Source organism: Solenopsis invicta, chromosome 13 (genome assembly GCF_016802725.1).
Source record: "Solenopsis invicta isolate M01_SB chromosome 13, UNIL_Sinv_3.0, whole genome shotgun sequence".
NCBI lineage: Eukaryota > Metazoa > Arthropoda > Insecta > Hymenoptera > Formicidae > Solenopsis > Solenopsis invicta.
In genome coordinates this window covers 11,963,415-12,035,119 of record NC_052676.1, presented here as the reverse complement: position 1 = coordinate 12,035,119, position 71,705 = coordinate 11,963,415, and the positions used below count along the sequence as shown (strand labels likewise).

At 43.1% G+C, this 71,705-nt stretch overlaps 3 protein-coding genes across 3 annotated transcripts; 1 reads left to right on the top strand and 2 right to left on the bottom strand.

The window, feature by feature from the left end:
- The first annotated feature begins 41,271 nt into the window (after nt 1-41,271).
- On the top strand, nt 41,272-43,239 carry LOC105206864 (piggyBac transposable element-derived protein 4). Its single transcript, XM_011176325.3, is given in 2 exon segments — nt 41,272-42,656; nt 42,659-43,239. Coding segments are annotated over 2 exon segments (1,776 nt in total). The 5' UTR covers nt 41,272-41,461.
- A 10,343-nt stretch (nt 43,240-53,582) lies between these two features.
- On the bottom strand, nt 53,583-59,815 carry LOC105205174. Its single transcript, XM_011174463.3, has one exon. It carries the CDS (start codon nt 59,290-59,292, stop codon nt 54,100-54,102), a length of 5,193 nt encoding a protein of 1,730 aa, XP_011172765.3. The 5' UTR covers nt 59,293-59,815; the 3' UTR covers nt 53,583-54,099.
- Nucleotides 59,816-61,009: 1,194 nt separating this feature from the next.
- LOC113005019 lies at nt 61,010-61,696 on the bottom strand. The gene has a single exon (XM_026139865.1). It carries the CDS (start codon nt 61,694-61,696, stop codon nt 61,010-61,012), a length of 687 nt encoding a protein of 228 aa, XP_025995650.1.
- Nucleotides 61,697-71,705: the final 10,009 nt, after the last annotated feature.

Genomic DNA, 71,705 nt, shown 5'->3' with positions numbered 1-71,705 from the left:
TCAATATGAGCGTGAATATGACTGAGTCTCATCGTTAAATACAACCTCTTTTTTTTGTTTAGTATCCGACTCGAAGGACCAAAAATATGTTCAAACATGAATGTTGTAGGGTGAAGAAGTTTAACAACATTAATATAAAAATATTTATATGAAGTTTAGAATTTATCGAATAGAGATACAATATAGCAGTCCACGGATATACACTCATTATAATTATCTTATGTCAATAGAGTCAAAACAAAGAGAAAAAGTAACATTATATCCAAGGAGAAGTTCATACATTTAATTATTATAATTGATTATCTTCACGAAACTGATGCATTATTAGGCCGTCGGATGAGTCTCAATCTATTCGGGAAACAGAAAATAAATTTAAATTAAAAAATATGTATCGTTGATAGGCCGATAATATGAGCGTCGTTTGTAGAAGAAAAATGGCGTAGTCTCATAATTCAATGGGAGATTTCGACATTCTCTATCTCTATCTATCTCGTCTTCTTCCTCTCTCTTTGATCGAACTTGCGCGAGAAGTCTGTGTGAATCGATGAAACGAACGAATAAGAAGAAAAGCCGTATCTTTCTTCTCTCCTTCTCTCATCGCCCGAGTGGTACTATATCGTTGAACGTAGGATAAGTAAAAAACCAGAGCCTGTGCTCTTGGTCACTCTCTCTCTTTTTTTTTGTCCGAAAGACAGCAATTCACGCCCGAATGGCTGCATGCGTTTGCACGTGCAACTCTAACGAAAGCCTTTACTTTCTCTCACTCATTCCACCCGAACGGCAATGTGTTTTCTCTCATTCATTCCGCCCGAATGGCAATGTAAGTTTAAAAGGTATACTGAGAGCTCACGGTTTCTCTTACTATGTCCAAAATGGCTTAATTCATAAATACAACTGAACCGTATTACTCGAGAAGGAGGGAAACGAAACCAAAACAACAACGTCCGCTCGTCGCCCGGCAATCAAAAAACTCGCGCTTGCCAACCTTATCTCTTCTGGTAGCGACATCGTCATGCAGGTCTACCACTCGATCAACCGCACGCACGAAACATGCCACGCGGGAAGTTTAAATATATAATTTTATATTTTTAAAAGACACATATAATTTTTAAATATCCTTCATTTATTATCGATGCACGTTATGTAACAATGTAGTATAGAGTACTTGTTTTTCTTATTTACATAATATAAGCAGTTCACGCATTAGCGCATCTTATATCTGCAGAGTATCTTAGTTAAAGGTAAAAATACGCGTTAACCTGCAGATATAATCAATGTTTTTCTATGCAAATTCTAATAATTTTACGCTACACAACATAAGTAGCAGTTCACGCTCTTGCGCGCAACTAATATTTGAAAGATGTTTAGTTAGTGTTACGATCCGCCGGGTCTGTAGACTGGCGGTCGTAATGGGGTTTTGATTTTTGGCTGCTGTCACCAGTCGTCATGATTCGGGTGATATGCCCCTCCTCACGACAACAATTATTTGATTTAACTATGGTTAAAAATTGTTAATTTTTTAAATAAACAATAAGAGCCGTCATCGCTTCGGTCGCTACTCCGTTGTTTTATGCTCATTGAGAGATGTGTCTGTGATTTTTTTCAACTCTCTACGGATATGCGTACGTCTTTGGCTGCTATTCAGTGAAATTGTTAATTAATTTTTTAAATAAACAATAAGGGCCGTCATCGCTTCGTTCGCTACTCCGTCGTTTTATGCTCATTGAGAGATGTGTCTGTGATTTTTTTCAACTCTCTACGGATATGCGTACGCCTTGGCTGCTACTTGAGTGAAATTGTTAATTAATTTTTTAAATAAACAATAAGGGCCGTCATCGCTTCGGTCGCTACTCCGTCGTTTTATGCTCATTGAGAGATGTGTCTGTGATTTTTTTTGACTCTCTACGGGTATGCGTTTGTCTTTGGTATTTACTGTTATCATATCTAACTGTTAAATAATTAGTTTATTTTATTTTATTACTAATACAATGGTTTGTCTTTGAAATAATGGCGTATCTGTTATTACTTTGAGCGTAACATTGGCTAACAATTGTTTTTTTGTAATTCTAATCACTTTTTATTTACGGGGCCCCGGCACCCTATTCGTCCCTGGCTGGCTGCTAGGTCTGGCTGCCAGCTTCACGCTCATTCCTTGAATTGAGCGCGCAGAACTGTTGCGCTGATTTTTCTGTATCATTACATATCGAAAGAATCGGAAATTTACAACGCGAACTATTTTTTTATCGATCTTGAATTTTCAGAGAACTCTAGCGGTCGTACTTTTTACGGGATTTTAATATAGTGCAGCTTGCAACAGTGTGCAAGCTGAGAGTGAGTGTAAATGATTTCTAGAGCGAAATTAATAAGTTTATTAAATTACTATTTTTAATGGTCCCGGAAAGATAGACGGAATTATCGTACGAGAGTCGCGAGGAGCGTGCGCCCGCGCGCACCGGTGTCACGACAAAAATTATTCCGAGATCTTTTAAAAATTCCTGTAGGCTACAACGCTTGAGCTATATTAATTTTGATTTGGCAGGATGGTAATGCCGATTTTTCTGAATCGTTACGTTATCAAAAAGTTTAAATTTCAATATTGCTTTTGGGTGAAATTGATTTTTATACTTTGGTCGTTTATAACGCTCTCAGTTCTCTCGTTTTTCTAATTGTGCGTGCATAGTAGGATAGTGGAATAGGCGCTCTACAAGAGTGCACGTTGAAGGTTGCGAGTTTATTATTTCTACTATGAGAAAACTATTTTTCTTTATGACTGAATAAATCTTGGGACTCGACGTGTGCGCGCGGGCGCTTGGTGACGCAGACGGGGGCCACGAGGCACGGGGAGACCGCGCGCAAGCGTTGAGTATCGCATTCCGCGTATTATTTCTGATTTAATTAAATTTATATTTCAACAAGTGATCTCAGGTTCGCATGTACGGTGCGGTAGCATCAAGTACACGCAATCATCACGCGATCACAAGTTTATTATTTTATTATTATTCTGTTAATGTTTTTATTGAAAAATGTTACAAAATTTAGAGCGGTTATGTGATACTATTATAATTCTAGATTTGACGTGGCTATTTATGTTACATTACCTCTATGTATCAAAATTTGTTTTGTAATTTTCTCTATAAGGTTTAAAGTTACGTTAATAAATGCATGCGGATGGTGCGTAAAGTTAGGGGGAAATTTTGGGCACCAGACGTAACAGTTAGATTAATAATTTTGAAAATATTAGTATATGAATAGTATAGCATTATCTCTGATAGCTTTCAAATATTATTAATGCTTATTATGTAGCTTTTTCCATAACATCATTAGTTAACTTAGTTAAAGATCTGTGACATAGTCCTAAAATTGTTTCATTTTAACAAAATATATGTGTACTTGTATAAGTTGCTTAATTATGAATTGATTTTTGAAATTATATTAATTATTTTTAGTTTTATTAAATGCATAATTACGTTGCATATAATATAAGCTGTGGACAAACAGCGTAATTTGCATTTAAAATCTGTTCTTTGTCCTTACAGTCATCATATTCCATCCATTTATTATTTTTTCTGTAACATATATCCGTATATATAATGTCCAATAGCGTCTGATGAACGTCTTGGTTGTGTCCCAGGAGCTTTGAAATTGACAATACCAACAAAATCATAATCTTTTTCCAAAAATAAAAATTTAATTTTTTGGGGGATATTATATAATTTTATATTTAGTTCTTCTCTTTCTTCATGTCCATAAATATCTAGGATAACGTAAGGTCGTGAAAAAGGGTAAAATTTATTAATATTTAGTAGTAAAATTATTTTAATCTGTTTATTTAAATTTGTTTAACATTACTGTTACGTCTGGCGAAAAAAATTTTTATTTTTCCGCGCCATCCGAACTAATAATAGCTTAATTAAAATTCGGAAACATCCCCCGATCAATTAAATAAATCCTACATCAGTATCATAAATCGATATTGCTCGATTTCAAATCTCATACGGCTTGGCTACGTCGCGGTGCCGCCCCCTCGACGCGTAACACCCGCGAGCGTCCATCGGCGCGAGACAAACATCGTGCGCGCCGACACCTCGGCTCGCAACCCCCTCTAATACCAACAAGCTCCGCGCTTTGGAATTCTATTCATCTTTCCAATTTAATATAAAATATTAGGAACGATAAATTTATAATTATCGAAACGTGATTCTCTCATGGACGCTTCCTACTGCTGCGCCATGCAACTCGGATTAAAACAACTCTAAAATTGCGGCCAATAAAAATGCCAAACGATTTTGAATCAATTAATCTGTTACGAATAATAATAAAACCTTAACCTTTTATACGTAAAACTACTGCGTGTGCTTGGCGCTGTCGCCTCGTACACTCTTAATTATAATATAATTTCTATTAATTTTCTGAGCACTGAATTTCGCGTCAATGCGTGGTATGCGGTGCCCCCGCGAGTTGCGATTCCCGGAGAAATCTACCAGCGCTCGCGCGAACTATAGGCGCAAGCCGCGTGGTCGCGGAGCGGGGCGGGCTTCTAAGGGCCACACGTTACAAAAAACTATCGCTCCGAATTTTCCGCGAACCTGAGGAATCGTCCCGCGACACCTCTTGCCCATATCCTTGTCTATATAAGGAGCGAAATCGGAGCTCGAAATTCAGATCAGTCTTGTTGATCGAGCGAGAATTGCTGCCATCGGCGATCGCCAACGTGCAGACCTACGATCTCAGCGATGGGTGGGTCTTACTCCTGACGAAGACGTTGGTCTTCGGGCTGGCTCCGGTCGAATCGCCTCTTTCCTCCTCTCTCCTTCCTATCAGAGATCCTGAGGGTTGAACCACACCTAGCATTAGCTAGAGTGTGGCTTCACTCGTTTCATTGTCTCCCTCCCTTTCATCCGAGCGTTGGAGAAGACTCGCAAAAGCGACTCTCCGACGTCTTCCCTCTTTCTCCCTCTCCTGCAGCGTCGAAGAAGACTCGCTAACACGACTCTTCGACGCCTTCCTTCTTTCTCTCTCTCTCTTATCTCGTCGAGGAAGACTCGCTAGCGCGACTCCTAAACGTATTCACCGCCTCTCTACCCGGTGACTCGAAATCTTTTCTTGAATAATATTCACCTTCAAAAAGACGTTCTAACGGGTGTCCACTCTGACCCAGCGAATTTGTCTCTCTTAACACATACTCGTTTTTCTCTTTGCCATTTGGTTTTCAATCATTAATAATTTGTCTCATTAAAATTCGTAGATCATTCACACTGACCTCTCTCTATCAATCGCTATTGCGTTGAAATCGTTTCTTCAAAAGACCGGTAGGTCATCGGCTCTTTTATACATTCACGTGGCAACCTTCTCACTGATTCAATCATGCATCTCCTCAAGAAACCATGGGCCGAAGAAGGGCACCGTTCAAAGTCCGGAGGACCCCTTCGGGTTATTCAATAATATCATAACATGCGATTAACTGGGCACCGTTCACAATATAACGCTTAGCATATACATAATAATAATCACTAGCTTGTTCAAACTTTTGCTAGTATATAATAAGAGTAAGTATGTTACATATACTCACATAACTAAAAATATATATATACATATAGTTTAACCATTGCACACGCGTCACGTTTATTTTACCCCACGCCAAGCTCAATCACGCATGTCTAAACTCCTTCGACTTTAATAAAATATTATTAAACCTTTCTAAATTCACTGCTTATTCATTACATAAATATATATATCTTCCCAAAATATCTCCTCTTCCCTGCATAAATGAATTGTAGTGTATCGGGGCGTGTTCGCACGATTCCGAGCCACGACTGGTGACAGCTGCCTTTATCTCAAACAGAGGTAAAATCCAACCAAAAAAAAAAACAAAATCTACGTCCCGGATTACAATTTCGCAAATCCGCGGACGTAACAAATACATTGTTAAATAAATCATGACAATAATCTTCATATATTTAATAAAATGTTATTAATAATTACCTGTATGTGAAAATGTTGTTGTGTCAAAACCATTGCAATTTATTTGGCAACAATGTCGAGATCCTTGTATTGTTATGTTGCTTTCTATTGCGTTAAAGTCCTGCTGTATTAATAAATTTATATCTGCATGGAGCAGTGGGAATGTTTTCTTTTCCTCTTTACATCCATTCGAGCATTTTGACACTTCGCTAAACGGAGGATATTTTGCAAATAATTTATTACATAAAGATCCAATATTCACCGCACAATCAATTAAAATCCAGCTATTTGGCAATGGTCTTCCTGTAAAAATTTTATTTAAAATTTCGGCTCTTAATTTGTAAGAATATTTTTTAATACCGTAAGTTGCAATATTGATTACTAATTTAAAAATATATGTGAATTATTTAAGGGTACAAAATTTTTAATTTCATCTTTATCAAAATATGCTTCAAGAAATAATTGTAGAATACTGTCAAAAGCACAAGTATTAGTAATAGAAAATTTATTACTACCCATTTTTACTGATTGGGTGGTAATGTTATCACCATTTTTCATTATAGGAATTTTTTAAATTTTATCATCTATTGAAAGTTGATTTTCGATATTATCTGTTTGTAGATATTTGCTTCTTGTTTTCTTTTCCTTGGTTTTTGCTGATCCACGCCAATTTTTCCTTGTTGGTAATACATCATTAATAATATTGTTGTCATTGCAATTTTTACATATTCTTGCTTGTCCATAACCTTCTTCACTTAAAGGTACAGAACATCCATCTATCGCATGCACAGCTTTTTTGCAAATATTACATTTATGTGCACCAGTAGATTCATCTCCATTTGCACAAACTGGACAAAAATTTTCTATATTTGGTACATTATTGGTTTCTTTATTTAATTTGATTGTATTTTCTATTGTGCCTTCTACGGATTCATTACTTGTATCAATGCTTGGCTCTTCCAGTTTATTCTTTTCTTCTACATGTCTAGATTGCGCAAGTTTAATACGTCCACGCAAAAAATCTACATGTTTGGAGACAAATTCATCTAGTCGCATTGGTGTTTTTTCGTTTTTAAGAAAAATATTTTTTATTATGTTAAAATCTGCTTCTACCGATGTACTTGCTGGTGTTTGCCCATATCCAAATTTGTCACGACATATACATGACCACATTGGTAAATATTTAATGTCTTTCATTATTCGCTCAGCAAATTTTGACAGATAATGTGCTTTTTCACCGTCTCTTTCAACAATGTTAACTACCTCCATGACATCATTTTCGATTGTTTTAGTCCATTCTGTCCATTTGTTTAAGTTATTGTCTTCATATTCTTCATCATTTGTATCTTTTTCAATTTCTGCATTTTCATATAAATTTTCTTCTATTGGTGAAGACATGAGAGATTTGATTTTTATTTTATGTTCTTCACAGATTGTTAATGTGCCATCTGATGTTACTTCTTCTGTTTCACTGTGTGCAATTACTAAAATAGATGTTAACATAATTTTTGCCATCTCTTCATTACAACATAAAATTAGTTGACCCAGTAAAGATAAATAAAATTGTTTAATACGAATCCGAACATTTTTCAAAAAAGTTGCATATTTTTTTATAAAATGTGCTACATCGATACGGATGTAACAATCCGGTACATTAATATGTTTGCAGGCATCAGTATAATTTTCGATTGTCAAATATCCAGAAAAACTACGAACTGCTGTTATTAAAAGAGCTTTAGAGAAACCACAAACTACTTCTCGAAGACGAGGTGCTCCTGATCGTATCCATTCAATTAGTTAAAATTGAATAGAGTTCGTATTATGACTTTCTGCCAACATTTGTGCTACTGGATAGAGTCCTACTTAATCACAATTTATTACACAATTTTACAAAAATATATGTTTTGAATTTAAATTATTTGGTTTACGAATTTTTTTTACTATGTTTCCGGTTGCATCAATATATACACAAGCAAGTTCTGAAGCTGCGTGTGCTCGATAAACATCTAATTGATAATTTCCCCAATAATGTACATAAAATGGGTCTAATCCAATATTATGTATGATACCTGCTAATTTATCAAACTGCATTATATGTAAAGCTTTTATAGGATCTTCATGAATATACTTTTTCTTCAATATTTCATGTTTTGCAGTACGTAATACTTGAACACTATATAAATGTAGAGGTTCTAAATCATTATGATCCATATATTGTTCTGCCATTTCCACTCTATATGCCATTGCAGATTTTCTACGTAAATTTTCTATGACAGTTTCTCGTATTGGCTTACAAAGATAACGTTTATCACAGCGTCCATTATCTTCTGTGAATCTGCATTTTTGTACTTATATCATTTTCATCTAAATTATTAATTTTGCATCTAATAACTGAACCACAGCGGCAACTTTCGTTTTCATATTCTTATTGGCCGTCACGAGTCAGCTTATGGTTTTTAAAGTTAAAACCACATGAAAGTTTGGCAGCTTCCCAAATCTTTTGGCAAAATACATGCTGCCACATTCCTGGTTGCAAAACTGTATGTTTTCTTACAACCTTATTACGATTACGTTTATTCGTTTTTCGATATTTCTTATAAACTATCATGGATTGAAAATTATTTTTTGGTATAGTTATAGTAAAAATAGTCTCTGTTTTTTTATGTGGCATACGATACGATTCATCTTGTGATGTAGATTCACTCATGCATGTAGATTCATTTTTCAAGGTTTCGTTTCCTTCACTTCTCATGGAATTATTACTTTCATTTTGTTTATTCACAGAAAAAGAATTTGTGAGTATCTGCCGAATGTTAAATCTATTACATGAAACAAACGTATAAAGGGCTATCGGTCTCATCAAATCATCCATTTGTTTTGATAATGTTAACTATATTTCTTCGTGTTTCGATATTATTTTCCCATTATTTAATATAATTTGATTTTTATAATTTGTTAAAAGTTCAATCACTTTACTCTTATCTAGTTTAATAGGTCTCCCGTCACAAATAAGCATGATTATTTAATATTTATACTGCGTTATCGAACATACACTATTAGCGTATATTATAAAATAACTATTTTTGCACTAAATGAAACGAAATAGAAAATAAAATAGAAATAAAACCATAAATATATGGTAAATGCAATATCACTATATGCGACGATATAAAATCACGATACATTCACGTTTGCATTACAGCATCGAATGATTATTTTGTAACGATGCACCCTCCCGAAAAATAATATGCATCGTCTCCGGTCATCAACATCCGCAAAAGAGCCGCCGGGCTATAACCAATTGTAAAGAACATCACAGGCTACGCGCGGCAAAACCGTGTCGAGTCATCGCACGCGCACGCACGTTCATCTCACTCCGGCGACTCCGCCATCAAGCGCCGAAGATGAGGGAGGCAAACGGAGTCGCCGGGTATAAATAGGGCCGCGTGCTCCGATAAAATCGCCCTTTTCCCGTCAGCCAGCATCACCGTCTGATCCGCTGCGCCTGACATCACGGAAAATAAAGTGGTCGAAGGTTCTTGGCCACGGCGAAGGTACTTCGCATTTCCGCCCAGCTCCTTTTTCTCCCGCATCCTCGCGAGCACAAGCGTCCGACTCTCGTCAAGGTTCTTGGCGAGAGTAAGACTCCCGACCAGCTTCCGAGCAGAGGACATCTTCGCTTCACCGCGGAACGCTCACCAACGGAATCGCTGTTACGGGGGGTTTCGGTCGAGGCACGCGTTTCGCGGCTTCCAGACCGCCATCGCTCCCGGCACGCACGCGGCCGCCCGGCTGTCCTGCCGATTTGCATACTGCAACATCGCGTCGTGAAGCTCTGCTCACCGCGCGACAATAGCCGCGGAAAAACCGCGCCCGCGTCGAGACGCCATCCGCTTCCCGTCGCCTAGCGACGCCTCGCGGTCGTTTGTACCACGAACTTAAGAATAGAGGGACGGAGCATAAAGCTCTACTTTAGGCAAGAGGGGGTGTTCTCTCAGTCATGCAGGGGGAACCGTTCTCCGCCATCTTGGTTTCAAAAAACTTATACATAGATATGTGTCAGTGATCCTGTTTGTGCTGTATTAGTGTGACAGCTATAAAGTTAGGTTAGGTTAGATACTCGAACTCATTCGTCTTATTGACCTAGTTTACCGAGCACTTGATACACGTACTAACTAGTAATTTTCTATTAAATTATCTTAACTTTGGCAATAAATTTAAAGAATAATGTACTAAGCTGGTATAATATGCATCGAGATAATTAAACATACGTATCATATATACACACATCGTCGAAAATAAGATAATTTAATAGAAAATTACGAGTTAGTACGCGTATTAAGTGCTCGGTGTAAACTAGGCCATTTATCAACGTTAATTCACTCTTTAAAAATTAAAATGGTAAAATGCACAGTACCAAGATGTTTCACGACAAATTCTTTAGACAGATATAAAAATAAATTTCAGATAGTATTAGAACAAATAAAAATTTGTTTCCACAAGTAAAAAATTATAATCGTATTAATACGTACGTAATATTTTATTTTTATTAATATAAAAAAATATTTTTTTTGTTGATACAATTGATGTATGTACTTGTTGATACTTTATTTATTTAAAGCAAAAAAGAAAAACATTATTTTAAATTATTTCTTATTTTATCATAGTTTATTTTTTAGTTTGTTTTGATATGCAAAATATTATTTAATATGTTTGTTATATTAGCTTATTACATTGCTAAATGTATTATATGTTATTAAATAATTAAAGAAAAATTTAATGTAAAAAATTAACAAAATTTTAAACTTTATTATTTTGTACTGTTTATTTCACACATACACTGTACACCCATAAAATTTGATTCTGTCCAGGGGAAAATTTTCCAAACTAAAAAGTTGCTATCTTTCTACATACTTACAGTTTATGATTAACGTAACGACCAATAAGCTCTAGTTGTTACATTAATCTTAAACTGCAAGTATGTAGAAAGTGGTGACTTCTTAGTTTAGAAAATTTCCCCATGGACAGAATCAAATTCCATGGGTGTACATGTTTTAATAGGTGCGATCTTTGAAACCAATATGGTGCCCCCCCCCGCCGCGAACGTGCACCCTCTGTAAGTTATGCACCGTCCCTCTATTCCTAAGTCCGTGGTTTGTACATATTCGTGTAAATAGTCGCGTTTTGAAATCCGTCCGTCTGCGCACTATTTCGAATTCGTTTTCTTTGTCCGTTTGCACGAATAGCACATCTGCAATCTTTCTGTTCCGCATATCGAAGAAATAAATGTACGTTCCGTATATGTCATACATCGCCGCATAATTATTTCCGAGCCCGACTTCTTTCCTCTCTTCCCGCTCGAACCTTTCTCTCGCACCGCTCCGGTAAACTGATCCACGCGGAGAGAAACGATACATTACAATTTTATGAAAAATCTAAGCTGTTCAATGCTACCTCTAAATTTTAAAGAAGAGGGGGAGGGGAAGAAGTTCCACGAATTGAGTGGAATAGCCGACTAATACAAAGTTTACTGTGTCGAGCCTCCTTCTTTTTATCTACGGCTCACTTTTCCAGACTAACGTTTTTTGTAATGTATCTGCGCGGCGGACAATGCCGATAGTGCGACGCTGCGACAATAGAAAAGTAAATACACGACAAAAAATTCAAGATCTAGCTCGCCAATCAGATGCATCCCGAATTTCACTGCGTTGTCACATTTTCGTTAGTCGTTCACTAGCAGTGATCAGAGACAGCACGGTTGTAGGAAAGCAGACTTAAGGAATGAAAATAGTAAGTAAGTTACAAAATTTCATATATTTTTAATCTCTTCAAGAATATTGCTATACATATACCCGCTAAACATGAAACCTTCAGGGAAAGTTACGTTTTCGCTCTAATTTAGCAAATTTGTAACGTTTTGTATGTATAGGTTAAATAACAGATTTTTTATACGTTTAAAAGTAACGTTCTATTTGTGTTAGTCCATGGAACGTGTCAAAAACATTACATTTTTACCTTAAATGTGACCCTTTGGAACGTTACAAAAGAAACATTTTGTGACATGACAGTAACGTTTTATATAAAATGTTTTTTTTTATAACTTTAAAAACATTGCCTCAACGTTACACGTACAATATTTCTGAAACATTCAGTTTGCTACGTTTCTTCAATGTTTCCTTTGAAACGTTAACTTTTACACATTCAAAAACGCCGCAACAACGTAGCAAATGCGACATTTCTGAAACGTTAATTTGCGACGTAATGTAAAGGTTTCGTTTGAAACATTATTTCGAAACATCTTACACGCGTTAATGTGCATCATCTGCATGCGTTTAAGGATACGGTCACAATAATGCTGCAAATAATGCTTTGAAGCATTGATTGGTCAATTTGTAAAATTCTTTACTCTGATTGGTTAATCATATGCTTCCAAATTATTTGTAGCAAGACTTTGACCGCACTCTATAGCAGTGCATGCAGCATCATCTTTTGCATGAGAGAATTATATATAGAAAAATGATATTATTCAAATAAACGCGCTTTGTAGCGAGTCTGCATGGCTGCGTTCAGAATGACGTCTAAGTGCACCCAGACATAATTTTATCCTTGTTTAACATTCGGTAAACAACAAAGATAAAACATCTGTCCGCACCTGCAATTGACGTTTATTCTGAACGCACTCCATGGAACACCTTGTGAAGGCGCTTAAGGAGACCTCGACCGGCCAGCGGGGGTCTCGCGGCTAACGACACGGACGCGAGCTCCCGCGTTTTGTTTTCTGAATCTTTCTTGTCTCTCTGCTTCTGACGGCGGGTGGACGTAGCCCGGTTTTTCCGTTTCTGATTCTTCTTTTGCATTTTCTTCATTTTGTGCGTGCACGCAATTCCGGAAGGAGAAGTGAGTGGTTGACTGTGCTTTCAAATCGAAGTCCGAGCTCTGGCTGCCAGAGAAGCCGGAGCTCGGACTTCGAGATAATAATCGAGTGGTTGCCAGGGAAGGAAGCTGGAGCTTGGAGACATATTTCAAGATACGAATTTTTTTACGAGTTTTGGAGCTGTTACGTCCTGAGTTGAAGTAGGATAGGTAAGACATGGAGGGAGAAGGGAGAGACGTAACAACTTGAGAATGTGCCCACGAGGCACAGGCAGGCCGCGTCGACAACCCAGAATATATGGGTCAATGGGTCCACAGCGGGGGGCCCAATGACAAACATTCAGGGTGTTCCGCGTTCCTTGGTCCTGTTTTGAGGCAGCAAATTTAATTGCTTTACCTCGGGATCGGACCTAGTGCTTGGCTTAATAGAGCGAGAGATGATGAGTCAGGTTGAGAAATTAATCAAGTTCCTTATAATCAATCATCGATTTATTTAAAAAAAAGATAAATATATATATATGAGAAAAAAAAAAGAATTTAATTCTATGTGAAAGTAATTTATTACAGATTAGAGCTGTTAAAGAATACAATTTAGTAGAAAAAACGAAAAAATCCGCAGACTCGTGATATAAAGCTAGAGGTTAACAATTACGATTATACACATTTATATATACATATACATACATATATATATTTTATATATATATATGTATATATATATATATTTACATTTATAATATTCTATACTAGTGTAACGAACAGGGTATGCGCACGTGTATATGTGTAATTGTGTCCATATTATCTAGAAATATTATTCTCTAATTTCTCTTACAGTAGCGAAATTGGGGCGAAAATGATTGAGGAACATTAATTTCGGAACTAAATAATAATTTGGGTACGTGTGGGGGAAGAAGACGGGAATAGTTCCGTCAGGAGAGAGGTGGGGAAGGTAGGCGCGAACGGTTTCCAGATCGAACTGGTCAGGCCCGACTGAAAATGCGCCAGGAGGGAGGGGATTGGAACACAAAGGGAGGACAGACAGGATGGCGTTTAACGACTGGAGGGGGCCAAGAGCGAAAAACGAACGAGGTGGAAGTGGTGGAAGCTCGTCTAGATATTCCACGCTGGGGACAGGAGAAGGGGGAGGAGGTCCATCCTCGAGATCGTGGGATCCGAAGATCGGAGGCTCTAAGGGAGCTTCTTCCTCCTCCTCGAGATCGAGGAACCCGGGGCTCGGAGATCTCCGCAGAAATCCGTCCTCCCCTCCGGAACCTCGGGGTTTGGAGGTGGAGACAGGGAGATAGGGGAATCGGGAAAGATCCTATACATGAGTGGACTCGAAATAGAGGCGGAGGAGCTTACGTGTTCGGAGGAGGTTAACGGTTCCTCTTCGTTGAGAGTAAGAGGGTTCAGCGGGTGAATTTAGTTGTTCGGAGGGGCTTGACGGTTCCTCTTCGTCGAAAGCGACTGGAGAGTAAGAGGGTTCAGCAGGTGAATTTACGTGTTCGGAGGGAGTTGACGGTTCCTCTTCGTCGAAAACGACTGGAGAGTAAGAGGGTTCAGCGAAAGAATTGGTGGGTGTGTTATCGGAAGTTATCGAGATATTGAATTGTTTGTTATGTAAGGTTCCTAATTTAAACAAGTTAGCGATAAACGGTATTGCTTCAGAAGGGAGATTGAGCGACGCAGCAAGCTTTCTTGCTCTCCGGTTTCTGCGATTCCGACGGTGGCGGGCTCCGGCGCGAGACTTATTTTTGTGTATTTTGGGTGGAATATGGTTATTCACTAGAACGAAAATAACACAAATGTTTGACCCCCTTTTCTCTCTAATATACCAAAGAGAAAGAAGAAAAAAAATAAAAAAAATAAAAAAAAGATTTTTAGCTGGGGAGAGGGGATGGGAAGGTAGTTGAATTAGAAAATAGTATAAGTCTGAATCGAATCGGAGGAGGGCGATTCAAATCCAGAAAGTCTAAATTTCTTTGAATCAAATCGAGCCGAAACTCAATTTAATCTAGAATGGAAATCAAGGTTGAATCGAGTCAAACAGAGTTCGATTCAATCCAGAAGAATAAAAGTGTAAATTTCGTTGAATCAAAACGAGTCGAAACTCGATTTAATCTAGAATGGAAATCAAGGTTGAATCGAATCAAACAGAGCTTGATTCGATTCGGAGGGGAAATTGTAATGTGAATATATATAAATCACCCGTAAGAGAGAAAAGCTCGTCAGGAAAGATAAACTTATGATTGAAACTTACTACTTGTTGGTTAAACTGTTAGAGTTGACAAATGTGCTACTCTCGGGGCCGCAGGCCTCCAAACTGGGGCCGGACTCAGCGGAAGACGAACAATTCAGCCAAAAGGATTGCAGGTGCGATGGAAAATGGTTGGCAGATCCCAAATATGCCCGCCCTCACTATAGCACTTTCCAGTCAGCCAAAATTGCGAGTGCGATGGGGAACGGTTGCCAGATCACGGATATGCCGGTTTTCACTATAGCACCTTCCCGACCGAGATTTGCGCTCCGCACGAGTTTAGAGGCCGCGGATCCGAGAGTCGCAGAACTCGGGCATGCAAGATACCACGGAATTGCGATTCGGACTAGACTGCTCTGAACTGAACTGTCTGAAGTGAACTGTGTACTGTGCGCTCCGCAAGAAGACACACCTATTTATACTATTTTTCATCTGTGATTCCCTTTGTCCCTTCGAGGGCCGTGTGCACCACTTTATTCATTAATACACCCACGTGCAATATTTACTTTTACGACTTTTTTATATTCCTCGGTAATTGTTATCCGAGAAAGCGGCAGGTTTGACAATTGAACTCTCAGAAGCATTAAATGTCAAAAAATTCTTTGATTTGTTGCTATGCGAGTGTCGGGCATCAGAACTCAAAGGGATGCACACGTGCGTCTTCCAGCTCCCTGATTTTACTATCTTTGGTGTTTTCGGTATCGAGCAACGGTGTCACCTCAGATCTCCTTAATTGATGAATTTATAAATACTTAATTCGTGACGTCCGGTTATTGCCGTGAGAGTCACCGTATTCTTGGGATCGGGGTGAGATCACCGTCGCTCGCCCGTTAATTAGAATATCCGCTGGTTGCGAAGGAAAGAATCGTTACTCCGCAGGACGTAACAGAGCCTTGTGGCCTTAAGGTTAGTATTCGTCTGAAGATTGACTGAATCACATCTTTCTCTCCGTATTCTCTCTCTCTCTCTCTCCTCTCTCTGCTCTCTAAGATTAACTAAATCACATCTTTCTATCCGTATTTTTTCTCTCTCTCTCCTCTCTCTCCGATCTCTGCTCTCTAAGATTAACTAAATCACATCTTTCTATCCGTATTCTCTCTCTCTCTCTCTCTCTCTCTCTCTCTCTCTCTCTCTCCCCGCTCTCTCCGCTCTCTAAGATTGACTGAATCACATTTTTTTCTCCGTATATTCTCTTTCTTTCTCTCTCTCTTTCTCCCCTCTCTCTCCGCTCTCCGCTCTCTAAGATTGACTGAATCACATTTTTCTCTCCGTATATTTTCTCTCTCTCTCTCTCTCTCCCCCTCTCCTTTCTCGCCGCTCTCTAAGATAGACTGAATCACATCTTTCTCTCCGTATTCTCTCTCTTCTCTCACCGCTCTTTCCTCTCTCTTCTCTTTTTCCGCTTTCTCTTTCTCTCTCTCTTTCTTTTTCTCTTTCTTTCTCAAATATTGTGTATTTTTTGTTTGAAAACGAGATGATCTGTCACTCATATAAGATGTCGAAAGATTTCCCATATATTCCATGACTAGTTAGTTCATCAGTTATCGGAGGTAAAGGAGAGAATTATGTCGTACAGTTCTATGACAATACTTACGGTCGCTACCGATGTCCATGAGAAAATTTGTAATGAGAATTGTCATAGATATTGAAAATGTTGTCACAGAACTGTACGACATAGCTCTGTAAGCTGGCGGTTCTCAAGTTACACCTTCAACCGCGTTACTATTCTATTAAACTCGCAGGAGGGACAGTTTTCTCAACTCCTGGAGGGAAGGGCAAAACGATAATGAGTCTTGTCGTATATGGGAAATCTTTTAACATTTTATACGAGTGACAGAAATTTTCTCGCTTTCAAACGAAAAATACAGTTTTTGATTTTATGTGATTTGATTAATATTGAACAAACTATAAAACAATCATTATTTTGATAAAAATCAACGTTTTATACCGACATGTCCAACGTTTGTGATTATTGATTGTTATTATTTTCCATCATTAATGTTTGGTTTATGATATTAATTATAATTAACTTAGAAAAAGACAGAAAAAGGCTAGCTTAGCTAAGTAAGTAACTTATTGACATAATAATTGTATATAATAATTTAATCTGAATCATGGAAATAATTGTTGCAGAACATACTTCGATTTCATCGAAGATGATATCATAAAAATTAAAGAAGAGTGTGATCTTATTAAATTGCTCCAAATATTGAATGAATTCAAAGTCGATATATTACCACTTCAAGTTAGATTAACAGTATATAAATTAATCTTGATTGAGTACTGTTTAAATAACCAAAGGGATGCTTATAAAAATAGACACAAATTGTTAACATTAGCAATTTATTTACGAATTAAAGGAAATAATAGTAGACTTCGTATATAAAATGACATAATAAGGGAAACATTTTAAAATTAATACCTAAAAAGGCACTTGAGGTAAGATATACATACATATTTATAGATATACACTACTCAAAAAAAAATAGGGAACACTTTCCAGACAACAAAAATTAGGCTATATTCAAATGACTGTAACTCGGTGAAAAATCATCGTAGATAAAAAATAAAAAAAAGCATTTTAAAGCTTGAAGATCGAGCTTTAACGTTCTACCAGCAGATTTTCAAAATTCTTTTAACTTCCTTATCTTAGGCAGTAAAAAAGCACACCTTGTTTTGTTCGTTAAAATTTCGTATATTTGACACTTTGCAGATCGACCAACAAATTTTTTTCGAATAACTCAAGTAAAATTTCATAAACAACAACTTTTTACCTACAAAAAGGTTTTTTTAAAATTTCTCTACGATTTTTTTTGACCGAGTTACGCAACTTTGAAGCTAAACCTGAATTTTATACAAATGATATCCGTACTCCGTGAAAAATCATCGTAGACAAAAAATCAAAAAACCATTTTAAAGCTCGAAGTTTCAGCTTTAACATGCTATTAATGGTTTTCAAAAATTTTCTCAATTTCTTAGTACTATGCCCCAAAAAAGATACACTGTTTTTTCCTTAAAATAACGTACTTTTAACAGTCTGTAGCTCAATAAAAAAATTTTTCTCGACAAATCCAATGCAAGTGCCATAAAGTATGACATTTTCTCTACAAAATGATTTTTTTAAATTTTTTTTACGATTTTTTTTGACCGAGTACAAGACTTCAAAAATATACATTTTTTACAGTACATTTTTCCGAAAAATGACGTCTACCGCCGACATTAGCATTACCCAATGTGCACCACGTGGAGGTTGCCAGTCGGATTTTTGCACATCATGTGTGCGTGTGTGTGTGTATGTGTTACAGCAGAGATAAGGAGCCCACAGTTCGTCACTTTTGCAGTATTTAATGACTCCAAACCCTCTCTGCTGTGTGTGTATGCGCGCGCGCGTATGAGTGTTCAATGGTGTGTATTTTGTATGTGTTCGTTATATCAACGATATTCTACGACCACACGTTTTGCTATTAAATCGAACCTGTGGGAACTTTATTTTCATGCAGGACAACGCTCGACCTCATACGGCGAACTTAACGCGACGTTTTTTTCAACGACACGCAATTAGACTGTTAAATCATCCCACCAATAGCCCGGACTTAAATCCAATCGAGCACATTTGGGATGAAATGGAACGACGATTAAGGCGTCGCAAAGAACAGCCGCGAAATTTAGAAAAATTGGAAGAAATTTTAACGGAAATTTGGCACAACATTGCGCAAGATGTATTACAAAATGTATAAATATGCGAGAACGCTTGCAAGCAGTAATTGATCAAAGAGGAGGAAATACACACTATTGAACTCTCATGCGCGCGAACGCATACACACACAGCAGAGAGGGTTTGGAGTCTTTAAATACGGCAGAAGTGACAAACTGCGGGGTTCTTATTTCTGCTGTGATACACACACATACACAGTAAAGAGGGTTTTGAGTCGTTAAATACTGCAGAAGTGACGAACTGTGGGGTCCTTATCTCTGCTGTGATACACACACACATACACAGTAAAGAGGGTTTGGAATTGTTAAATACTGCAGAAGTGACGAACTGTGGGCTCCTTATCTCTGCTGTGACACACACACACATACACAGTAAAGAAGGTTTGGAGTCGTTAAATACTGCAGAAGTGACGAATTGTGGGCTCCTTATCTCTGCTTTAACACATACATACACACACACACACACACACACACATACGCACGCACGCACACACGCACACGCGCGCGCGCGCGCGCGCACACACACACACACACGATGTGCAAAAATCCGACCGACAACCTCCACGTGGTGCACATTGGGTAATGCTAATGTCGGCGGTAGACGTCATTTTTCGGAAAAATGTACTGTAAAAAATGTATATCTTTGAAGTCTTGTAACTCGGTCAAAAAAAATCTTAGATAAAATTTAAAAAAATCATTTTGTAGAGAAAATGTCATACTTTATGGCACTTGCATTGGATTTGTCGAGAAAAATTTTTTTATTGAGCTACAGGCTGTTAAAAGTACGTTATTTTAAGGAAAAAACAGTGTATCTTTTTTGGGGCATAGTACTAAGAAATTGAGAAAATTTTTGAAAACCATTAATAGCATGTTAAAGCTGAAACTTCGAGCTTTAAAATGGTTTTTTGATTTTTTGTCTACGATGATTTTTCACGGAGTACGGATATCATTTGTATAAAATGCAGGTTTAGCTTCAAAGTTGCGTAACTCGGTCAAAAAAAATCGTAGAGAAATTTTAAAAAACCTTTTTGTAGGTAAAAAGTTGTTATTTATGAAATTTTACTTGAATTATTCGAAAAAAATTTGTTGGTCGATCTGCAAAGTGTCAAAAATACGAAATTTTAACGAACAAAACAAGGTGTGCTTTTTTACTGCATAAGATAAGGAAGTTAAAAGAATTTCGAAAATCTGCTGGTAGAACGTTAAAGCTCAATCTTCAACCTCAAGCTTTAAAATGCTTTTTTTATTTTTTATCTACGATGATTTTTCACCGAGTTACAGTCATTTAAAAATAGCCTAATTTTTGGTGTCTGGAAAGTGTTTTCTATTTTTTTTTGAGTAGTGTATTTTGTCACGTACTTTTCCTGACGCCGGAGAGCAATGGCGAAATACGCGATCAAACAACGGAATAACTCGCGAAACACGCGCGGGAGCGACGAGCGAACCGAGAAACACCAAACGCTCGCACCAAATCGCGAGATTGGGCGCCAGACGCGATGATACCGGTCGCGTCTCCGGTTTCACTTTTCCACTCTAAACACGGATTCACAACACGCGAGAATGCGTCATGCCGCCGAACGCGAAATCGTCGCTCGCACGCGGCCAGCTAGCTCCTCTAACCGGTAGAGGGGCGGGGAAGCGGAGACAGGGACGAAGCGGCTCTCTTACGGGAGGCAACGGGTAGGCAAGAAATTAAGTAAAATCGGGCCGATGTAACAGATAGAGATCGCATATATTGCAGTGCATACTAGAGACGGCGTACATTAGAACAAGAAAAGAAAACAAATAGCGGTTAACGTAAGACAGAAAGACAAAGCTGACAACAGGAATTAATAAGCCGGACGCGGGAATTATCTCAGCTCACACCGTAATTACGCCACACGCGCCGAACACGACGACTGGCTCCGCGCGACGCACGGCAGCCAATCACGCGCGCTCTGGACGGCGCGGCAAATACGTGAACGCCGAGCCTTCGCTAAGGCGAATCCAGCAATTCCGAGACAAAGTACGCCCCGCAAAAAAAGTCGCGCCGGTGACACGCAGTCGCCTGAACCGCACTACAAAATTAAAAGAACAAGCGCGACACGCCAATTCACCGATATCTCAGGCGGCCGTATGATCACGGCCGTAACACGACTCACGCACGTGCGCGAGGGCTTTGCGGCTTCCCGGGAAGCCGGTCGTTCGCGAGCTCCTACGGCGGCTCAAACACACGCGGCAGCCGACAGCTGGGTGCCTCGACGAGGTCTCGGGCTTGAGGTGGAGAGCCAGCCAAACACTAAGAAGCAAGGTGCGTTCAATCGCCACGCGGCGGACGCACTCGCACACTAACCTAATGGCTCCACCTCAGAACGCGAGCCGGTCGACACCGACAGCTCGTGGCTTTACACAGCGGTTAGACGGGTCACCTCGACTTCAGCACGGTTCTTCCTCCGCTCCTCGATCCGCGGGGCTTGTCCGGGCCTGGCACACTCTACGATAGCCGCTCCCGAGATCTCCAGCCGATATCTCGCACGCTCGCTCACGCTTCGCACAGCAGGGATCGCCGGGTCGCACGCAAAAGCCGAGAGGATCGCGCTCGATGCGCTACTCCTCCCACAGAGTGCGCGATATCCTTGCGCCTAGCGGCGCGGTCTATCAGCGGCCGCCCTTATCTAGCCGTGACGTCACGGTAGCGCAGTGTCGGGTCTCCGCAGGTGTCGTGTGGTCCCCGTCGGCATCCGACATCCTCGTCGCTCTCGTCGTCCTCGCGGCCGACAGCCGTAGAATTTTCCTGCGACGATTCCTTGCCGCTACCCTCCTCGATGGACAGCTGGCATTCGACGGCCCTTGTCCTGGCCGTTCGTCCGCCTCAGCCTGCCCATCAGTTGTGCCACTCGCGAGCCTCCTTTGCGTGGCGCTCATCTGTCGCTACGTCCTGTCTCGTCCTCCTCTCCGTCGGCGGCTCCCTGTGCGCCGGCCCTGGACGACCGCCCTCTCCTTTTTTTCCTGTCGCGGTCCATCTCTCCCTCGCCGCTGCTGGTCCTTAGGCGACGTTTGTCGAGGTGCCCGCGGTTACATGAAATAAGCCGCGAATGAGTAAATAAAGTAAGACGCGACGCAGTCCCGCCGGAGACTTCGCTCTCTCGCTGAGTGCCCGGCCCGGTCGTACGCGCCTCCTCGCGCTACGCTTAGGCGGAGGACAAAGTGGCGAGGCAGATAAAACTGCCACGTCACAATTTATATTCATACATATATCTTTTTATCTATTTATCTCAAGTTGAAAAATTTTTCGAATTGATAAATGTCTCATTTTATAAAAATTGTAAAATAATACAATATTAATTGTAAATATATTTATTACCTTCTTCCGATTTCTACTGGAGGAGTTATTTCATAATCAGGTTTGGGAAAAACTCGTAGAGTAACTTTAAAATCTTAAAATTTTAAAAAATTAAGATTTAAACTTAAACTTTATCTTTACAATATTTTAATTAATACCTTCCATGTTATTGTATATGATAAAATAAATGTATAAGAGACACTACTCTAAATAACTTATATAATATTGTTTATTTTTTTCTTTTTGACAGAGTTTGTGAATGTTTTGGATAAAGTGACTATACAATTCAAAGATTGTTTTAAATTATGGAGACTGTTTTTGCTGTAAATTATCAAATCCAAGCGTTATTGCAACGAAATGTAAGTACTATAATATAAATTAAATTAAATAGAAAACATTAACTGATATGTGACAAATACAATAAATAAAATGCTTTACATCGGTTATAATTAGATCTTAATCTATAATATTTATTATGATTTTATATATCTTTTTAAATTCACGAAACTACGCGCCGAATTAAATTTTTGGTTTTGAAACATAATTATAGGATGAATAAGACAAATAAGATAAACAACAGCTTTTTAACAGTTTTTACTAAGGGTGAAAGGGTTATATATATTTTTAGATGCTTGTTAGCATCATTTACTATTAAGTTGATTTTTAATTTAATAACGTGATATTATTAATTTTTGTTTATCTTATAATTGTGTTTTAAGACCGAAAATTAATTCGGCGCGCAATTTCGTGAACTTTATAAGGTATATAAAATGACATAACAAATATTAGCACTAAGATCTAGCCAAGTGTGAGCCAAAATATGTTAAAAATTGTATTTAAATCAGGGTTGGCATGGTTTAAACCAAAAAAACTTGATTTTTTGGTTTTTCTTAAAAAAAACAGGTTTTTACCCAACACCGATTGAAATACAAAATACTTTCCAAAAATATATTTAAATACAAAATGTGTTTAAAGACGTATTTCAAATACTGCTCACCTTTAGATGTACATATGATTGATGTAAGACACTTCATTTGTTTATTACAATATAATAGAGTTGGGAAGTAACGCGTTACTGTTACCCATTACTATTTTCGTTACTTTTTTACGGCAATAATCATTACTTTTTTGGTTTATAATGACATTTTTACATTACATTACATTTTTACAGTAACGGTAACGAATTCAGCCGTTACTTTCATCGTTATTTCAATTTATTCAATAAATAGCGCGTTGATTACGCATTAGAGTCTTGATTGGGCAGAAAGCTTTTGAATGAATATTTCTATACAGGTAAAATGTGATTACCCAGATAACAAAATGCGCGCATAGTGAGTTCACGGAGCGCGGATGCTGTGCGGATTATCCGCACGGTGTGAGCTCACGGCATCCAACAGATGCGTCATCATATGAGACTCATATTGGTCGCACACGTGCGGTACTCATGCGTGCGAGCGATATGAGCCTTAAATGCGTTTTCCAAATGAGACTCATATTGCTCGCATGCATGCATACGGCACTCAAAAATTCTAATCATTGCCCATTTTTTTCACATACTTTTAATGCATTACATATCAATATTTTTATTCATTTTTTTTCCGATTTACAATCAAAAATTAATATTATTATATACAATCTTTAATAAATTAGCATAAAAAGTATTAAAAGCATAAAAAGTACTTGAAAATAATGCGCAGTAATTGGAAGTTCATATAGTATTTTGTAAATTTGTTAATATATGGGAAGGTCTTGTTTTATCACGTTGCAATTGACCACTGCATCCATTCACAGTAAACGGTGTCTAGAATTTTTTTACTGTTCAAGCACTGCAGTGAATGGCTGATGATTAATCTCAACGTGGTTAAAAAAAAATTAACATGTACACAATTAATACTTTGATATTATTTTCAAGTGAATTTTACTTTAATGAAATTCTAATTACAAATTTAGTTACAAAGATATTTGAAGTTAAAAATACATACATTTTTGTAGAATTAAGCTTATAATAATTAGAGATTGTATATTCTACAATTTTAATTTAAATGTAATTAAATAATAGTTTTTTCAATTAGCAATATCTAACATATTTTATATATGTTCATAAAACAAACCGTCCATACACCTCTTTGAGAGAACTTATAAAATAAAATATGCGAGGTTTGTCAACAATAAAATATGAAATGCTTGCTCTCGTATTGTTTCCAATGTTTGGCAATATTATTCCACAATTTCCTAAAAACAAAGAAAAGAATAATATATAAAAATTAAAACATTTACAAAGTATGAAAATTAAGTTTGATAATTCTACAAGTATTCTACACTTTATCATTTAATCGTTATAGAAAATAAATTTGCTCTTACAAAAATTTAATAAAGTTTATTAATAATAATAATAATCATAATAAGTAAAAATTTCGTAATAATAAAAAATTAGTACTTATAAACTATTTTGAGAAGAAAGCGTTTAAAAATTATTGAAATAGAAATGCAAATTAAAAAGGTTAGGATATGTAAAATATATTATATTTATATCAAGTAATAAATATACTACACATAAAAGCAAATTCAAGACTCAGACTTTAAATAATTACCTGAGGTTTTTTTCATCCAGAGAGATCCGATATTATGCAAAATATTTCAATTCAATGTAAAAATATTACATATAAGAACATGGCACTTGCAAAGTATTACACCACTACCATTGACCACTACACTCAATTGACTCAACTACACTGCACTGTTACGATGACGAGTCAGGATGACCGTTACGACATGAAGAACCATGTACCATCGAAATGCATGCGCAGAAGCTCTTTGCTGCGATTTGTTGGCTAAAATCGCGTGACTTCATTGACAATTTTAAATTAATGAATGCAAATAAAAATCAGAAAATATCAGAAAAAAATCAAAATATTAAAATCAAAGATAACATGTTATATTTAATCATACAATGATCATTTTCTCACTCATAAAATGCAATAAAAATATAGTTTTACTAGTAGTTTTTCTTCTCATAAGTTAAATTTTCTTTTTGTATAATATTTTTTTATATTTTATCATACACATATTTAATACATTCTCAGATAGTCTCATATACAATATATTTTAAATTTTTTCAGATTTTTTATTTGCTTATAAAAAATTGTCACTTAAAAGAATTAAGAAAAAATTAATTTTTCTACATTTTTCTTCTATTTTTTTAGATTTTCTCCTTTTACATAATATATTTAAATTGTGTTTTTTTTATACACAGCATTTTTATGTCTTATACAATTTATTTCCTCACATTTTTATTTTTGCTTACAAAGAAAGATTAGATTTCTTTATCCAGTTCTGTGATTTCACGGTTCTTAAGATTTGCAAATCTTAAAAATTCCATAAAATTACGGTAAGTTATAGATGAAGATTTAAAAAGATATAATTTGGAAAATTAAAATGAGAAAACCAGAAAACACGGTACAAAATTGTTTTTTTTGTACTTATTTTTCAAAATATTTTTTAATTTTTATCTATAATTTATCGTAATTTTATAAGATTTTAAATCTGCAAATTTTGTAATAAAATTACAATTAGATAAAAAAAATTATAGTTTTTTTTTATAAACGAATAAAAAAATTCGAGGATTGTGAAATAAATTTTATGAGATATTCTAAGAAAGTATAATACTAAATGCTGTGTATGATAAAATATGAAAACATACGACATATTTGAAAAAAAAATCTAAAATCGAGGGAGAAAAACGTACATATATTTTCTTCATTCGTTTTTATAAGAAAATGATTATTTAATCTGGGTACGTACAGGATGAGGACAGAAACAGATAAAACTTTTGTACGCAATTGCATAATAGAGATACTGATGAAATGTGATTAGGGACAAGGTGCAGACGGAAACGGATAGGATCTACTTCTGCAAATGCGGATTTTCTATCCGCATGTTATATTTGCAGATATAATAGATAGTTTGCAGTTAGAAACAGATAGAAATCTTGTTATCTGTTTCCGTCAGTTTCTGTCTGTAATTTTTACCAGGGTTAAAAGTTAAATTATGTAAGTTTAAAATTTAACAACTTTAGCATTACCAAAAAGTAATGGTAACACGTTACTTTTTTAAATCAGTAACGAATAACTCTAACGAATTGCTTTTTACAAAAAAGATTACGGTTACGATAACATGTTATTTTTTGTAGGTCATTCCCATCCTTTAATCACAACTCCGATTTCCAACAAAAATTCCTGATTTCCCTACCTTAATAAATAAATATACATTGACACAATATAAAATGGGCAAAATAAAAAAGTATATGATCAAAGGACACATGCGTCGAATTGTTAGAAAAGAACTAATCCAAGTTTTAGAAGATAATGAACATTTACATAAAATATCTATGCATAAAAAACAGACAAGTGCACTAAAACCTGTGCTAAAACAAAGCAATAACCAATTTGTACAGACAGAAAATCAGTCTTCATTAGTATTTCCAGTTATTGCAGAACATAATGTGAACACAGTGTAGACAGAAAAGGTGGATGACTTTAATTGTTTATACACATTTAGAGAATCTGAAGAAGTTTCTACTGAGGATTTTGTACTTGATTCTATGAAACAATGGTTTCTCAAATACAGACATTTATTAAGTCAACAAGCTATTAACGACTTGTTGCAAATTTTACGAGTACCATATCCAAAGTTTCCTGTAGACTCGCGTACTCTTTTAAAAACGCCAAATTCATGCGCGTATAAAATTATAAGTGTCCCTCCCGGATTATATTGTCACATTGGCATAGAGACTATATTATGTAAATTTATTATCAGTAATATTTACATGCAAAATTTTATAAATCAAAATACAGAAGTAGTGTTACCTATTAATATAAACATTGACGGATTACCAATTTTGCACAGTTCAAAAAGTCAATTTTGGCCAATACTTATATCTGTAGATGTAAACTCAGTGAGTAAAAATGCATCAAAGCCTTTTGCAGTTGGAACTTATCATGGGTATAAAAAACCAGCTGATGTAAATCAATATTTAAATAATTTTATTACAGAGTTTGAACATTTACAAGACAATGGATTTAACATATACAATAAAGTTGTAAAACTAAAGGCCAGTAAACTACTTTGCGATGCTCCTGCAAAATCGTTTGTTTTATGTACGAAAGGTCATACAGGATTTTACTGCTGTACTAAGTGCACTCAAGAAGGTAGCTTTATTAATAACAGGGTAGCTTTGCTAGAAACCAATGCTGAATTAAGGACAGATGAAACTTTCAAAACCAAAATAGACGACGAATTTCATAAAGGTACAAGTCCTTTCGAAAACATTAACATCGGATTGGTTTCGCAAGTACCTCTTGATGGCATGCATTTAGTATTTCTCGGTGTGATAAAACGAATGATAATGTTTTGGATACGAGGAAAAAAGAACGTTTGCTTGACTGACTATGAGAGGAAAGTCATTAATAATCAGATATTGTTTTTAAAGAATTATGTACCTAAAGACTTTGCCCGCTTGCCAAGAAGCTTGGATGACATCGAATATTTTAAAGCCACTGAACTTAGACAATTTTTGTTGTACATTGGACCGATTGTTTTACAAAATATGGGAAACAAGAATACGAGGTGTGTTCAAAAAGTATCGCGAATTTTGTGTTTTTTCAAAAATTATTTATTTATTCATGAATATCTATTGTGTCCCCTTCAAAGTAATCCCCATGAGATATTATACACTTGTGCCAACGGTTTTTCCAATCTTCGAAGCACTTCAAAAAATCATTTTTTTTTATCTTGTTCAGCTCCTCCTTCGATGCCGTCTTTATCTCGTCAAGCGTAGCGTAACGTCGTCCTTTCATGGGCCTCTTCAGTTTAGGGAACAAGAAAAAGTCACAGGGGGCCAGATCTGGGGAATACGGTGGCTGCGGCATCATTAGTGTGTTGTTTTTGGCCAAAAAGTCGCGCACAAGCAACGATGTGTGAGCAGGGGCGTTATCGTGGTGCAAAAGCCAATTTTTGTTCTTCCACAAATCCGGGCGTTTCTGGCGGATTGCTTCGCGCAAATTGCGCATAACTTGCAGGTAATATTCCTTATTGACCGTTCTACCCTGTGGCAAGAACTCATGATGCACCACGCCCCTGCAATCGAAGAAAACTGTCAGCAAAACTTTCACATTCGACCGAACTTGGCGCGCTTTTTTCGGTCTTGGTTCGTGCGGCAGCTTCCATTGAGATGATTGAGCTTTGGTTTCCACGTCATAACCATAAACCCACAATTCGTCACCAGTTATGACCCTCTGGAGCAAATTTGGGTCGTCGCGGACAGAGTCCAACATCTCATTAGCAATGTTCATGCGATGCTGTTTTTGGTCGCAATTGAGCAATTTTGGTACGAATTTCGCGGCGACCCGTCTCATGCCCAAATCATTGATAAAAATCGAATGGCACGAGCCAATCGATATGTTTAGGTCCTCAGCAACTTCTCTAACGGTGATTCGACGATTGGCCAATACCATTTTCTCCACTTCATTAATTTTTTCGTCTGTTGTTGAAGTGCTCGGGCGTCCGGCACGCTCTTCGTCGTTCACATCTTCTCGGCCTTCTGAGAACATTTTGTACCACCGATAAACGTTGCTTCGGTCCAAGGTAGCTTCTCCGTATGCCACAGTCAACATTCGGAATGCATCCGCGCACTTAATTTCGTTTTTCACACAAAATTTGATACAGGTTCTTTGATCCATTTTTTTGAATAGGTAAAAATCGAAGACGATCCAAAACACGTGCAAGCAAAGCAGCTGTCAACAATTAAGTGAACATTCAAAATGGCCGAGCTTGTCGGCATAAGTGAGAGACATGAGTACCAACATAACGCCACAAAAAGATCGAAATTCGAATATACGTAACCCGCGAAAATTCAAAATTCGCGATACTTTTTGAACACACCTCGTATTTAGTCGTATTAAAAAAGCTACTCATTGTTTAGTTTTTATGATTGGAGGAATTTTTACACGATGGAAAATGATTGTGGCGTCTATTACTTTACACCTGATAGTCTTGATAGTGCTTTATTAAAACCCATTATACAGGAGATTATTGAAAAAGTAGAATCTATAGGTCTAGACATTCATAGCATAACTTCTGACATGGGTCCTGTAAACTTAAAAATGTGGAAAACATTTGGTGCCATTGCCAGTAATAAATATTCTAAACTCGTAAATTGTATACCTCATCCTGTTGATAGCAATAGAAAACTGTTTTTTATTGCTGACGCACCACATTTATTAAAAAACATAAAATCTGCTTTATTGAATAATAAAGTAATTGAATTGCCTAAAGCATTTGTTGATTTGTATAACTTATCATCTGCTGTTGTCGAATGCGCACACTTAAGTGAATTAGTAGATATTCAAGGAAATTTGCACTTCAAATTAATTCTTAAAATTAAAAAAAAAAGATATTGTCTGCGCCACATTTAATAAAATGAAAGTTAATAAAGCAACAAATGTATGGAGTAGAGATGTTAGTAGTGCAATGAAGTTTTACGCTCGAGAAACTAATAAAAAAGAAATTAATACGACAGCAATATTTATAGAAACAATTTCTAAATGGTACACAATAATAACTGCAAGAACGGCACAACTTGCATTAGGCAAACAAGCGGGTGATGAAAAAAAAAGAAAAAAAATTTAATGACAGTATTACATTTTTAAAATTTATAATAAACTTGTTTAGAGAAATAAAAATTGGTTATCAAAATTTAAGCCAGTACAAAATAATATTATAACTACTACAAATTCCATTATTTAATTGACAAAATATCTAATACATGAACGAGGATATCAATACGTACTAGCCGGTTGATTTACGCAGGATTGTTTAAAAAATGTTTTTTCTTCTATAAGAGCAAAACAACCAATTCCAAACGCAATGTAAACAGAATTTTAAACTCCTTGTAATATCAAAATATGTGAAATCACTACGTACTTCAAATTATGATGAAGATAGTGAAGAAATAATTGGTGATATTTTAAATAAATCTGAAAAAGTTAAACAAGTTGAGCAATGTTCAACTTCTATTATAGAGCCGAACAACAATGTTTATATTAACAACATTGAATTAAATATATTGTACAATATAGCTGGCTATATTATTACAAGCATTTGTAAGTGCGCGAAAATATGTTCTGATTGTATAGGATCTGCTGGATCCAAAATGTATTATCCCAATAGAAAGTACACAAACTTTGTCCTCTTACGATGTTTTCGTAGGAAAACACTTTTTTTATAAACAAAGAAACGTTTAATTATTTCTTAAATATGGAAATAATTATTCGTACTTATTTAAAATCTTTAAAAAATACCAAATGTAATTTTTTTTGTTTTTATCTCGATAAAATGACAAGCGTAAATTGTGACAATATAAAAAATTGTCATAATTTAGCATTAAAAATAAAGAAACGCTTAATATTATACAGAATGCGTATATCTTGTACAAGAGCAAAAACAATGAATAAAACATATAACAGTAAAACTATGGCGACGCATACCATAATTCAGTAAAATAGTTTATTATTATATATAAATGTTAGATTTAGTATACTTATTTTATATATTTTATTATGTATTATATTTTTATATTTTATTATTAGGAGTACAAATTGAAAACCGCCGTTTTCCAGTAGATGGCGCCAGCGGTAAATGCTGGCGCCAAACGTTAGATCAAAAATTTTAAATGTAAGGTTGGGCATCTGGCAACAATTCCTTATCATTGCAGTTGTGAATTTTTATCGGCGTTATATATTTTTTTGTGATCGAAAATGTCGAAATTTGTGCCCAATAAGGGTCATTTGCGGGAAGTTTTGCTTTTTGCCTTCAATTCAAAAAAATCTGCGGCTGAGGCGCGTCGAATGATTGTAAAAACTTATGGTGAGGCTTCTATTAGTGAAAGAATGGAACGTGTCGAGAATGGTTCCAACGCTTCAAAAGTGGTGATTTCAGCGTAGAAGACAAGGAGCGTCCCGGACAGGTGAAAAAGTTTGAAGACGCACAATTGGAAACATTACTGAATGAAGATTCATCTCAAACGCAACAGGAGCTTGCAGATTCATTGGGCGTGACTCAACAAGCTATTTCACATCGTTTGAAAACCATGGGAATGATCCAAAAGCATGGACACTGCCATACGAATTAAAGCCGAGAGACATCGAACGGCGTTTTTTCGCGTGCGATGCTGCTCCAACGGCAAAAACGGAAGGGTTTTCTGCATCGTATTGTAACCGGCGATGGATCCATTATGATAATCCAAAGCGAAAAAAATCGTGGGGCTACCGCGACCATGCATCAACATCGACGGCCAAGCCAAACATCCATGGCTCGAAGCTCATGCTGTGTATTTGGTGGGACCAGCTCGGCGTGATTTATTATGAGCTGTTGCAACCGGGTGAAACCATCACAGGAGCTCGCTACAGAACACAACTAATGCGTTTGAGCCGAGCATTGCAGGAAAAACGGCCACAATACGAGCAAAGACACGAAAAAGTAATGTTGCTGCACGACAACGCTCGGCCACGTGTTGCTCAGGTCGTTAAAACCTATCTGGAAACATTGAAATGGGACGTCTTACCTCATCCGCCGTATTCTCCTGACATCGCCCCTTCAGATTACCACTTGTTCCGATCAATGGCGCATGGCCTGGCTGAGCAGCACTTCCATTATTACGAAGAGGCCAAAAACTGGGTCGATTCGTGGATCGCCGCAAAAGACGAGCAGTTTTTTCGACGCGGGATTCGTATGCTGCCCGAAAGGTGGAAGAAAGTAGTGGCCAGCGATGGACAATATTTTCAAGAATAAGTATGGAACCATTTTTCAACAATCAATCCTCAAATTTTGACAAAAAACGGCGGTTTTCAATTTGTACTCCTAATACAATAAAAACTTGTACTTTTAAATTTACCAATTTTTGAATTTTATACATTTTCCCTCTTTACTTTGATTCGTTGCGCCATTTTTAGGGGCTTACGAAGCTAAACCAATGAAAAGAAGTCTACGGGATAGCCAGACTTTGTTTTAGGGATTCTACATAAGCCGAGCACGTACGTGCGCCCGGCTAACCTTACCGCAACCACGTGCCACCTTAGACCATATATAACTACAGACACGGCTTGTGGCTCTGAGTCGAAGTGAAACAAAGATAACCGAGAATCTTTGCCCACATGTGACGTCACAGATAATTTAAAATGGCGGATAGTGGCTGACTGCAGTGCAGGATATGTTACGCTATATATGTGGAAGTGTTTTGGAATATTATTAAAATGCTGCGAACATGTTGCATTAAGAAATGCAAAGAATGACAAAAGAGTGGTACTAATATCTTTTCATCAGTAAGTAATTATTTTCAATATTTAGTATTTGCTGAATATAATATCGTATAACCTATAAACGATATAATTAATGTACATCTCAGATAAAGTTGTAACAGTTCTAGAAGAATTTATTTACAGGTTTTCAAAAAATCCAAACTTAAGACAAGAATGGATAAATGCAATAAAATGTGAAAATTTTAAACCTTTGCTTCATTTAAGAATATGTTCCAAACATTTCGCAAGTGATTGTTTTGTTAAAAGTCCTTGGAATTCAAAGCGAATATTGAAAGCTGATGCTGTACCCACTGTATCTGATGTATGTGAAACGCAATATATTCATACGGTGACCATATTTTCGAAGAGGAAATAAAGCACACACACACACACACACACACGCACACACGCACACGCACACGCACACGCACACGCACCCGCACGCGCGCGCGCGTATGCGTGTGCGTGTGTAATATTTCCTGATAGGTTTCCAATAAAAAAAATAAAAAACGATTTAAATGTGAATGATTTTATTAAAGACAAAAATTTAATAAGATAAACATAGAAATACATTTTTTTATTCTTATACGTATTCTTAATACGGGTGAGCAAGAGATGACACGTTTTCGTGAGCTTGCTAAAAACGAAAGAGAGCATTTTATTCAAAGAAGCCAAAAGACAAGAAAAAAACTATAAGAGAAAAAACCCCAAGAGTGCAAATATTCAAGTGCATATTTTAATAGGTATTGTAATAATTAACTTACTTTCAATGTTCAATCCGGATGAATAATTTTTATAAAACTAATTTTGATATTTATATAATATTATTTAATGATATTTTTCAAATGGATTTTTTTTTAAATTCATAATTATTTTTGAGAAAATCATGAAAATGCAAACAATTCATATCGTAGTTGAATTTTGTGCGAATACAGGCTTCTAGAGTTTCTACTTTTATTTGTGCTTTTTCGCTGCTCCAAAAATTATTAATAATTGAAAATGTTCTTTCAGTTGGAACATTTGAGCTAGAAAGACATAAACAATATTCAACAATTTTTAATATATTTTTAAAAGATATTTGTTTCTCATCAAATGCTAAACTATTTCTGTTCATTTTTCATCACAAGGCATTCTTGTATTTTTTTGCCACTCTTCAAGTTTTTCTTTGGTAATGTAGCTTTTCACGCAACAAACTTCATCGAATAGTTCACCGTCATTAATATTTAGTTCTATTTTATTTAAAATAAAAGAAAGACTCTCTTCCACTTTTGGCCATAATGGAATTTCTCGTAAAAGTATCCGTTCAGAAACTTCCATTTCTAGGAAAGCGTTGTCCCATTGATTTAATACAGGTTATGAAATATTCAATACAGGTTTGGTAAAATAATTGTACATTTACTTTAAATAATTTAACTTTATGTCTTTGGTATATTTCTAATTTTAAAATAATCTTTTTAACACTCATAGGTAGTAACTCTTGTTGTTTATGTTCAATTAATTTTAATTTTAATTTTTTTAAAATATGGGAAGTTTTGCACATAGAAATATTTTGCGATTCAATTTTTAGAATATGTGTATGAAAAGTAGAAGCTTGACTGTGAACAAAAAGTAACCATGCTTCAGCAAAAGGACTAAAACGTTAGGTTTACGAAAGGTTAAAAAACGTTTTTAAAATTGTAGGACATTTTTCTTGCTCCAAAAAATACAATTTAAGAGGATGGAACAATTTCAAAATCCTTTTTAAAAATGGTAACAAAGTCAGCCACCTGCTTTTACTGTAACCTAGTAATTTATGATATAGAACATCTACATCATCACAAATTTTCTTAAAATTTTTAACTCTAATTGTATAGATGTAAAAATATGAATAAATTTTTACTAATATAACTTCAATGTCAATTGGGAGACATTCCGAACCAGTGCAAATGCAATTATTGCATATATGAGCGGCACAATTGACGCCAATTACGTTATTGTCACGCATTTTTTGAATTTTATAAAAAACATTATTTTTGCCTTTTCGTTGAACACCACCAAAATTACAATTAGTGTTATCAGCACATAAAGCCACTAATTTTTTCGTAGATTCATATTCGTTTAGCAAATCCCAAATACAATCTTTTAAAATATCTGAAGTTTCATCTGGTAATTGTTTTATAGATAAAATCTTAACTTTAATAACTTCATTTGGTAAGAAATATCTAATAAGGACCGAACATAATTTTACAATTACCATGATTGGAACAATCAGAATAAATTGTAACATAATTCACTTTAGATAAATCAGTTTTTAACAAGTTAACTGAATATGGACTAAAAACATTAAGAATGATAGCTTCAGTTTTTGTCCTAGCACAAGAATATTGTTCATTAAAACATTTTTTTATTAATTTTGAAGTGCAATCATTAGAACGAAATGAATGCTTGTGTTGTACTAAATGATAACTCCAGCTAGCTTCTTTAAAAGCCAAAGATTTTTCTCTATCTAGAAACATTTCACTGTTAAAAAAGGATTTTATCTGTTTACATGATGGAGCTTTCAAATCAGCCTCTTTACGTTTTGATGTCTCTATGTGCTGTTTTATTGCCGCTTTCCCACTATTTGCAATATTAAAATTAGCTATACATTTTTCACATCTAACATCACTTTCTGTGACCGTCTTCTTAATAAAAGGGAACTCTTCTTGCAAATTATCATTAAATATGAATTTTCTTTTAGGTGCTATAGTATGGGCTAAAATAAAAAATAGTTTTATTAAAACTACTATATAAATGTTTTGTATCAAAATTCAAAATATACCCAGACAGTACAAGTATCTTAAGACATCTAAAATTTTAGACATCTTTTAAACTCGTAATTTTTTAAATGTCTTTAAGATGTTTGTGCTGTCTGGATACTTAGTAAAGATATATGGTAGGTTAGAGGTTAGTGGTTAGAACTACAAAATATTAAGATTATTATGTTACTACGCAATTATATTACTATTAAATACCTTTTATGTAAAAAAAATTATTAAGTATAAAGATTTATAAATATTTAATTGTATATTAAATAGGTATCGTAATAACCAACTTACATCTTCAATGTTTAATTGAACCAAAATATACTTATCACAAAAAGAAAAATGTGAGAACCTTATTAATAACTAGATCAATAGTATCTTGCAGTCAATGAAGTCTAATGAATTACGTTTATGTGGTATATATGCAATAATTTCATTAAAATAATTTGCAAGAAATGCAATACAATATTTTGACATAAATACTTGGACAATACCGCTATCTCTGATAGTATCATATAACTAATTTCGCAGGAAACCATAGGTTTGTTCTTCATAGTTGCACTGGAACTAAACAAGATAGTACAGATCAGACTATCCATTTGTCTTGTATGATCCTGTTGTTATAGTGTAATCCCAGTGCAGTAATAAAGGAACAAACCTTATATAACTTATGTTTGGTTGTCAAGAGGATTTGAATGGGGCGCCTGGAAGAGGAAAGTCCGGAAGATACTTCGAAGACTATGCTTGGATCAAAAGGAGAGGGAGGAGGAAACAACGGGCATCACCACGAGGTGTCGAGCAAAACCAAGAGACACGTTATACTTATAACACAACGTTTAATAAAAATAGGCACAATACATTATATCACGCAAGATGTCAGACAGGCCCGACTGCACACGCGGACGGGGGCCAAGACTCTCTGTGTCTGGCGGAAACGGTTACTCGCCTCTCTGCTCAAGTTCCCCAAGAAGGACGCGAGGCGCGCGGTAGTCGCAAGACACCGCCAATCAGAGCCTCAGACTAACGATAAGCCAATTCCTGAACAGTATCGCTGTGACGTAAACAATATGGTGCTGCACTAGCGCCCCTAGCGGAGGAGGTGTGAACTAACCAACGAGATTAGCGGAGATAGCCGATAACTTACACTTGTATTTGTCGGTCGTTCTCGTAAAAATTTCATTTTAGCATAACATAAGACATTGATACTGTTGTGCCCGTTCGGCCGAGCTTGAGAAGCTGGCCGAAGGAAGATCTATCGATCGGACAAAAATGAAGTGCGGCTGGCTTTTGTTCTTTGGTTTTTCGGGACGCGGAGCTGTCAAGCGACATTTAAAATAATTCCGCTATCAATTAATTGTATATAGCCAATTAATTAAAGTCAGTGTTCTTTTATAAAAGAGAGTGTTCAATTATTTCGTGCTGTGTGTTCGTGTGAGTGTTTTTGCGTGCTCGTCTCGTCGAGCATAACATTTTGGGGACTCGTCCGATTTCGAACCATGTAATGGACATCTCGGAAGATGTTACGGCAGCGTCTCCTGCGAGAGTGGAGAAACGTCCTCTTCGTAAGGGAATGCGTCCCCGAACACCTGCAAAACCTCGACTCTCCACCGAAGCAAATTCTCTTCGGGCGATCGCCGTGGAGTTGCGTCAGCTTGGTGCTAAGAGACAAAGGCAGTGGCAGTGTGAGGAGCGATCCATTTGTCTACAACGTTGGGAAGAGTTATCGACGTTATTTCGTCAACACGATGGGGAGCTACTACGTCTTCGGGAGGCACAGCTAAGTCCTTCTAAAAATATTTGTTTACGTGCGGGGATTTTGCTTCGAATATTGGAGGTGTGTTGTGTCCGCGTTGCCTCTGCGCAAGGAGTTTCGTGTTAGATGAATGGGGGGACGCGTTGCGTTCGCGTTGTTTTGACATGCCTTTGGTTGAGGAAGAAAATATTCTTGTCAAACGCATTTTACGCTTGTATTTACGTCTATTGATTTTTATTGTTTTAATTGACGCATGGCGTGTCGTTTCCTCTTAAAATTCTCTTAAATAGAAGATGAGAGAGAGAGAGAGAGAGAGTGAGTGAGTGAGAGTGAGAGAGAGAGAATTACGGTTTTAGATTTAGGATTTCTTCTTTTCGAAATTGCAATTTCGTCTCGGGACAGAGGGAGACGTTCTATCGTTCCTTTTTCTTCCTGGAGGGCATTGGGTTGGGAATGACACGGGCGTCGCTCGGTAACCCGTGGCAGGAGTCCGGGGTAGAGCAGGAAGTCGTCGTGCTTCCCTGAAAGTCCACGCCTTGGAGGACGGGTTCAGGGAATCGTTCTTTCTTCGGAAACTGGGAATGAATTTCGATTCTTTTTAGAATTTCTTGGTTAAATTTAAGGGAAAGAATTTGCAGCAAACGGTGTTTTGGTTTGGTTAGCAGTATTTAGCTTCCCGTAGCAGAGGCCCGGTAGAGAGCAGGAGGTCGTCGAGTGAATTCTAATTTCAGAAGTAAACGACGCTCGGTAACCTGTGGCAAGAGCCTAGGGTAGAGTAGTAGGTCGTCATTTTGGTCTGAATCGCGGAGGACGACGCTCGGTTACCCGTGGCAAAAGCTGGGATAAAACAACAGAGAATCTAGGATTTCTTTTTCTTCCAAAAAGGTGCTGGTTTGGGAGTGACACTGACATCGCTCGATAACCTGCGGTAAGGGCCCAGGGTAGAAGTCGTCAAGTCTCCCTGGAAATCCTCACCTTGAGAGAAATAAATTCTAAACAGTCGTTCTTTTGTTAAGAGTTAAAAATGAGTTTCGATTCTTTTTCTTCTAGTTTGCAGGAGAGGACGATGCTCAGTAACCTGTGGCAAAAGCCCAGGGTAGAGCAGAAGATCGTTGATTTTGGTCTGAAGTGCTATGTTTTGTTTTGAAGATTCTAGTCTGTTGGAAGTTGTGACGGTCTAAGGCTTTCTTTTTCTTCCAAAAAGGTGTTGGTGTGAGGTTAACGCAAGCGATGCTCGGTAACCTGTGGCGGAAGCCCAGGGTAGAGCAGGAAGTCGTCGTGCTTCTCTAGAAATCCTCGCCTTGTGGGAAGGGGATTTTGAAGATCGTTTTTCTTCCAAAATCGGGGGGATATGAAAGAGGAAGAGAGAGAGGGAGGCAAATTATTGTTTTGTGAATTGAGTACTCGTTGGATTTTATTTTATTTCAGTTTAGAGGCTTGCAAGGTGGAACCATTTCGACGCGTAGAGGAAAGTCTGCGAAATTCTTTTTTTAAGAAGACTGCCTCGCCCCGGTTTTTGATTCAGGGTTTTCCCGTGGGCTTGGAGGCAAATGCCGAGGCGGGGACATGGGAGCCTTTAGGGCGTTGGGTCCCTGAAAGTTAATTTTTCCCCCTCTTGTCCGAAGAATCAAGAAGGAAGCGCTCAATATTTAAGATGAAGAGTTTTATACGAGCGGAGATTGAAGCAAGAAGGTTTCGTTTTGAAGAAGAGGTTTTGCAGATTTATGTTTTCTGGAGAACAAGCCTTCCAGCTTGGTTGTCGGGACGACAACCTTGAAGAAGAGGGGCAGTGTTGTGCCCGTTCGGCCGAGCTTGAGAAGCTGGCCGAAGGAAGATCTATCGATCGGACAAAAAGGAAGCGCGGCCGGCTTTTGTTCTTTGGTTTTTCGGGACGCGGAGCTGTCAAACGACATTTAAAATAATTTCGCTATCAATTAATTGTATATAGCCAATTAATTAAAGTCAGTGTTTTTTTATAAAAGAGAGTGTTCAATTATTTCGTGCTGTGTGTTCGTGTGAGTGTTTTTGCGTGCTCGTCTCGTTGAGCATAACAATACACTAAGTAAAAAAAATTAATACTGTAATTTTGTAAATAAAAGACAAAAAGGACACAATTTAAAAAAGAAGGACAAAACTGAGTTTTCAAGAAATGAATAAATCTAAAGGGCAGCTACTTGAAATAAAAAACTGTCCTTTGAAATAAAGGACGAATGGTTACCGTACATATTCATGAAACGGATATTCTCAATGTTCTATGCATTGAAATGGAAAATGAAATTGCGGAGTACAACTCTCTTTATGATCAATGCTAAAACTTAGTCTTCAATTGTATTATACTTTACTATAATTTTTTTAGCTTTAACAATGAATTTAAAGATTACTGCAGTTTACGCACTATCACTAACAAAAAAAGTATAGCACTGGAGGAGCCTTTAAAAAAAAAGCGAAAGTTTATGTTGGTGATTTCAAAGAATGTGATGGGATAAATGAGAAAGAAAGTTATGTACAGATTGTTAACAAAACAATAACAAAAAAAAAATAAACAAATTAAAATATTGCAGCAAAAAAAGAAGGCTTAACAAAAAAATTGAAGATTTACATTTGTTAGTGGATGACTTAAAAAACAAACATATGATTGCTGAAGATGATTCTGTAATACTTTCTGTATGTATATTTCTGAATGTATATTTCTGTATGTATACTTTTGGTATGCGCATGAATGTTTTATATTTAGTTACATATTAGTACTTACTATTTCTTTTTCCTACTATTTTTTATATATAGTAATGTAAGAGCGGGCCGAAAGGATTTCAAAATCCCGCCTCACAAAGGAGAGGAGAACGTGCGAGCCGGAAAATACTAGGAAAGTAAATATCTCGTCACGATCCCTCGTGTGTCAGGAGCCGGAAGTACCGACGGACAGGAGGGTAACTGGAATTAACTGCGCACCAGGAGTACAATGGCAGAACCGACTTTATTCACCGGTCGTGTACAGAAAAACGTGGCGGCCATGCCGCACTTGACCAGAGCTTCGACGAGTCTGATGCTTGCGATGATACACCCATGAGAGAGACCGCAGGGGCGCGCTAGTGAGCCTCGCAGGGCCAATCGCATGGCGGTATATGTCTCACGTGGTTTGCAAAACCAATTGGGGCACGAGACAGAAGGTCACGTGACCCACGCAGCCAATCAGGCAAGCAATACGCAGGCAGCAATCCGCTGACAACGCCACTGCAGTGGCGGCCGATTTGAAATTTATACCGAGTGAGCCGATTGCTCACTTACAGTATATTTACTGTTTATTTTTTCCTGTTTGTCCACACTGTAGGACAATTTACCTGCTTCCACCAAAATATTATTTAAACAAATGATGCAATCTAAATCCAGAACATATCCTGCTGAGCTGAAAAGCTTTGCACTTACTTTAAACTTTTATTCACTAAGAGCATATAATTATGTCAGAGACACATTTCATAATATTCTACCTCATCCTCAAACCTTGCAAAAGTGGTATACATCAGTTGCAGGTGAATCAGGTTTTCATACTGAATCCATAAATACTTTAAAAGTAAAGGTAAAACTTATGTCTGTGCTTTAATGATTGACGAAATGGCAATTCATAAGAAAATAGAGTGGAATGGCAAAAAGTTTATGGGGTATGTTTTAAGAAGAGTGTTTTCTACTTAACAACACAAGTTGACACAAGCGTCAGTGTATCTTTTTCCAACATCCAATAAAGGCCCGTCCAGACAAACTTGCATAATCGCATAGCCGTGTGCATAAAACAATTGATTGGTCTATGAGCTAATGCATAAAGAAATGAACCAAACAATTTCTTTATAAATACAATGCGACTATGTTCGCCTGGATAGTCTTGTCTGGATAGCCTCTAACTATATGGAAGTTTGTCTGGATAGCCTCTAACTATAAAAGATATGATGCTTGTGTCAGTTTATGTCGCTAAATGGAAAACACGAATATGTTTCAGCAGCGCATATAGGTTTACAAGTTAATTATTGAATATATAAAAAAAAATATATACAGGGTGATTCAGAATAACCTTATGTTTTTGAAAAGACATATTCCTAAAGTTATTCTGAAACAACTTTTTCTTTTGCAAAAACTTGTCCAAAGCTTAATTTTTGAATTTTAACCCGGCGTGAATGTGGTGGGGTATGACATACCCCACCTGTTGTTTTTATCGGTATATTTTTTTATTTGTCATTGCGACATTTTAGCAATTTTGAGTAGCTGGAGCTAAGGGAGTGTGGGAGGGGATAGTGACGTGGTCGCAGTGTTGCGTCAGCCTGCGCTCATGATACACGCGTGTAAACGTCTTTGGGGTTAGTCACACCCCGCCACATAGCTCGTGTGTGCATTTCGTGACAAAATTATTTAGTGCTTATTTCGCTTTCTCTGCTTAATATCGGCTTTTTTTAGCTAAAAATGGATGTGGAAAGTGATGAAAGGCGACTTAGGTCCATGCTGCATGAGGTATTAGAAAATTCTTCGGACGAATCAAGCTCGTCAGAAGTATCTGATAATTGTAGTGAACATAACCTCGAATCTGATACGGAACAGGAGATAAATGATGATCAAGTAGAAAGTGACAGTGATGGGGATTCAGACGACAATATCACACTTTCATCTCTGAGAACACGTCGCTCCTCTGTCCAAGTTCATGCACCTCATTACAAATGTAAAGATGGCCAAAAGTGGTACAAGCAAGCTCCACGAACAAATATACGAACTCGGGCTGAAAACATAATTAATGAGAAGCCTGGAGTGAAAGGAGCAGCAAAAGAGGCGAAAACTGAAGTTGAATGTTGGAAAATTTTTTTCACCGAGGAAATGAAGAATGTTATATTGATCCATACAAACGAAGAAATCTTGAGACGACAAGCAAATTGCAACGATCCTAAAAGGCTATATTACATGAAAGAAACAACAGCTACAGAACTTGATGCGTTTATTGGGTTGCTATACATTGCTGGTCTAAATAAATCAAGCCGCCAGAATCTGAACGACTTATGGAGGACGGATGGAACAGGAGTCGATATATTTCGGACGACTATGTCATTGCAACGATTTTACTTTTTGCAAAATTGCATTCGCTTTGATGACAAATCAACGAGGGAGGAGCGAAAGAAAACTGATAACTTGACTCATATAAGATGGCTGTTTGACCAATTTGTTCGGTGCTGCCAACAATCCTATATAGCACATGAGTACATGACAATTGATGAGATGTTATTGGCGTTTAGAGGGCGATGCTCGTTTCGTGTGTACATACCAAGCAAACCTGCTAAGTATGGCATCAAAATTCAAGCACTTGTAGATGCTAAGTCTTTTTACATTTTTAATTTAGAAGTTTATGCAGGGAAGCAGCCTGCAGGGCCGTACGCTGTCAGTAACAGCGCTTTTGCTATAGTGGAAAGACTAATTCAGCCCATTTCAAAGTCGAATCGCAATTTAACTTTTGATAACTGGTTTACCAGTTACGAATTGATGATTCATCTATTAGCTGAGCATAGGCTGACTTCCACTGGAACAGTTCGCAAAAACAAAAGATGCATTCCACCTGTTTTTTTGAAGACCAGAAAAGAACCGGGAAGTTCAATGTTTTGTTTCCAGAAGGAGGTTTTTTGGTCTCTTATGCCCCTAAAAATAATAAAGTGGTAATTGCAATGTCTACCCTTCACCACGATGATAGGATTGATGAAAGCACTGGAGACCAGAAAAAGCCGGAAATTATTACGTTCTACAACTCAACAAAAGCAGGAGTCGATGTTGTTGATGAGTTGAGCGCTACTTACGATGTTTCGCGCAACAGCAAGCGCTGGCCAATGACAATCTTTTATGGAATACTGAATATGGCTGCTATCAATGCAAACATAATATTTCAAGAAAATGTAAACAAAAACACTACACGAACAGAATTTCTCCGTAATATGGCATTAAGTTTGGTGTATACGCATTTGCGACTACGAGTAGATAAAAAAAATATCCCCGTAAACATACGTCAGAAAATTTTTTCTCAAATCAATGAACCATTGCGCCCATTACTCCAAAATACTCCTGGACGTTATGATAGATGTCTTGACTGTTCACGCCGCAAAGATCGAAAGACTAAATATGCATGTGCATGCTGTGAAAAAGCCATATGTTTGGATCATGCAATTTTTTCTTGCAAAGACTGTGCTAATTTCGATTCTAGTTCCTAAGATGTTTCTCAATGATATAATAAGTTTTTATATGTTTAGTTTGTTCAAGATCTCATGTTGTTTATGTTTTTAGAGTTTTTTTAGTTTAAGTAAAAACTTATTAATCTTAGTGGCTCTTCTAAATGAGCGTTTTGATTTTTGTAACCAAAAACCAGTGCCATTGCTATCTCAAGTAATTGTATTAAAATACAATTAATATTATTTGCTTGTTATTGAAATTGTTTCTTATATTATCCCCTTTTATAATATATTGCAGTTATTTGACGTGATTCTGGTGCATTTAAAATTTTACAGACACTATTGTGTTGGGGTATGTCACACCCCGCCACATACTCAAAGTAATCTTTTTCCACCACACTCACGCCGGGTTAAGGAGAAATAGTTATCCAATAATCGGGCGCGTATAGCGGAGAGACAGGGCCGGCGCAACTCACCGTTCAATACGGGCGATTACGTGGGGCGATCGCAGTGACAGATCAAACACTGCTTTCCTCTCTTTCCCCCCTCTCTCTCACCCGCTCTCTCAAAACCACTATCACATTCTTATTCTCATTCTTTCTTTATTTATTTATCAACTCATGCATTGACACTGAAATAATGCTAGATTTAAAAACGTTATTTACCTATTTGACGCCTTTCCTTTAATAACTTTTTATGTGTAAAAGAATATCCCTTTTAAGTCAAAATTAACATATTTCAAACGCGTGCTTAAAAAATAAACGCAGAGAGAAAGAGAGAGAGAGAAAGAGAATGAATGAATGAATAAGCTTTTATTGCTGCCCTAGGACTAGCCCTCTAAGAGCAGGTAGATACAGAGTAAGTACAAGAAAAGGTGCAGATGCACTCATACTGACTGATAGCAAAAATAAAAATAAAAAGTAATACATGCAAAAGAATGTCATTGACAAGCAAACTTACAACTAATAACAAATAAAAAATAAAAATAATAAAAATAAAAGTAACAAAGAAAGAATATATAGTAAATAAAAAAGATAAGATGCAAACAGAAGACATTATCCAGGCGCAAGATAAAATAATATAAATCAAAATGAGCGTGATATGGTAATAAAGTAAGCAGGCAGAAAGGTAATAATATGTACGGAAAAGTAAAAGCAAAAATAAGAATATGAGTATGTGTTTACATGTATATATGCGTAAATAAAGACGTAGAAAATATATGCGTAAATAAAAACATAGAAATATGTGTGTAACAACCCGTTTTTCTTGGATAGATATCGCGCACGGACGTAGCTCGTCGGGAATTCCTGGGCACGATCCGGGTTAAGAGAGAATTAGACTCGTGTGTTTGAACGTGTAAAATATGTACAAGTTTTATTGAGTGAAGGGACCAATACAATTGTCTTAAAGCTAGTATTTACAGAGGGCGTGTCACCGCCGATACGTCGTCGGCCGTATCGCGCGCGGGGTGACGGCTATCTTGACCGCGGCGATCGGGAATACCGTCGGGCAACGGTTTCGGCGCGGGGAACGTCGTCGGCGCGGTTGCCGCTTATTCGCACGGCAGGTGCGTTGTTTACGCGGTCGGCGTTCTTTTCGGCGCGCCGGCGGCCTCGTGTTTTTCGGCCTTGCGAGGTCGCGTGCTCGGCTTTTCGCGGTCGTCAGCACGGTAGCGGGGCGCGGGGCGGCGCTCGGCCGAGCGTCCCTTTAAATCCGCAGCTGTTATGTTGCGATCTCGCTCGCAGGCAGGATGCGACGGCTACGTCGAGTACGCTCGACGGAGGCAAAGACGCTTTACCCCGTTTTTCTGTAGCCGCCGCGGTAGGATCGGATCGGTGTCGAGGAAAGCCGGTCGGGCAAGTACGCTTGCCTGAGCCCAAGACGCTTGAGCCCAGCTTCGGCGAGGAGAGACGGGTACGAGAGTGGTAGCCGTCGAGAACGCTCGACAGAGGCCAAGACACTTGACCCCAGGACTACCTCGGGAGACTTCTTCGGAGACTAGTCGGCGGAGTAGCGGTCCGAGCAGTCGGCGGAGAAGAAGCGCAGCATCTTGCTGCTCCGGCGCTTTTATACCCGCATCTCGAGACGTCGGGAACGTTCGGTGGCGGTTCGGTTCGTGTCGGAGCCAGCGTCCCCGCCGCTCGAGATCGGTTGCGTGGTGGGCGGACGGAGGCGCGTGAGCACGTCGCTAGCGCGTGCCGGTTTGGGGCCGGTGCGCGTGCGCGGCGCGGTAACCGCGACGCGCGGATGCCTCGCTGCTCGCGTTGGCGCGTTTGAAGTCGTTTATCGGCGCGTAGCGCCTCGTTTGACGCTCGGCGGATGTTCGGCCGGCGTTTTGCGGACGATGACCGGTCCGTCGGGGGGGTCGCGCGGAAGCGGTTTGTTACACCACCCCCTTCCTAAGAATGCCTGAAATTAGAGGCATACTATTTATTTTCCCGGTGTGCGGGGAGTGTCGTAGGACTTCTCTCGGCATGATCGGAGTCGTCCGGCACGGTCGAAGCGTAAGTGCCACCGTCGAGCTCCGAGTCTGGCCTTGTATTCGCGGCCGGAGTGGATGGCGAAGTACGGTACCTCTACCGTGATGCCCGGTGCGACTTCCACTGGTACAGGTGGTGGCAGCAGCGGCCCCATCAGTCGGATCGGGTTGAGGGACGGCTGCGGTTTTTCCGGCCGTGTCGCTATCGGCCGCGGTATTGGCGGCGGTGGTGTCGTTGTGAGCCAGGAGATCTTGGTCTGCGTCTGGCGGTCGGACGGCTGTCGTAGCTGGCCCCGTCTGACACCGGCTATAGCGGCTGGTTTCCGCGGCTGTTCTTTCGGCTCGGTGGACTGGCTGGGTCCAGTTCCAGAGGTTGGCCGTGACTGGCTTGGTCCGGCTTCGTCCATGCCGGGTCGCTCCGGGTCGTACTCGGCCACGGGTTCGCCCAGAAAGTCCCTGATGATGCTCAGAATATCGTCGGCTGCTGCGTCGCTTGCCATGGCTCGCGTCAAAGTGAGCTCTGCGATGCCTGGGCCGTTACGTTCAAATTCGGACGGACGTCCTTCCCCCAGATTGGTGTTGTCATCTTCGGCCGCATTGTTTTCATCCTCGGTGTCGGTGTCACCGTCGGCTCGTGGAGTGGGGGCCGGCTTCAGATCTTGAATGTGCGTGTGTCGGTACCACTTCCCCCTTTTGCTCCGGAGGTCGACTATAACGACGGGTGAGATGATTTTCCGGATTTCTAGCGGTCCGATGTATTTTGGCGCGAGTTTTGCGTTGAAGGCATCCGCGCGCCGCGACAACGGGCGGTCGCGTTTCCATACCCATTCGCCTAGCCGCGGTCGCCAATTCCGGCGGCGCAGATTATAGTATCGTTCTTGCCTTTGAAACGCTCGGGCAAGCTTTATGCGCACGACTTCGTACGCCTCGCGTAGGCGTCGTTGCAGCGCGTGCGGCGCCTCTGCGTCGTTCGATGCCGCGCGTTCTCCCGGACGTCGCAGTTCGCGGCCGTGGTTTAGGAACGCCGGCGTATGCCCCGTTGCTTTGTGCACTGCTGTATTGTAAGCGAACTGCAGCTCAGCGAGGTATGTGTCCCACTTGCGGTGGTCCTTTTTTACGTACAGGCTGATCATTGTTTTTACGGACCGATTCGTGCGTTCGACCGGATTACAGTGCGGGGCGTACGCTGGCGTTAATCGGTGGCGGATCTGCAGTTTCTGCAGAAGCTGGGTCAGTGAGGCCGAACGCAGCTGGGTCCCGTTGTCGGAGAGGATTTCGTCGGGGCATCCGTGGTGGAGCACGATAGCTTCCGTGAGGGCGGCTGTCACGTTCTGTGCGGTGGCGCGGCGGAGAGCACGCATCTCGAGCCATTTGGTGAACCGGTCTTGCATAGTGAGGAGCCACGTGTGGCCCCGGGAGGATCGCGGTAACGGTCCTATGAGGTCGATGGCAACTTGTTGCCACGGTCGCGTAATTACGGTCGGGTGGAGCAGTCCGGCGGGTCGGCGCTGCTCCGCTTTGTGAGCCAGGCATGTCTCGCACTGCCGCACGTATTGGGCTATGTCGCGGAACATGCCGGGTCAGTGATACTGTACGGCGATGCGCGAGATGGTCTTGGCGATCCCGAGATGTCCGGCGGTCGGCTCGTCGTGACACCGCCGCAGGATCTCGGTGCGTCCTTCGCGGGGGACGCACTCTTTCCACTGTGCGTCGCTCGGCGTTTCGGACAAGTCGAGGGTATGTAGCACGTGTTTGTATAATTTCCCGTCTTCGATGCGGAAGTCGGGAGCGTCGTGCGGCGTGTCGCGTGCGGTTCCCCACCATTTCCGGTACCACGGGCATCGGGGGTCCGCGATGACGTTGACGGCGTGTCGGCGGGACAAGGCATCGGCTACCTTGTTCAACGCTCCTTTGCGGTACTGAACGTCGAAGTCGTATTGGCGTAACTCGAATGCCCACCGTCCGAGTCGGCCGGTGGGCGAATCGAGTTTTTGTAGCCAGCGTAGTGACTGGTGGTCGGTCACGACCTTAAAGCGATAGCCCTCGAGGTAATCCCTCATTCGGCGTATTCCCCACAGTATCGCGAGACACTCCAGCTCCGTCGCGCTGAAGTTTCGTTCGGCGGAATTCAGGGTACGACTGGCATATGCGATCACGCGCTCGCCCTCGGGGAAGTATTGTGTTAGTACGGCCCCCAGGCCGGTCGTAAACGCGTCCGTTTGTAAGACGAATTGTCTCTCGAAATCCGGGCAGGCCAATACCGGCGCGGTCGTGAGCGTTCTCTTTAGGGCGTCAAATGCCTCCTGCTCCGAGGTTCCCCACCTCCAGGCGGTGTTTTTGCGAGTGAGTGCGGTTAGCGGGGCGGCGAGGGTCGCGAAGTCGCGTATAAATCGTCGGTACCACGAGGCGATGCCGAGGAATTGGCGTACTTGCCGCACGGTGTGCGGTACCGGCCACTCCACGATCGTGTTGGTCTTTTCCGGGTCGGTTCGTATGCCCTCGCGGTCCACGACGTGTCCGAGATACTTGATTGTTGTCGTACAGAACCGGCATTTCGCGGGGTTAAGCCGGAGTCGGGCGGACCTTAGTCGCGAAAAGACTTCTCGCAGGGTGTCGAGGTGCTCGTCGAAGGTTCGGCTAACGACGATAATGTCGTCTAGGTAGACGAACACGCTAGGTTCTAGCTCCGGGCCTAGTATGCCGTCCAGTAACCGTTGGAACGTGGCGGGCGCGGAATGCAGTCCGAAGGGCATTACGCGGAACTGCATTAGTCCGCGTCCGGGTACCGTGAACGCGGTAATTGGTCGGCTTTCCGGTGCTAGCGGCACCTGCCAGTAGCCGCTTTCCAGGTCGAGCGTGGTCAGGAATTGCGCGCCGCGAAGTTTATCCAGCGTCGCGGCAATCTGTGGCAGCGGATACGCGTCGCGTTCGGTCACATCGTTCACCCTGCGGAAATCGATGCAAAAGCGTGGTTTGCCGTCTTTTTTCCTCACGATCACGATAGGTGAGCTCCACGCGCTTTGCGACGGCTCGATGATTCCGTTACGGAGCATTTCGTCGACCTCGCGGTCGATGATGGCCTGCATCGCCGGATTCCGAGGGCGGTACCGTTGCTTAATCGGCGGATGATTTCTGACGCGTATCGTGTGTTGCAGGCGGTCGGTCGGTCCGTGTACGGCTTCGAATCGTGGGAGTTCTTCGGCGAGGAAGGCTTGCAGGCGTTCCTGTTCTCCCTCCCCTTCGGCCGCGGGTCGTATCAGGAGGGTTGCGTGCGGGGGAGTGCGTGCCCTTGCGGCGTGTTTCGGTGGCGGCGGGATGGCGATTTGTGCCCGAGCCATGATATCGACGCCGAAGAGTACGTCGGTGTCGAGTCCTGGTAATATTTGGAACTCGTGCGGAATTGCTCGGTTGTCGATGACGATCGGTAGCACGATGCATCTCCCAATCGGTACGCTCGACCCGTCCGCCACGTAGACCTGGCCGGTGACGGGTCGTATCTCTCGCCCTCGGCGTCGCAGACGGTTCGCGGTAGCCGGGCTCACGAAGGAGGCTTCTGAGCCCGAGTCCAGGAGGACCTCGAGCTCGTGCCGGTCGATGCGGAGGTAGATGTGCGGTCGCGGTTTAAATATTACTCGGAGGGCCGGGGTGCGGCAGGGCCTCCCCGGCCCTGGTGGCGTTTCCCGGCGGCGGGTGGCAGTCGCGTGTGTAGACGCCGTCTTTCCCGCACTGGGAGCAGAATTTTTTCGCGATGCGACGGCAGTCGAACCGGGTATGCCCGCGCTGCTTGCAGCGCCAGCAGCATTCGTTCTTGTCGTACGTGATCGCGGCGGTGTTGGTGGCGGTTGGCTTGGGGGCGACGCCGCGATCGCGACATTGCGAGCTGATTTCCTCGAACTCCTCCGCCTGACGGAGCAGGTCGGTTGTTCGGCGGAGGCCGTCGCGGCGGACGTATAACTTGTACCGCGGTTGGAGGTTTTCGTACAGCAGGTCGAGCTGCTTCTCCTTTTCGTACCCGCCGGCGCGTCTCATCATGGTGAGGAGCTCTGTCGCGTACCTGCGGTATGGCTCGTCGGTACCTTGTTTTCGCGCCTGAATGTCCCGTTTTAATTTGGCGATGTATCGCCGTGGTAAGTAATATTCCCGGAATTCGCCGGTGAACGCCTGCCAGTCGTCCCAGGAGTCGCGATTGTTGCGGTACCACAGGAGCGCTTCCCCGCGCAGCAGTTCAGGGAGACCGCGCAATAACTGTGCGTCGGAGAACCCGTACTCTCGCTGTAGTTCGTCGACCCGCTCAAGGAACGCGATCTGGTTCATTTGCTTGGCGTCGGACGCGTGTCCCCCGCCGGCGAGTGGCGGGTCCGGTATCTCGATGCGGATCTCGGCGTGGTCCTCCGGGGGCGGCATGTTCGCGGGCTGATATTCGGGATGCGCGGTCGCGTATTCCCGTAAGCGGCGGCGGAGATCGTCCACGTTCCCGGTTGTATCCAGCCTGAGAGTTTCGAGGTGCGACTCTAGCGCGGTACGGTCTATTCGATAGATCCAGCTTCTTGGCATGGCCAACGCGGGTCTAATTCTCTCCGGACGGCAACGGTCCCTGTTCGGGCGCCATGTAACAACCCGTTTTTCTTGGATAGATATCGCGCACGGACGTAGCTCGTCGGGAATTCCAGGGCACGATCCGGGTTAAGAGAGAATTAGACTCGTGTGTTTGAACGTGTAAAATATGTACAAGTTTTATTGAGTGAAGGGACCAATACAATTGTCTTAAAGCTAGTATTTACAGAGGGCGTGTCACCGCCGATACGTCGTCGGCCGTATCGCGTGCGGGGTGACGGCTATCTTGACCGCGGCGATCGGGAATACCGTCGGGCAACGGTTTCGGCGCGGGGAACGTCGTCGGCGCGGTTGCCGCTTATTCGCACGGCAGGTGCGTTGTTTACGCGGTCGGCGTTCTTTTCGGCGCGCCGGCGGCCTCGTGTTTTTCGGCCTTGCGAGGTCGCGTGCTCGGCTTTTCGCGGTCATCAGCACGGCAGCGGGGAGCGGGGCGGCGCTCGGCCGAGCGTCCCTTTAAATCCGCAGCTGTTTATGTTGCGATCTCGCTCGCAGGCGGGATGCGACGGCTACGTCGAGTACGCTCGACGGAGGCAAAGACGCTTTACCCCGTTTTTCTGTAGCCGCCGCGGTAGGATCGGATCGGTGTCGAGGAAAGCCGGTCGGGCAAGTACGCTTGCCTGAGCCCAAGACGCTTGAGCCCAGCTTCGGCGAGGGGAGACGGGTACGAGAGTGGTAGCCGTCGAGAACGCTCGACAGAGGCCAAGACACTTGACCCCAGGACTACCTCGGGAGACTTCTTCGGAGACTAGTCGGCGGAGTAGCGGTCCGAGCAGTCGGCGGAGAAGAAGCGCAGCATCTTGCTGCTCCGGCGCTTTTATACCCGCATCTCGAGACGTCGGGAACGTTCGGTGGCGGTTTGGTTCGTGTCGGAGCCAGCGTCCCCGCCGCTCGAGATCGGTTGCGTGGTGGGCGGACGGAGGCGCGTGCCGTGCTGGTTGGGGCCGGTGCGCGTGCGCGGCGCGGTAACCGCGACGCGCGGATGCCTCGCTGCTCGCATTGGCGCGTTTGAAGTCGTTTATCGGCGCGTAGCGCCTCGTTTGACGCTCGGCGGATGTTCGGCCGGCGTTTTGCGGACGATGACCGGTCCGTCGGGGGGGGGTCGCGCGGAAGCGGTTTGTTACATGTGCGTAACGTAGACATAGAAAATTTAGCAAAAGAGCAGTTGAGAAAAAAAAATGAATAAAGATGAGCGAGAACGGATATATACATGTATTATAGTAGCCAAGTAAGGAACAGGGTAAATAAATAAATTAATCCAGGGGCTGAGGTGCTCCTCGTTGCTGTAGAAAGCGGAAAAGGTCCCGTTTGAAAAAGTCGAGCAAATCGGCGCCACGTATACGGATGGGAAGAGAGTTTCAAAAGGTGGATGTTGCTGCGTTAAAGAAGCGCTGGAAGGTAGAAGTGCGACAAGTAGGTACAACGAGATCCAGAGGAGAGGCTCTTGTTGTAGCTCTGGGCCTGCGACACGGCAATAACTTACAGGCAAGATAGGAAGGTATGCCGGTGTGGAGGATAAGAAAAATAAAGCAGCCGAGAAGATAGGATCTTCTATCGTCCGCTTGTAGTCAGCCTAGCTGAGAATAATAGGGAGAGACGTGGTCATCCCAGCGAAGATCATAAATGAAACGCACGCATGCATGCGTTCATCAGCCGCCTGAGTTTAATGCTAAGCTGTCCGGTGATGTCGGTCATGACAACGGAGCAGTAATCGAAGTAGAGAAAGATCAGAGAGGACACAAGGCAAGCACGCAGAGGACGCGACAGACAGTGTTTGTAATACTTTAGACGCCACAAGACGCCGTTTACTCGCTGAGATATGGATTTAACTTGCGCGTTTCAATTGAGCGTGCTGGTAAGGGTCAGACCGAGATTGACCACCTGATATGGTGACCTCGATGGGAGTACCGTCAAACTCGAGAGCAATATCGTTGTTCGCTAGGATGGTATTAATGTAGCGAGTACTACCCAGAAGCATAGCCTTGGTTTTCCTGGCGTTTAAGGCGCGAGCCCACCGCTCAATCGCCGAGATATCCTTCCTGATCCTTTCCAGCGCCTGCTCAAGGTCCGCAGGATGAAAGTCGAGGTAGATCTGCAGCACAGTATATCCAGTAGCGCAACTCCCTATCAGCATCTTTGACCTTAGCGTGTACGAAATTGAACTGCACATGCGCGAGCAAGTAGGTAACCAGTCATTGATCTGCTCTTTGGCGCTGCACTAAAATGTTGTATCTCGCTTTCACTAAACTTGAAATATATATCTATTTCATTTCAAGTACAAAGGCTGTTCCCTTGTCATCCTTTTATCATTTCCCTCTCTTTTTCAAACGTATTATTTGCAAGTAGGTTGTTATATTTAAGATATAAAATAAATAAGAACGATATAAATAAGTAGTTAATCACGCAATATACTATACAAACAATAAAAAAGATGTAAACAAAGAAAATAAAAACAATAAAAAAAAGAAATATATATACAATTCAATAAATATTAATAAAAAAGAAAGTGTGTGTGTGTGTGTGTGTGCGCGCGTGCGCGTGCGTGCGTGCGTGCGTGTGTGTATAGTTTTTGTAAAAACAATGTGGAAAATTTAAGAAAAACGTTGAGTATAAATAAAGAGAAAACACTACTTTTAAAACTCAACTTGTGTAATTAAAAATATTACAAGCATTAGTACTTATAATTTTTTATTTTATCATTATAAACTAAGTCTAAATGTTTAATCACCAAGAATATTTATTATAATAAAAATAAAGCAATAACTTATGATTTAAATTCAGTTTTATGAAAGCGAAATACCTCTAAGACTCAATTTGTGTAATTAAAAATACTACAAATATTAGAACAACTTAAATTTCTTTATTTTATCATTATAAACTAGGTCTAAATGTTTAGTTACTAGAAATATTTATTATAATAAAGATAAAGCAATAACAGTAATGATTTAGATTCAGTTTTATGAAAGCAAAACATTTAGGTGATTCAAAACTTTGAATCTAAATCGTAACTGTTTTTGCTTTATCTTTATTTTAATGAATATTTCTGGTGATTAAACATTTACACCTAGTTTATAATGATAAAATAAAGAAATTTAACTTATTCTAATGCTTGTAATATTTTTGAGTACACAAGTTGAGTCTTAGAGGTAATTCGCTTTCACAAAACTGAATCTAAATCACAACTGTTATTGCTTTATCTTTATTACAATAAATTTTTCTGATAATTAAACATTTAGATCTAGTTTATAATAAAATAAAGAAATATAAGTTGTTTTAATGCTTCTAATATTTTTAATTACAGATGTGCGCGAGCGGAGATGTTTAGCGAGTGAAAAGCAGAGCAGCGAAAATTCGGCGGGAAACGAAAAAAGGGGACGGCCAGAAGTGGATTCCGGTTAGCCAAAGCAGATCGGCCTACAGCGTCGATTATAAGTCGCGCGAATTGCTCTCCAGGAACTGCGAGCCGCGCCCGAGATTTTCTCCTTATATGAACAGCGATCCTCCCCGAAAGACCCCGGTAGGAATTCAGTAAATACGACGGTTACTGAAGTCCGTAGATCCTTCGAGAAGGCTCGCTGTTATTGTTTGTCAGAACCAGGAATTCGCCACTCGGCAAGCACGGCCTCACCGCTCGCCAGCAGCATTCCGCCGAGCGAGCGGGAAAAGAGCCGTCACGCGCGATGAGCGTGATGCGCCTGACCAGCCGCGATCCCGAACATCCCGCCCGCCTCGCCCGAGCCAGGGCGATCGGTCCAGGTCGAGTTAATGATAATTACAAAATGCTAAAGCGTCTCCGGAGACCACCCTCGGCGCTAGTCAAGCGACTCCTGGTTCTGTTCGCCCTCTCCAACCGGCAATAATATGAGCTTGACTACTGGTCGCGTGAACTCCGACGCAGCCGTCCGGACAGTGACGACGCGAATCTGGCCATCCTCCCCCACGTGCACCCGCACGATTCGCGCGAGTGGCCAGCGCGACGGAGGAGTGCTCTCATTTCGGAGGAGACACAGGCGTCCCACTCGATAATCTGCGACCTCCCTCCGCCACTTCGGTCGATGGACGAGGGAGTGAAGATACTCACGGGACCATCGGTCCCAGAAATGGTCACGCATTTGTTGCAGAAGCTGCCAGCGAGTCAAGCGGCTCGCCGGCAACTCCCGCATTGAAGGCTCAGGCACGGCCGTAAGAGGGGATCCCACCAAGAAATGACCCGGCGTGAGGGCGGCGAGGTCATCAGGATCGTCGGACAAGGCCTGGAGCGGTCGCGAATTCAGACAGGCTTCCACCTGGGCGAGGAGGGTGCTCATTTCCTCGAACGTTAGGGTCGCGTCACCCAACACTCGCCGCAGGTGATGCTTCAAGGACTTTACGGCGGCCTCCCAAATTCCGCCAAAATGAGGCGCCGACGGAGGATTGAACTGCCACCGAATACGATCGCTGGCAAGCTGTCCGACGATCCGATGCAACTCAGGGCTACCAGGGGCGAAGAAACTCCGCAACTGCGCGTCGGCGCCGACGAAGTTGGTTCCGCAATCGCTCCGGAGGGTTAGACAGAGACCACGGCGCGAAACGAACCGACGCAAGGCCGCCAGAAAAGCGTCGGCAGTGTAGTCGGACACCGCTTCCAGGTGCACGGCACGGGTAGACAGGCAGACGAAGACCGCGATGAATCCTTTGTAGGCCCGCTGGCCTCGTCCTTTGGTTGTTCGCAGCTGAATTGGGCCGGCGTAGTCAACGCCGGTGTCGAGGAAGGGCCTCCCCGCTGTTACTCTCTCCCGTGGAAGGCTGCCCATTAGCTGCTGGGGAGTGGTCGCCCGCCATCGAGTGCAAACCACGCAACGGTGCAGCCACTTCTTCACCACCGCGCGTCCACGAGGAACCCAGTATCGTTGACGAACCATCCCCAGGGTCATCTGAACGCCGCCGTGCAACGTGCGTCGGTGGCAGTCCTCCACCACCAGCCGGGCAAAATGAGAGTCCCCAGGCAGCAGCGCCGGATGTCGCTCGTCATAAGCGAGAAGCGCGTGCTTAAGGCGACCTCCCACGCGCAGTAGACCCTGGTGACCTAAAAGGGGGGTAAATCGGGCAAGAGGGCTGGACGTCGGCAGAGGCTGACCCCGCCGCACGACTCCCAGCTCCAACCGGTAGTGGTCAGCCTGGACTTGTCGAATCCAAGCTAACCTCGTCTCCTCCAGCTCGTCCGTCAGTAGCTTGCCTCCATATCGACCCCGGCCGTCCTCTATGGCCGCGGGCGTAGCAGTCGGTCTAAGACGAAGCCAGCGTCGGCACCACGATGTCACTCTCAGCAGACGATTGAGGCTCGAGAAGCGCAAGAGCTCAGCAGGCTCCTTCACGCTGACGGGCGTGGTCCTGGCCGCTCGCGCGTGAACTCTCTCCTCCGGCCAGCCGTCACGGGGAGTCCCTCGGTCAGCCTCAGGCCAGGACGTCGACTCCGCCCGGAGCCAACGCGGACCCCGCCACCAGAGCTGGTGTGGCACCAGCTCTCCCGGCGCAAGTCCGCGGGAAGCGCAGTCAGCTGGATTATCCGGGCCAGGCACATGATGCCACTGAGCGTCAGAGACCCTGGTCTGAATTTCGGCAACGCGGTTTGCCACAAAGGTCTTCCACCGTGTCGGGTGGCCGCGTATCCAGCCCAGGGCGACCGTTGAGTCCGACCACAGGTGCATCGCCGTCCGATCAAGACCGAGAGTGGCGCGAACGTGTGACGCCAGTCTCGCCAGGAGGGTAGCGGCGCACAACTCCAGCCTAGGTAGCGTCACAGGTTTTATGGGCGCGACCTTAGTTCTGGCCGCAACGAGGCAGGTTCTCCAGGACGCACCGGAGCTAGTCCGCAAGTAGATGACAGCGGCGTAGGCTCGCTCCGAGGCGTCGGCAAACCCATGGAGCTCCGCGTCGCCGATCGACAAACCCGCATCCAATCGTCGCGGAACCCGCACACTCCGTAGAAGGGGGAGTCCCGCCTCGTACTCGCGCCACATTTGTCTATTGGTCTCGTCGAGAGGGTCGTCCCAGCCAAGACTCATCAGCCAAGTCGACTGGAAGGCAATCTTAGCCCGTACCACAACCGGCGCCAGCCAACCTAAAGGATCAAACAGCCGGGCTGTCAAGGACAGCACCGACCTCTTAGTCACGTCGGTCAAAGAGATCGCCGGAATGGCGAATGAAAATTCGTCAGAGACGGGATGCCACTGCAAGCCCAAGGTCCCGTGCGTCTCGGGCGGTCCCCAATCCCGCAGCGCCTGCTGCATGCGGTGCTCCGCCGGAACGTCCCGCAAGATTCGCGACTCGTTAGCTGACCACTTGCGCAGGGGGAAGCCGCCCGCCATGCACATGTCGGTCAGCTGTTGTCGCAACTCCAGCGCCTCCTCCAGGCTTGAGGCGCCTGTCAGAACGTCGTCCATATAAACGTCCCGGCGTAGAGCACGAGCGGCTAAAGGATAGGTGTCCGCTTCATCGTCGGCCAGCTGGCGGAGAGTGCGCATAGCCAGGAACGGTGCACAGGCTAAACCGTATGTCACGGTGTTAAGGCGGAACTCCGCCACCTTATCCCGGATGCTATACCGCCAAAGGACGCGCTGGAGGTCCCGGTCCTCAGGGTGGACCAGAATTTGGCGATACATCTTCTCTACGTCCGTGGCCAGGACATAGCGATGCAATCGCCAGCGCAGTAAGACGTCAGCAAGTGGAGGTAACAGATTCGGGCCCACCAGGAGGCTCCGATTCAGCGACTCTCCGGAGGAAACCGTCGTAGAGCCATTAAACACCACGCGCAGCTTAGTGGTCGAGCTGGCCTCACGCAGTACACCATGATGAGGTAAATAGCTCACTCGGGTTCCCGTCGCGGCGTCCGAGCGAACCATATGTCCGAGTTCCTCGTACGTCCGCATGAAGTCGAGGTACAGCTCGCGCAGTCGGTCATCGCGAGTGAACCTCTTCTCCATCCCTGTAAGGGCGCGCAAGGCAGCGCGCCTGGTAGCCGCTAATTCAGGCAGCGGATTGACCACCGGGAGACGAACGACGTAGCGGCCGTCGTCCTGTCGGCGGTGTGAATGACTGAACAAGTCCTCACACTCCTGTTCAGACGAAGTAAGAGGCGCCGGTCCCACCGAGAGCTCCTCCTGCTGCCAGAATCCTCTCACCAACGAAGTGAGATCGTCCTCAACACGACAATGCAAGGCCAGAGCACGTGAAGGAGTCTCCGCCGCGCTGACGGGCCCCACCAGAAGCCAGCCCAGTGATGTCCGCTGCGCCGCAGGCTGGCCTGGTCCGCCCCTCCGCAGGCCGGTCCGGAGGATGGTGGCATACACGTTTGCGCTCAAGAGGAGGTCCACTGGGTCCGCCCTCAGGAAGTCCGGGTCAGCGAGAGTTAGGCCCGCCAGATGGGACCATCCTGAAACGTTAACCCGCATATCGCTCTCGTAGAGCGGCAGGCGAGGGAATATCAGTGCCGACACAACAATCGGGGAGCCCTCTCGACGATGCGAGACGCGCAAGTCGATCTGCCCGCGTGCAACACCCGTCTGGACGCCACCGACTCCGAACACCGCCACGGAAGCCTGTGAGCGAGGCAATCGGAGTCGCTGTGCCAGCGACTCCGTCACCAGCGATGACTCCGCTCCAGGATCGATTAGAGCCCGCGTAAAGTGATCAACACCGTGCCGGTCGGTTACGCGGACGCGTGCGGTCATCATCAGCGTAGCGACAGCCGCCGCCGGTCTCGGCGTCGTAGCGTGCACCGTGACCGCTGCGACGGCAACAAAGGCGTCATGCAACGTCGAGTGGTGACGCTCACTGCACGATAAACATGTTTTTTGCGATGGGCACTCGGCCAACTTATGCCTTCCGAGGCAGTTCAAGCATAAGCCACTCGCCTCCACGTACTGCCTGCGCTCCGCCACCGACTTCCCGAGATACTTCTCGCACTGTCGCACGTAATGCTCACTATTGCAGAGAAAGCAACGGCCTCGTTGACTTTCCTGCTTACGGACTTGCAACGCGGCCCTCGATCGGGCAGAACTTGAGCAAGCCTTGGACGGGCTAGCCTCGTTTTTCGCGGGTGCGAGCGACTCGAGTGTACGCATCCGTTGGCTGACGAAAACGAGCAACTCATCGAGAGACGGTGGTTCCGTCGTCCGGCTAAGCTGTGTCTCCCACTCGCGTCGCGATACCGTGTCAAGAAGCTCAGTGATTAACTGCACGCAAAGATCGTCACTCCGCGCTAAGGGTCGACCGATCCCTTCCAATGAGCCTAAGGTGGTCTGCACGCAATGATAAATTTTGCGCAACTCGGCAGCAGACTCACCTTTCATCTTGGTCAATGACAGCAACCTGGAGATGTAGGACCGCACCAGGAGTCTCCTGTTCTCATAATGATCGACCAAAGCACGCCAGGTACGCTCAAAGTTCGCTTCCGTTGTCGGCAGTTGTCGAGTCACTTGTTCCGCTTCCCCCTTCAAGCTCGTCTTCAAGTAGTGCAATTTCTCCACCGACGTGGCGGACGGATTGCGGACCACCAGAGAAGTAAAGAGGTCGCGAAAAGCTGGCCAGTCTTCATAACGCCCAGAAAACTGAGGTATGGAGATGCGAGGTAACTTCGTAGCGACGGGAGCAGCCACCGCGACGGCGGGAGCAGCGGCTGCGACGGCGGCAGCGGGCGAGGCGACTGCCGAATTGACCGGTCCAATTATCGCACGTACGTCGTCCAGATATTTGCCCTTTTGTGTATGGTACGAAATATCGGCCTTGAGCATCAAGTCCTCAGTCACATACTCGTGCTCCTCAAGGACGTCTCCGTACTCCATGAGCAACTGCTCATGCCGTGTCACAAATTTGCTCCAATAACCCTCCAACGTCTGGAGGCGGGCTTCCAATAGCCCGAGCGTTATATTCGCTTCTCCGGCCTTCTTCATATTCTCGTACGATCGCGAAAGAAGCCCGAACAAATCGTGCTGTGCTTGCACGAGATCTTCCACAGGGTGACTCATTTCACTCCAACAACGGATGCCGCTTGCAGGATTCTTGAGTCACTTCACCGTCACTGCACTCACTCCAACACCGGCACCAGCAACAAGAGAATCCGGCTCGAAGGACCAGCGAATGTGCGCGAGCGGAGATGTTTAGCGAGTGAAAAGCAGAGCAGCGAAAATTCGGCGGGAAACGAAAAAAGGGGACGGCCAGAAGTGGATTCCGGTTAGCCAAAGCAGATCGGCCTACAGCGTCGATTATAAGTCGCGCGAATTGCTCTCCAGGAACTGCGAGCCGCACCCGAGATTTTCTCCTTATATGAACAGCGATCCTCCCCGAAAGACCCCGGTAGGAATTCAGTAAATACGACGGTTACTGAAGTCCGTAGATCCTTCGAGAAGGCTCGCTGTTATTGTTTGTCAGAACCAGGAATTCGCCACTCGGCAAGCACGGCCTCACCGCTCGCCAGCAGCATTCCGCCGAGCGAGCGGGAAAAGAGCCGTCACGCGCGATGAGCGTGATGCGCCTGACCAGCCGCGATCCCGAACAACAGAAGTTGAGTCTTAGAAGTAATAATGTTTTCACTGATACGTCTTCTATACTAATTGAATGAACTATAACTTACTAAATTATACCAATCGAGGTAAATTTACATTTTAATTCCAGTTCATTATAATGAAATAAAGCTTAATAAGTTGTTTACAATGTAAAATTAGTGTTGATTATAATACATATTAGTGTAAAATAAAATCCTAATATTCTAAAAACTGCTTACAATACAAAATAAATATACGCATTCGGCCTAAGTAATTTTATTTTGTAATCATATACATACTATTTTATATATATACACTATACATAAAGTATGTGTATGATTACAAAATAAAGTTACTTAGGCCAAATGCGTATATTCATTTTGTATTGTAAGCAAGTATAAATATATATATATATATATATATATATATATATATATATGTCGTAGGCAAATAGCAATTTTAGGAAAATAGTATCTGACTAGGCAAATAGCATTTGCCTGCATTTGCCTGGTCAAATAGCTTAGAATTAAAACACAAAATGCCTGCTTTAAAAACCCAATAATTATAGAATTTTTGTGTTTTTCAAACAAGCATGTTGTGTATTTAAAGTAGAGAATTAAAAACACAAAATGCCTGCTTTAAAAACACAAAAATTATGTAATTTATTCTAACCTTTTTTTTTGGTTACGGGAGAAGAGGAAAATCTTTGCAGGCCCCTATCTACGACGGGGGATAGCAGGCCAAACTGGCCGGTGGGACGGACCGTCAGAGAACTAACTCTGCCGGTACCAACTCCCACCGGTCAGCCGTACTGACCGCCCTCATCCGACGAAGGAGGGAAGACGCCCCGGGGCCCGTTACTCCGGGGTGTGAGGGATTCGATGCGGATACATCGCTACGATTCCATCCGCATCGCCTACCCCCTAAAAACTTCTCCTCATGTGCATCCTCATGGGACTTTTGGGCACCCCCCGGTCAACAATACGCTATATCAATCAGTAGAGTGCTCGTCCCTGCATTGATTACTCCACGCCATAATAAACGGGCAGTCCTAACCAGTGATGATCCTAACTGAGTGAGGTTTTATTCAGAATTTCGTTTTTGGCTTCTTCTTTTAAGATCTCCTTGGAAGAGTATTGGAGGGATGGGGTATGGCCGCTGTGTCCTGCAATGAGGAGAAAGTCGTCTGCATACTGACTGCTCAAGGAGCAGGTCTAATTCTAGCCCGGGCCGGCCTTCGGCAGCGAGGTTGTATTCCCGTCATTCTCTGCCTGACCCTTTCAGCCTCCTCTTTTATTGACATTACGCCTTCACAGAAATCGGTGAAGGTTCTCCACTTTGCAGGGTTCTCCAAACTAGCCGCGAAGATAGTTCCAAGTGTAAAGTTCCTGTTAAAAGTCTCTTCCAATGTCTCTCTCTGTGTGTTCCATTCGGTACAACTTAATAGCGTGTGGTTCGCTGTGTCAAAATCTTTATTGCAGTGTGCGCAGATGGGAGACATCGCTCTTCCAATTTTATATAGATATACGTTAAAACAACCATGTCCAGTTATAATTTGTGTTCTGAAAAATAGGCCGCTATTCCTATCCCTGTTTATCCAGTCCTTCAGAATTGGGATCAGGTGTTCCCTCACCCGAGCGCCCGGTAAGTAATCTCCTTCTTCCTCCAAGCGTTCCTTCCAAGTGTCAATGGAGGCGGATCTTTTCAGATTACCGATTCCTGTACGGAGTCTCCTGGTAATGGGTACGTCCTGTTCCCTGAGAGCACACATCCTATGGTATAATCTAGCCCTTTCATCTGCCATAATTTCAATTGGAATCTGTCCCGCCATTATGGCCGCTGTCTCATGCGACACTGTTCTATATGCGGATATTACGCGTAGAGCCATGTTCCTTTTGAGCCGCCTCATTTGTTCCTTCGGAGTTCTTTTCTTCACAGCCTCTGCCCATAACGGCGAAGCGTACAATATTACCGAGTTCACAACATTTACGTAGATGCGTCTTTTTCTTTCGGCTGGTCACCGTAAATTGGGCATCAGTCTCATGAGTGACGCAGCCATTCCCTCGGCCTTCGGGATTATCATTGAAAGATGATGCTTGAATATCCACTTTTTATCGATGACTAGTCCTAGGTATTTCATGCTGTCTTTCGTTGCTATCAGATGCCCGTCTATCCATATGGCGTGTTGGTTCAGTATTTTAACTGGTCTGCGTACGAACATAATCACCTCTGATTTCTCAGCTGCCACCTTTAGTCCCAATTCTCGAATTCTACCGCAAATGCCAGCCATCGCCACCTCGGCGCGTGTTACTGCAGTGTCGGGTGTTTCATCTGCCGCGATGATCAGAGTGTCGTCCGCGTAGCAGATGGCTGTGCATAATTCTGGTAGCTCTAGTTCTAGGACGGTATTATAACCAATGTTCCAAAAGAGTGAACCTAACACTGAGCCCTGTGAGACTCCACATGACATGGGACGCCGTCTTATTTGCGCTTGTTCATTAATGTACATCAAGGTGCGGTCCTTGAAGTATCCTCCTGCGATTCTTCGCAAATAGTTTGGTAGTCCTTTTGCTTCGAGTGCCTCCAAGATTTTCTCCCAGGGCAAAGAGTTGAAGGCGTTCGCTATATCTAAGCTAATTGCTATTGAGACGCCCTCAACTTCAACCCCTTCTACAATAAGGTCTCTCGCCTGTTCAATGGCGTTTACGGTTGATCTACCACCGCGAAACCCGTATTGCTGATCGGATAGTCCCTCAGATTCCACGAGATGTGCCGTGATTCTGTTGGCCAGAATGCGCTCGAATAGTTTTCCTCCCTCTGCCAGGAGGCACAGAGGCCTATATGATGAGGGTGTTCTTTCAGGTTTTCCCCCTTTCTTGAGGAGAACCAAACGGGCCGTCTTCCATTCTTCGGGGAATACGCCCTCCCTGAGACATTTGTTAAAGCATCGACACCACAGCCGTAAAAACCATCCCTGAGTGATTTTAATGGCGGCACCCATTATACCGTCTGGTCCAGGGGCCTTATTGTTACTTATTTTTTTTATCGTCTCGGCTACCTCATTTTCGGACACTGCCCATTTCTCTCCTAATCGCCATGTTATATTTGGGGAACAGCGCGTCCACGATATCTTCTACAATTTCAGCGGGCAGTGTTTCGCATATTGGCGGTCCTGATTTTCTCAGTTTTTTTGTAACGATTCGGTACGGCTTTCCCCATGGGTCTTCGTTTACGGTGGTTAGAAGTTCCTCCCATGCTACTCCTTTAGCTTTGGTGATGGCTTGTCTAAGGGTTTTCCTTGATTCTCTCACCCTGTCGTCCAGTATCTTTTGTGTTTCCAAGGGAGCTTTTCCTCTGGCTCTGTAGGCTCTTCTTCTATGTTTGTTACATGTGCGTCGGAGTTCCGCAATCTCCTCGGACCACCAATAACATGCCGGGCCATGGCCCGACTTTGCCCGAGACGTTGCCACATCCAGGATCTCCGTGAAGGCGGTGCCCAACCAGTTGACCCACTCGCTTGCTGACCATTCGTCACCCTCGATCGCCCAGATCTTCGCTGCCCCGGCCGCTTCTAATAGGTCCTTGTCTAGGCGTTTCATGCTTCAACGTGGAAAGGCAGAGTTAGTTAATTTTGCTCTATCTCTCGCGCTGCATTTGGTTTTTATATTTAGGAATATATAAAAGTGGTCGGAAAGAGAATTTACTCCGTGTTCCACTCTCCAACCCAATACTTTTCCAAATGCCCTCTGGTTTGCTCATGATAGATCTATTGTCGACGATCCTCTCGGGTGGGAAATTGTGGCCGCATCTTTTAGATTCAGGAGGACTAGTACAGTCTCCGCAGCCCACTCCTCTGTCATTGTGCCCCTAAAGTTCTGGGTAGAATCCCAGGCGTACGATCTAGCATTAAAATCGCCTAATATTAGGGTTGGTTCCCGCTTATACCTTCTGTAGACGAAACCTAAGTCATTTAAAAAGTTATCATACTCCCGCGACGGTTTATTTGGGGAAAAGTAGCAGCCGATCAGTATGATCTCTTTCCACTTGACCACCACATATCCTCTACCAGAATCCAATTTTTGGCATTTCTGTGGTTGCGAAGCCCCATGCCATGTTATCGCTACCGTTCGGGGGTTGTCGGTAGACCTGTACCATCGGGAATCCTTATTTGGTTCCAAGATTATTGCAATCAAGATTTTTTCGTCATCAAATATTTTTATGAGCATATCTTGGGCTGCTTTACATCGGTTAATGTTCGCTTGCATTATTAAGCCCATTACAGGTCCGAGTCATTGTCCTTAGAGGCCCTCCGCGCCTCTTTGCTAGTCATTTTAATGTTGTCCGGTGACGTCTCCATAAATATTTCCCCATCAGATGAGTATTCTTCTTCTTGTCGTGAAACATCAGTGAGGGTGGTTATAGCTGGGCTTGGGAAGAGCTGGTCAAGACAGTTGACCGTGACCCGTGGGGGCGCCCCTATCTCATTGTGAGAAACAAGCTCAGGACGGCGGGCGTACCCCTCACGGAGAGTCTTGACCGGCGGTTCCTCGAGACAGTGGTCACCACCCTGTTCCCTCCGGGGCCAGGGGAGGTGGCCCGTCTCGGCGCGCTTCCTCCGCCGGTGCCTGACCGGTGGGGGAACGCGCACGAGGTCTCGAGGGACGAGGTGCTGGGGATCGCCAAACGGGTCCGGGCTAAGAAAACAGCCCCGGGCCCGGACGGCATCCCCATAAAGGTCCTGGCTTTGGTGTCAGGCGTACTAGCGGACGGCCTCCGGCACTTGTTCGGGAGGTGCCTGGAGGCTGGGCGGTTCCCCACCGCGTGGAAGGAGGCGAGGATGGTGCTCCTCCGGAAGGAGGGTAAACCCGAGGGATCGCCCTCGGCCTACCGCCCCATCTGCCTGCTCAACGAGGCAAGCAAAATGCTAGAACGCATACTAGCGGCTCGCCTTCGAGAGCACCTGTCCCACGAGGGCCCCGATCTGGCTGACTGCCAGTTCGGATTCCGGGAGGGTAGATCAACCGTCGATGCCATTCGGCGGGTTCGAGCCCTCTCGGATGAGGCTGTCTCCCGCGGGAAGAAGGTGTTGGCGGTCTCATTAGACATAGCCAATGCCTTCAATACTCTCCCGTGAGTGTATACGACAGGCACTCCGCTTCCATCGGGTGCCTGCGTATATGCAGGAGGTAATCGGGGATTACCTTCGGGACAGGAGCATCAGATACCAGGGGCGGTATGGGGCGACCCGGAAACGAGGGATCCATCGTGGTGTCCCGCAGGGATCGGTCCTGGGACCGCTCCTGTGAGACTTCGCTTACGATTGGGTCCTCCGGGGTGCCCTCCTGGGCGGGCTGGGACTGGTGTGTTACGCCGATGACACGCTACTCCTGGCCTGGGGGGACGATTGGAGGAGCACCATCGGCCTCGCCGAGGTCGGCGTGGCACACCTGGTGGGTCGCATACGGAGGCTGAGCTTGCGCGTGGCCCCCCAAAAGACCGAGGTTGTCTGGTTCGCCGGACCTCGGGTGAGGGGACCACACCGCGAGGCCCAGCTGACCGTGGAGGGGGTCCGAGTCCCAATTGGGACCCAGATGAAGTATCTGGGTCTCATCCTCGATAGTAAATGGAGCTTCGTGCCACACTTCCTGCGGTTAGTCCTCCGAGTGCGGGTAGTGTCTGCCAGTCTCGGCAGGCTGATGCCCAACCTCGGGGAACCCGGAGGCGGAGCTCGCCGCCTATACCTGGGCGTGGTCCGATCGATGGCGCTATATGGCGCCCCCGTGTGGTACGCCGACGTGGTGGCCAGCCGTCGCTTAAGGGAGCTCTTGCAGAGCGCCCAGCGGGGGCTGGTCGTCCGTGCCGCACGGGGCTACCGGACCATCGCCACTGTGGCGGCGATGCTAATAGCCGGGGCGCTCCCGTGGGTGCTCGAGGCGCGTGTGTACGCTGAGGCGTACTCGGAAAGATGCGAGCGCCGTCGGGCCCCTGGGGCTCCCTGGACACACAAAGAGCAGGAGGTGTGGCGACTCCAAGCTAGGAGACGTGCTATCGAGGACTGGGGCGAGAGCCTGACCCTAGATGGGCCGGGTTCTCGTGCCGTCGGTGCCATCGGGCCCGTACTGGAGGAATGGGTGGGCCGGCGGAACTTCGGACCCCTCACTTACAGGCTGGAGCAGGTGCATGGTTGCTTTGGTGAGTACCTGCACCGAATAGGTAGGGAGCCCACCAGTGTGTACCACCACTGTGGGGCTCCGGTGGACTCGGCGGATCACACCATGCTGGAATGTCCAGCGTGGGAAGTTGACCGTCGGGTACTACTCGGGGCCCTGGATATTAACCAGGCTGACTTCTCCCTGGAGAGCATGGTGCGTGCCATGCTCGAAGGGGAGGAGAACTGGGCAGCCGCGCTCTCCTTCTGCGAGTCTGTCATCTCGCAAAAGGAGAGCGAAGAGAGAAGGAGGGAGTCGGCCCCGAACGCCGCTCCCTGCCGCAAAAAGAGACCGGGGAGGAGAGCCCGAGCATACGCACGGGCCTCATAAAACTCCCCAAAACAGTCCCGGGCTGAGGGGAGGAACGGGCGAATGTGCCTGCCCCCCCCCCTTCGGCCCGGAGACTGTTAGCAGCTGTAGTGATAGGGTGCGGGGGCACCCTGTCCCATAGCACGCAGCTCCAAAGCAGGGGAGACCGTTGCGTGGTGGTCCCGCAACGGTCTCCAGTTAGGACGTCCCTCTCCCATGGGAGATGGGAAGGGACTCGGGGGGCGCCCGTTGAGAGTATGCCTTAGCAATCCCGGGGCGCCCCCCACGTCTCATGTAAAGGGGACCACCATGGGGTTTTAGCCGGTAAGAGTCCGGCATAACCGCCTCCCTTCCCCCCGAAAGGGAAGGGTATCCATGAGGATTTCCCCATGTAAAAAAAAAGGGTGGCTTCCAAAAAAAATGGTTATAGCTTCCATGTTTATTTCCCCGACGCTCTCTTTTGATTTTCCTTCTTTTGGACTACTGGATGTTAAGCCTTTGTAATTCCTGTTAATCGGCGTAGAAAAGTTTTGTTCAGGTATCTCTTCGGTTCCTAGTTCTATGGGAGGATGGGTATCCTCAGTTGGGGATTTAAACGTCTCCAGTTCGTTTGTTGAGCTCATTCTCTTTTGCCATCTCTTTGCCATAATTCTTTCTGTGCCCTTTTTGTTTCACCTTTAGGGCTTCTTAGGCCAGATTCATCCTTTCTCTTGTCTTCTTTGTATCCAATCCCTGTCTTGTTTCTTCCATTATTGGCTGAATCACCCTTGTTCGTGTATGCAGCCTTTGGTCTGAAGGCTGGTGGCGTTCTTCTTCTTTCTGGGCTTTCTCTTGGAAGGTTTTTTGGAGTCACAGGTTTGCAACCTTTTCCTCCTGGGCTGTGATCATGGGCCAATCCTCGTTCTTGGCAAACTGGGCAGGTTGGTTTATACCTGCATTCTCTTCTTCTATGCGAGTCACTGCCGCAATTGAAGCAGCAACCACTTCTATCGACCATGGAGGGACATTTCTCTCTGGTGTGTCCCAAAGCCATGCAGCGGTAACATTGTAGTGGGCGCTGTTCCAGTAATATCACCCTGGCCATTGACCATCCTATGTTTATCTTGCCTATCTCAGCAACTCTAACTGCCGCAGCTAATGAACATTTTGCCCATATTGAGTATAGGCCATTCCTCATGGACCTTATCGGTCCCATTCTCACATCAGAGATGGGGCATTCCCCCCGCTCAGAGATGGCCAATTTTACTTCGTATTGCGTTACGGAATCATCGAAGTTAGTTATTAGGATATCTCCCATTCTCATTGGTCGCAGGATTCTCACGTCATCGTCCTTGAATTGTTGTCTTAGCATTTTAACTAGTTCGTCCGCTTTTTCCGCTGTATCCCCTCCGGGCATTTCGATGATAATTCCTCCATTAACCGCCCTTTTGATTTTAGTTGATTGAATACCGATATCTTTCAGAGAGATTTTGTCTCTAGCGTTTCTTAAGATATTTGCGTAGGACGGCCCATTGACGTTTCTAGTAATTGTAACCGCCGTTGTGGTGGGGATCTTTCTTTTGACTGCTTCGATCACCTGCTTCATTGTCTTTCTCTCTTTTCGTCGCTAACAGACGGTTTTCTATTTCTAACTCTATTTGCTTCCCCCACTTGACGTGTATCTCTATTCCTCATAGGTTTGTTGATATTTTCCTTATTTCCTCTAGCTTGGTCTGAGAAGTCATTGAGCTCTCTTTCTCTTAGTGCATGTTTAGTGGTGTCACGTCTCGGAAATATTCCCCATTGCGAGGGTGGAGCATTTCCGTAAATTTCATTCAAGTATGCATTACTGCCTCCTATCCTGGGTTCTAGCATTGCTTTTTGGGTAGATATCTTCTTCTTTCGTCTTTTCTTCCTATTGTCGATGACATCACGCCAGTTCTCGTCCATTGAGGACGTACAGGGGTGAGGAAGGTCATTATGATTCAACATCGTCCCATTAGTCCGCGTAAGTTGTTCCAATTCATGACCCATCAGATTTTTCCCTGTGTTTCTGTTACCAGGTTCAATATTACCGTAGTAAGTCCAGGATTGATGATCTTCCAGAATTCTCTTGTCGTTATTTGCTTCTATACAGGGATCCCAAGAGATTCCCTTGTATTCTTGATGTCTCTGTGCGACGTTTAAAGACGGCCAATCATTCATGATGTTTATATTCAATTTCTTGTCATTGTCCTTAGCCTTTTGGTAACCAGAATCATTTCTGCTATCTTTGACGTCAGTCGCGTGTTGTCTTTCCATTTCTTTTGGGGCTTTATGAATCAGCGCTTTCACCGTCACCTGGCTTTTAGCAATCATCGATAGCCTTTCCACCTCCTTTTTTAATTCTTCGTTTTCCTTTTGCAGAATAAGATATTTGTTCTTATTGTACGTAGTGTCACCTGCCAGTCCAGCAGGGATTGCCAGTTGTTGGGCAGCAACACGATTTATATGTAACGCTAGCTTTATTCTTCTATTTAGATCTCCCTTGATGTTAAGACAGGCGAGCCTTGCTGTTTCTCCGTCATTTGCGGCTTTTATGGCTTCATCAACAATTTCTGCAGCTGATATAATATCAAATCGGTCCGTTATCTGTTTAACCGCCTTTTTTTTGGTTGAGTGTTAACGCCTTTTCTGCTTTGGTAATACCAATTTTTCTCTTTTTCCTGAGAATTTTTCCAATTGATTCTACGTTTTCCCAGGCTTCATCGCTTAAATCCGTTTTCCATCTTCCTACTTTATTAGGGGTTTTTTTCCTTTTGGTACTTAAAATCGTGGTTTTAGGTGGGCTCATGAGGGAAAGGCTTTTCGTCTTTCCCCTTGTCATAATTAGTTTGTCTGAAGCCGTTTCCTCCTCGTTTCCATCTTCATCCATACAAAGTGAGTTGTCTTTCTCTGTCTCATTGAGATTTTTGACTCCCATGTCCTTGGGATCTTCCTGAATTTTCTCATCTTTATCCTTGGCACCGGGAGAGTTAGATTCGTCCTCGATTACTTCCACATCCTCACAGGATATTTCTAGTTCATCTTCATCTGTATCGGGAAAGATGCCTCTTTTTCTTCTCATGGTAGGCAGTTTGATTTTGTAATTCAAACAAACGCTTTCAAATGTGAGAATTTTGGGCATATTCTTATTAATGTTACTCCTGGAGATAGCTTTTCCAGCAAGGGCGCTCCCCGTTGACGCCCCCGCCTTCCCTTCATAGGATTCCGGCGATGCCGCCGACCTCGCGCAAGCAGGGACAGAACCCGCGCGTTGCTGTGCCCCAGGGATCCGACCACCTAAGGATGGTTTCTTTAAAATATCAGACATATCCATCATAGTAATTTGGCTTTATTTTTAAACGAGGGAAGTTCCCACCCTCGTTCCGGCAGGTAATTAGATGAAATTCAGTTTAGCCCCTGCCTAACCTGGGAACCGGAAAGCGGTCAGACAGATCGATAGTAATAATAGCTCCCTCGTCTTGATAGATGCAACCCCGCCGAAATTACGTAAAGCTACACTCCAGCTGGAGCGTACAGCACTGGCATGGGACATCTAGCGTATAACCAGAGTTACCACCCAGCTATACATAATAATGTAAAGCAGTGATATGCAATCATCCCAACTATGATTCTACTACTACTACTACGGGAACTATCATCCCATGTGCTATTTATGCTCCCATATCCCAATGCAGCCCATGGCATCCCCGGGAGATAAATAACTGCGGGTAATCATCCCGGATGCCATGCGCGCAGCCTGTCCAGGTCTTGGCTTGATAGTAACCTCAGCATCAAAATTAGTATCCACCTTTAAGGACCAACGCTAGGATGTACAAGTAAAAGGAAGTAAGTAGAACATCCAAATTATCTAGACCCGCAAACCATAATTGTCCACCGCGGGCAGCCAGTCAGGCGCAGGACCCCGTCATCTCGTCACTGATTCGGAGAGTCAAGACGAGCCAGGGCAACGCGCAGTAATCGCGATCCCACAGAGAACCATCCTCTGCACTCACGAGGAGATGCGGGGAGGCCCCCATAGGATGCGCCCCCCATTCTGTCGCCTGCGGCCCCTGACGATTTCTTTTTTATGAGTATTAGATTCCCGCATCGATGGTAACCCCTTTCCCCCTTGCCGGTTCGATGCGGTGGCGGGAATCACTTCCGCTTTCTCCCTCGATGCAAAGCCGGCCCACCCTAGCATAAGGGGCAACCCCAAAACCATATATGTGATTAATCGCGGAATATCCAACATGTGCGCCTTTACAGACGGCATATAGATTCAAACGCGACAAAAATATGATCAGCTTATTCTTCTCTGGTCTAATTCATACATTATATAGTATTCAATAATCACACGCATGTGATAGCATCCATAAGTATCATCTGTCACATGTACTTGAAATTATCAACACTATTCGAAATTTATTTAAATAGTACTAATGTGGGACGCACCCTACAAATCTTAGGACACGCATAGTTAACGGATTTTGGAACGCTCACACATGGATCCATGAGCGCACCGAAAAAGTGCTCGATGTGCACCTCTCGAGTCAAGCCATATGTCCATACAGCAAGTGCGCATGTAATTGCACGTAAATTACGAAACATTTAAAGTTAATAGAATTATTGGGAATTTGCGCAACCTTATGCAAAAAAACGCTATCCATAAGGCTCAACGCACACAGGACGCGCCAACGCGCCACGCGCAGCGAGGCAGCCAACCACCTTAAACCTTTATGAAAAACGAAAGAATGATTGGCCACCCGCCACGCGCAACGTGCCGATGCGCGCCATGAGCCCAATACTTAGAGCGCGCACCCAAATGATGAGTCCCGGAACGCACGAATAAACCCGTCCCGAATGACGCCACGTGGCTTTGCGTGCACAATATTTGAGTCAATTACACTGGAGATATGCATGGGTTCATTAAATGCTTCCCATAAAATTCAGAGCGCGCATCAGTGATGGGAGATACAGACGTTCACAAAAGTGCATCCCGCACCATCAATACTCGGTTTTACGAATGTAAATAATACACGCAGGTTTATTACCGACCTAATCTGCATGCATGTATAACACTCGATAAATTATCCCCGTATAACAGCGTCTGTTAAAGTTTATTAACACATCATGCTCGAACTTAGAGTCCCTAGAAGTAGAGAGTCTGGACATCTCGGGTTTCCACGTGATTGGATACACGTGATTGTGCACCTAAAATGGCAGCACCAATACGGATCCCTGTTTAATCCTCTTTAGCCAATGCGATAACAGCATACAACACGTTCAAGTGCACACAACGATAAACATACACACACATAAAGCTCACGTACATACACTGACATAATCATTACCGACATTTTAGGAACGGATGTCCAG

Bases quoted from the DNA above. Each gene is read 5' to 3' on its own strand.
- LOC105205174 (XM_011174463.3), bottom strand. From the start codon at position 59,292: ATGAGTCACCCTGTGGAAGATCTCGTGCAAGCACAGCACGATTTGTTC.
- LOC113005019 (XM_026139865.1), bottom strand. From the start codon at position 61,696: ATGGCTCTACGCGTAATATCCGCATATAGAACAGTGTCGCATGAGACA.